This window comes from Aethalodelphis obliquidens, unplaced genomic scaffold (assembly GCF_003676395.1).
Source record: "Aethalodelphis obliquidens isolate GAN/ISIS:26980383/991018 unplaced genomic scaffold, ASM367639v1 scaffold1, whole genome shotgun sequence".
Taxonomy (NCBI): Eukaryota; Metazoa; Chordata; class Mammalia; order Artiodactyla; family Delphinidae; genus Aethalodelphis; species Aethalodelphis obliquidens.
In genome coordinates, this window is record NW_020837945.1 from 105180362 (window position 1) to 105252450 (window position 72089).

Genomic DNA, 72089 nt, shown 5'->3' on the forward strand with positions numbered 1-72089 from the left:
GGAGAAGTTGCATGCAAGTCTTATTGTTTTTCCTGTGTAGCTAAGGTATTTTTTCCCTTCTGGCTTCTTTCAGGACTTTTTCCTTATCTCTGATTTTCTGTAGTTTGAAAATGATATACCTAGGTATAGTTTTGGGGGAAATCTATCCTGATTAGTGTTTTCTGAGCTTTCTGAATCTGTGGTTTGGTGTCTGACATGAATTTGGGGAAATCCTCAGTCATAATTGTTTCAAATATTTCTTCTGTTCCTTTTCGTCTTTCTTCTCTTTCTGGTATTTTCATTACGCATGTGTTATACCCTTAGTAGTTGTCCCACGGTTCTTGATTATTCTGTTCCAGCTTTTTTGTCTTTATTCTCTTTGCTTTTTAGTTTTGGAGTTTACTATTGAAATATCCTCAAGCTCAGAGATTTCTTCCTCAGCTGTATACAGTCTACTAATCCATCAAAGGCATTCTTCATTTCTGTTACAGTGTTTGTTTTTTTAATCTCTAGCATTTCTTTTTGGTTCTTTCTTAGGATTTTCATCTCTCTGCTGGCATTGCCCATCTGTTCTTGCATGCTGTTCTGATCATTCCAATATCCCTGGTTCTGATGCTTGCTCTGTCTCTTCAATTTGTGCTTTTTCTTTGGTGTGCCTTGTAATTTCCTTGATACCCAGACATGATTTATTGGTCAAAAGGAACGGTCATCAGTAGCCTTAGTAATGTAGTGGTGAGGTGTGGGAGGGGAAATGTTCTAGAGTCCTATAATTAAGTCTTTTAGTGAGCCTATACCTCTGGACTGTGAATTTCAGAAGTGTTGCTCAGATTTTTTTTCTTTCCCCTTAGGTGGGATAGGATGGCTATAGTGGGCTGGAGTTCAGTATTTCCCTTCTCCCAGGTCAGTTAGACTCTGATAATACCCCAGCAGGTTAGACTATGGTAAAATAGTTTCTCCTGAAGGCAGATCTTATTAAGAAAAATAGAATGCTGTGGCATATTTCAAAATAGCTCCTTTTCCTCTCCCTCTGATAGAAGCATGAGAGGATTTCTCTCTGACATTTACTGTAAGAACCTGATGGAGATTCTGGAAGTAAAACTCATAATATTGTAGGGGACCCTCATATCTGCCTCCTACCTTGAATTTTTAACTCTGAGTTCTTCACACTGAGTCTCCAGCAATTTGTCAGTTATAGCTCAGATTTTCCTGCCCCACCACTGGTTCCGGCTACAATTTCCACTCATGAGTCTCTTCCCTGATAAGCCATGATTCCCTGTATTTGTACATCTCTCCAATCTTGGGGGCAGCAGTTTGCCCTCTGACCTCATTTCTCTTACAGCTCCTATAAGAATTGTTGATTTTTCAGTCTGTTCAGCTTTTTACATGTTATCAGGATGGAGTGGCAATTTCCAAGCTCCTTACATGCAGAACTAGAAGCCATGGTATCCTTAAATTTATACAGCCACAATTAATCTGTGGTGATAAAAATCAGAATAGCAGTTACTTTGCGGGGGGTCTGCTGGGGTGCTGGAAATGTTCTATATCTTGATTTGGCATATGTATAAATTGTCAGCTATACATATAAGATTTGTATCCTTTGCTATATGTAAGTTATACTTAAAAAGCAAATTTTAAAAAACTCTTTAACAAATACTAGCCAATAAAGTTCATCATTGTATGGAAAAGACTACCATATGAAAAAATTATATGCTAAACCTTAAATGTGATAAAGAAATCAAAATCTTGAGTTCAGCTTAGGAAAATTAGCATGCTCTTCTGAGGCGAAACATAACACAGAAAATGGCTAAAAGTAATTGAGAATCTCTAGATGTGAAGACTTAGGGTCAAAATACGAGTGTCATAATATGAATAAGGTATGCTACTTTCATTTCATTTTAAAAAGTATGCTTAATGTAGTGCTAAACAGCTTCCCTTGAAAGTAGCCAGATGTGTTTAACAGACAGGTGTTCAGGAACACAAATCATCCCTCAAACTCTCCTAGATTTGAAAATCCGTGACCTAGAACTGGGCACTTGGCCATTTTCACAGCCTTCAGTGTCACTGACTGTATCTCCATAAGCAACTTCTGGTGTCTATCAATGCTTGAATTCAATGCTGCATCGCTGTATCATCCTTTTAGAAGACATTTTAATCCACAAATAAGATAGGAATTTAAGTCAAGATTCAGGAGAGTGTGGTACTATCAGAGCCCCGAGCTCAACTGAGGTGATTATTGGATGAACATGTTCTGCCCAAGCTCTGTCCACACAGGCCAGAGGCCTTGACAAGTCCGTCCCAGCCCACTCCTCCACCCAGCTTCTAGCAGGCACCCTTGAGAACCATTGTAAGACATCTCCTGAAATATCTAAGTGTTGGAGAGAAAGGGGAAACAGCAGGCCTTAGAATGGAAGAAATGAGTGTAGATGACCATACCAGTTGTCTCCATTTATTTGCTTGCTTTCATCCTCAACACTCTCCAATCAGTCTTCTGCCCATTGTACCTCTGAAGTATACTCAGCAAAATGACAAATGACCTCCATGTTGCTAATGGAGTGAAGGCATTTCTAAGCTCATAAGGCTTGACGACTCAGCAGCCCTTGACCCTTTATTGTCCCCTCCCAATACTCCCACCTCCTCGGTTTCCTTTGGTGGTTTCCTTTGGTGGGTTCTTCTGCTCTACTTATCTAAGCTGCAAGTGCTCTTTGGGGGTCAAGACTACGATGCTCTCTTTCCTCCTCTTCACTCTTACCCTTGGTGATCTTACCCTGCTCCCTTGCAGAATTCTATGAAAATCTATTTGTCATGTCATGAAAGAGGTACCCAGGTATCTTTATTTTTCTGTAATCTGTCACAATTGGCCCTTTATTTAGAAACGAGAAAAAAACACAGTAGCTTTTAATCCCCTCACCCTCTCTATTCTTACTCCCCACCAACCTCAACCCCCATCACTTTGACCTACTGAAAGGATAAGAACTGACCATTCTCCTCCTTTAGAAGTTGAACTACTAACTTAGAGATTAGGTATGTGAATTTTAGCACAGAAGATGACTAGGAGGAAGGGAGTTAATATGAAAAGGAGAGGGAGAAGAGAGAGGCAGAAAAGAGGAAAGATTTGGGCTGAGCAGGAAGAAAATTAAATATGACTGATGAGTACAAGATGATGACTCAGAGAGAACACCTCTTTGCCTACTCAAAACCCTATGGCTGAGCCACACCACCTGAAATATTCTCCAAGGAACTACTCTAGTTCTAATACTAAAAAGAACAGTGCATGAAGTGATGCCCAATAGATATCATTTTAATATACAATATGCTCATAAGTAAAGACCACTGAGTATTTTAAACAGTATACTAATAACATAAAGACCTAATTAACCTCCAGATGGTGAGCATTTTACTTCTTGTTCAGCAATAGGTTTAGGTCCACTACCTTTAATATGAAGAAATTATATTTGTCTATTAGTAGTTTAGCAAGTTTATACAAATTAAATTCTTCCACCTATTTTTTTGAGGGAGTAGAGATCCTTAGGAATTCTTAGAGGAGTTCAAAATAAGAAATGTTCAACACTCAGTTTATGCTTCTGTTTAAAGAACCAATGTCCATTTCAAAACAGAATGGTGAGTTATTAATTCTTTACTGTTGTCTTTTCTTGAGTTCTAATGTCTCACAAAGAAATAAAAAATAAAGATTGAGAAGATACTTAATACAATGTCAATAATGTCACTGAGTAACAATCAATTGTCAAAGCCAGAATACCTTAACTTTCCAGAAGGAAGATTGTGAACAAATAGCTTGAAAGGGAGGAGATTATACTTTAAAAGCCAAGTGCCTTGTCCTACTCATGCTCCTAGAGTAGAAAAAAGTGTGTAGAAATCAAGAAATAAAATAGATAACAACCTGAAAAGTAATATCTTTTACATCCAAACCTTGTTCCAATACTCTGCCCATCACACAGCAGGACCACCCACCACTACCAGGCCTGCCCTGAACACTCACATCTCAAGAGTAGACATTTCCTTCAATACCCACAATTATTCCATTTCTTCCTTCACTTAGTCTCCAGAGAGTCATAATAAAAAATAGCAAGGCCTAGAACTAGCAGAGCTCACAACCACCAAAGCCTTCACTCAGGTGAGTATGTTTATAAAAACACAATTTTTGGTGCTGCTGACAATCAACAGCAAGAATAAGTAATTCCTCTCACAAAAGCATCTACCACATTTAGCCTACATCTACCTTTCAGAAGAACACATGAGCCGCATTTCACTCTGTTATATAAATGAGCCTAAGATGGCCTCTGTATATTCACTGCAGTCTGACACCCATTAGCTCAAAAGCCCACCAGTATCAAACTCAATTTTTAACACTTTAAATTATTTTAAAAGTAGCCCAAACTAGGTCCAAGATGGTGGTGTAGAAAGACCCTAAGCTTACTTACCTCCTCCCACGAACACATCAAATCTACACCTATATATAGAGCAGTTCCTCCTGAAGAAGACCTGAGGTCTGACTGAACAGCTGCTGCACATAGAAGAACCACATAGAAACGGGCAGGAAAGATGGAGACACAGTATCCACAGGAACCCCATCTCCAACCTGGCAACCTGCAGCAATGAGGGATATTGCTGAGGGGCCAAGCATAGATTCAGCTACCCTGGGACACAGCAAAATAAATAAATAAATAAAATAAAGGCAGTTTAAAGGTGAATGAATGAGACTATACAGAAAGAAAATCCATTTACTAACCCTAGAGCTTCTGTCAAACAGGAGAAAACTGCTGGGATCCTTTTCAAGGTAAGAGGGACCAGCAATGCCATTTTAGGGGTTCCCCTGGGACACACCCCCCAGGCCCACACCTGCTCTGGCTCTAGATGCCCTGCCAAGGCAGCCTCAGTGTGGTTCTCCCTAGGGAATGACCTTGGCCCACTCCTGCTCCAGCTCCAGCCACTCTTCCAAGATGGCTTTGGGCACAGCACTCCCCAGGGATGGCCTCCAGCTCAGGCCTGCTTTAGCCCCAGCCAGCCTACCAAAGCCACCAGGTGCAAACAGTCTACTTAGGGGATGCTCCCACACAAGGCCACTCCTTCAAGACAGAGAGGTAGCTGTTTCAGCTAATTCACAGAAACAAAAAACAAATAACAAAATGAGGACACAGAGGAATATATTTCAAATGCTTTTAGAATGCCTTTCAACTTGAGTGACTATCAGCTTAAAATAGATGGATATATATACAGGTCAATATATATATGAACATGATGGTAACCACAAACCAAAAATATAAAATGTATACACAAAAAATAAATAAATTAAAACATAACACTAAAGTAATCTATTGAACCACAAGGAAAGAAACTAAGAGAAGATGACAGAAACAGAGAAGGACTATAAAAACAATCAGAAAACAACAAAGTGACAAAAAGCACACACCTATTTAAATGTAACTAGACTAAATGCTCCAATCAAAAGATATAGGGAAGCTGAATGGATAAAAAAATAAGACCTATCTATATGCTACCTACAAAAGACTCATCTCAGATTTAAAGACACACATAGACTGAAAGTGAAGGGATGGAAAAAGACACTCCATGTAAATGGAAAGAAAGGAAAGTTGGGGTAGCAATACTCATATCAAACAAAATAGACTTTAAAACAAAGACTGTAACAAAGGACAAAGAAGGATATTATACAACGATAAAAGGATCAATTCAACAAGAGGATATAACATCAGTAAACATTTATGGGCCCAATATAGAAGTACTTAAATATATAAAGCAAATATTAACAGAAATAAAGGGAAAAGGAGACAGCAATACAATAATAGTAGGGGACTTTAATACTCCATTTTCGCCAATGGATACATCATTCAGACGGAAAATCAATAAGGAAAAACTGCCCTTAAATAACACATTAGACCAGATGAGCTTAATAGATATCTATAAAGAGCATTCCATTCAAAAGCAGCAGAATACTTTTCAAGTGCACATAGAACATTTTCCAGGAATAATCACACGTTAGACCACAAAATAAGTCTCAATAAATTTAAGAGGAAATTTAAGATTGAAATAAGATTAAGCATTTTTTCTAACCACAACAGTATAAAACTAGAAATCAATTACAGAAGGAAAATTGGAAAAAACACAAACACATGGAGACTAAATAATATTCTACTAAACAATCAATGGGTCAATGAAGAAATCAAAGAGGAAATCAAAAAAATACCTTGAGACAAATGAAAATGGAAACACAATTGTCCAAAATCTATGGGACACAGCAAAAGCAGTTCTAGGAGGGAAGTTCATAGCCATACATGCCTACCACAAGAAAAAAAATATATATATATACCAAATAAACAATCTAACCTGACACCTAAAGGAACAAGAAAAATAAAAACAAGCAAAGCCCAATGTTGGTAGAAGGAAGGAAGTAATAAAGATCAGAGCAGAAATAAATGAAATAGAGACTAAAAAAACAATTAAAAGATCAATGAAACTAAGAGTTGATTCTTTGAGAAGATAAATGAAATCAACAATTTTTTACCCAGATTCATTGAGGAAAAAAAGAAAGCCCAAATATTAAAATCAGAAATTAAATAGGAGAAATTACAAATGATACCACAGAAGTACAAAGTATCATAAGAGAATACTATGAACAATTATATGCCAACAAATTACATTACCTAGAAAAATAGATAAATTTATAGAAACATGCAATTTTCCAAGGCAAAATCATGAAGAAATAGAAAACCTAAATAGAGTGATTATTAGTAATGAAATTGAATCATGAATCAAAAAAACATCAAAAAAACAAAAAGTCTAGGTCGAGATGGATTTACAGGTGAATTTTATTAAACATTTAAAGAAGTGTTAATACCTATCCCTCTCAAATTATTCCCCCCCAAATTGAAGAAGAATAAAACACTTCCAAACTCATTTCACAAGGCCAGAATTACCCTAATACCAAAACCAGACAAAGACACACACAAAAAAGAAAATTACAGGCCAATATCCTTGATGAGCATAGATGCAAAAATCCTCAACAAAATCTTAACAAATCAAATTCAACAATACGTTAAAAGGATCATATACCATGATCAACTGTGATTCATTTCAGGGATGCAAGAATGGTTTAACATCTGCACATCAATAAATATGATACCTCACATTGACAAAACAAAGGATAAAAATCATATGGTCATCTCAATGGATGCATAAAAAGCATTTGACAAAATTCAACATCCAATCATCATAAAAACTCTCAACAAAGAAGGTATAAAGGAAACATACCTCAACATAAATAACGGCCATATATGACAAACCCACAGCTAACATCATACTCAATGGTGAAAAGCTGAAAGTTTTTCCTCTAAGATGAAGAACAAGATAAGTATCCCCACTTTCAGCACTTTCATACAACATAGTATTGGAAGTCCATGCCACAACAACTAGTCAAGAAAAAAAGATAAAAGACATTCAAACTGAAAAGGAAAAAGTAAAACTGTCACTATTTGCAGATGACATGATACTATGCATAGAAAATTCCAAAGACTCCATAAAAAAAAATTAGAACTAATAAACAAATTCAGTATAGTTGCAGGATATAAAATTAATACACAGAAATATGTTGCATTTCTACACACTAATTACAAATTATCAGAAAGAGAAATGAAGAAAACAATCCCATTTACAGTTGTATAAAAAGAATAAATTATGTATAGCTGATTCAATTTATTATAAAGCAGAAACTAACACACCATTGTGAAGCAATTATACTCCAATAAAGATGTTAAAATAATTAATTAAATAAAATAAAAATTAGAGTTGATTTACAAAAAAAAAGAAGGATAAATTACCTAGGAATAAATTTAGCCAAGGAGGTGAAAGGCCTATAGTCTGAAAACAATAAGACATTGCGGAAAGAAACTGAAGATGACACAAATAAATTGAAAGTTATACTGTGCTCATGAATTGGAAGAACCAATATTGTTAAAATGTCTATATTACCCAAAGCAATCTACAGATTCAATTCAATCCCTATCAAAACACCCATGGCATTTTTCACAGAACAAGAACAAATAATCCTAAAATTTGTATGGAGTCACAAAAGACCCCAAAGCAATCTTGAGAAAGAAAAAAAAGCTGAAGGTATTACTATACTACAAAGCTATAGTAATCAAAGCAGTACAGTGCTGGCACAAAAAAATAGACATGTAGATCAATAGGACTGAATAGAGAGCCCAGAAGTAAACCCATGCTCATATGGTCAATAAACCTATACAAAGGAGGCAAGAATATACAATGGGGAAAAGAGTCTCTTCAATAAGTGATGTTGAGACAACTAGACAGCTACATGAAGAAGAATGAAACTGGACCACTTTCTTACACCATATACAAAAACAAACTCAAAAAAAATTAAAAACTTAAATGTAAGACCTAAAACCATAAAACTTGTAGAAGAAAACATAGGCAGTACACACTTTGACATTGGTCTTAGCAATATTTTTTTGGATATGTCTCCTCAGGCAAGAGCAAAAAAGCAAAAATAAAGAAATGGGGCTACAGCAAAGGAAACCAACAAAATGAAAAGGCAACTTACTGAATGGGAGAAGATATTTGCAAAGAATATATCTGATAAGGGGTGGATATCTAAAATATATAAAAAACGCATTCAATATCAAAAAAACAAACAACCCGGGGGCTTCCCTGGTGGCGCAGTGGTTGAAAGTCCGCCTGCCGATGCAGGGGACACTGGTTCATGCCCCGGTCTGGGAAGATCCCACATGCCACGGAGCGGCTGGGCCCGTGAGCCATGGCCGCTGAGCCTGCGCGTCCGGAGCCTGTGCTCCGCAACGGGAGAGGCCGCAACGGTGAGAGGCCCGCGTACTGCAAGAACAAACAAACAACCCAATTAGAAATGGGCAGAGAACCTGAATAGGCATTTTTCCAAAGAAGACATACAGATGGCCAACAGGCACATGGAAGATGCTCAACATCATTGATCATCAGGGAAGTGCAAATCAAAACCACAATAAGATATTATGTCATACCTTTTAGAATGGTTATTATCAAAAAGACAAGAAACAACAAGTGTTGGTGAGGATGTGGAGAAAAGGGAACCCTCACGCTCTGTCAGTGGGAATGTAAATTGGTGCAGACATTATGGTAAACAGTATGGAGTTCCTCAAAAAACTAAAAATAGAACTAGCATATGATCCAGCAATCCCATCCCTAGATATTTATCTGAAGAAAACAAAAACACTATTCAAAAAGATATATGTACCCCATGTTCATTGCAACATTATTTACAATAGCCAAGATATGAAAACAATCTAAGTGTCCATCGATAGATGAATGGATAAAAGATGAGACGCAAGATACACACACACACACACACACACACACACACACACACACACAAAATGGAATATTGCTCAGCCAAAACAAAGAATGAAATCTTGCCATTTGCAGCAACATAGACAGGTCTAAAGGGTATTGTGCTAAGTGAAATAAGTCATACTGAAGAAAACAAATATTCTATGATTCAATTTATATGTGGAATCTGAAAAATAAAACAAATGAACAAAACAAAACAGAAACAGATTCATACATTCTAGCTTGTTCAGAAAACAATCCAGTGGTTGCCAGAGGGATGGGGGGTGGGGGGGATGGACAAAATAGGGGTGAAGGGGATTAAGAGGTACAAACTTCCAGATATAAAATAACTAAGTCATGGGGATGTAACATAGGAACTATAGTTAATAATATTGTAACAGCTTTGTATGGTGACATCTGGTAACTGGTCTTACTGTGCTGAACATTTCATAATGTATAAAAACATCAAATCACTATGTTGTACACTTGAAAGTAATATATATTACATTTAACTATAACTCAATAAAAAATAGCCCAAACTAGCAAATTTCTAGCCATCCAGGGCCTGTCTGCTTTGCATACCCCACAAAACCTCATCAACAGCTGTTATCTAGTGATACAATGGGACTCTGTAGCTATAATACCCCAAGCCACTGCTGCCCTTCAAAGCTCTCTGACCCGGAGATTCCCACTGTACTGCTGAGAGACATTGTGTAGACACTCAAGCCCCCTTTTTGATTCCCCTTTGGCCCGGAATTCACTTGCCCTCCTCCCCTTCTGGTTGTTGGCTTCCTCACCATAAGCCTCTGGATGGTCTCATGCCATGAGGACTTCCCCTCTTGTGCAACCCTGTCCAATCACCACCCAATAAAGCATGTTGTATGTTACTGCCTCTTGTAGTCCTTTTCTCTATATTAGCTCCTACATCCGTCAAGCTCCCACACACTATTATTTCATGATTTAATTTGATCAAGTAGCCAGGTGGCCACTGAGATCTTCCTATTTGTAAGGCAGCATGTTAGGCAAGGTACAAGATGAGGTTCCTGCCTTCAAACTTCATACTCCCCAGCTGTGAATCTGAGAGGAGGGAGCCATCACTGAGAAACGGCGTGAACAGAGGGAGGTTCATGAGGGATCAAGACTTGACTGGACTTTCTTAGGAATTACCTCCATGAAGGAGGGGAAGCAGAGGCATGGGCTAAGTCATGAAGGTGGAAATGACCCACTGTCTGTCGCCAGAGTAAACAGCCGGGCTGAGCAAATCCTTCCCATGGGAATAACAGTAAGTTTGGGAAAGAAGGTTAGGACTGGAGCTTAACCGCCATTTTTTTAAAGATCTCCTAATCAACGAGGCAAGTGGAATCCAGTCAAGCCTGAAATCATACCTCCCAAGGCCCACCCAAACCCACACCATCCTCCAATTCACATTGTGAAATAAGAAACATTACAGTTCATATAGTCAGACCAAGTCACAATGCACTATATTAATCACATTAATTGAAAGCCCAGGATGGAAATTAATCCTAATTACCAGATGCCTTAATGGAGTTTCCTGAATAGATACAGGCTTTACCTTCAGGATTTTAAAGCTCATCATGGCTGGCAGAGCCAAATCCTGATAACAAAGGTACAAACATCAGATACCTTTCAATGCCTCTAGACTAATTACAAAGGTGTTTATTCTCCAAATCAGATGCCATCTGAAGTCATAAAAAGAGCAGTCAGCCTAAAATGTAAAATACCCAGGTCTCTTCTGAGACTTCATGATCTAGTATCCTGTTAAATAGTAACCTAATCACGGATTCTCCCCAACCAAGGCCTGAAATAGGCCCCTAAACTCTGCAGGAGGCCCAGGCTCCAATACCCAGCACATTATTTTTCAACAGGGAAAGAACCTGAACAGTTTTGTTTGCATTTGCCGATGTTTAAGTAAACTGTCCTTCAAAACTGATGGCTATTTTGAAAAGCAGCAACTGCATTTTAACAATATATTTTTTAGGGACTTCCCTGGTGGCACAATGGCTAAGACTCCACACTCCCAATGCAGGGGGCCTGGGTTCCATCCCTGGCCAGGGAACTAGATCCCACATGCATGCTGCAACTAAGAGTTCACATGCCGCAACTAAGGAGTCTATGTGCTGCAACTAAGACCCAGTGCAACCAAATAAATAAATAATAAATGAATACTTTTTTAAAAAGACTTAAGCAAAGTATAGCCAATAAACTTTAAAAAAATATACAATTTTTAGGGAAAATTCTACTATTCTACTAGAGTAGGGAACATTCTATTAGGAGGGAACATGTGTGTGAAGATATACAGAGAAGGGGATTGAGGCCTGAACTTTTTGGGACACCCATTGCATGAAAACCAAAAGTTTTGCCTAGTTTTTATGGGTAAAGTTTACCTGAGCCTCCATGTGTCACCTCATGAGATTTGAGGGACAAGGGAAACCGACATGAACATGAAGCTCATGTTTCTTGCTGAGCCATGACTAATAAAGTCCTTGGCCTCTGATCCAGGCATCTTTTGTCTGCTGGCAGCATCCATAAAACTATAGCAGGCTAACTTCTTAGCCTGCAAGTAGGATCAAATTTCAGACCGCTTCCAGGTCTTGACAGATGGTAAGTAAATGGGTAGGAGTTACAGATCCTGTAACTCCCATCCACCACCACCCCACTTCCCTTCAGCCAAACCATTCTGTGTATGAGTCTTCATGTAAATGTCCCAGTCCTGCTTTGTGACTCCCGAACATGCATAACCAGAGTTTTCGTTTTCGTTGTAACTAAAGGCTTCATTGAGGCAGCTTTTGCATGCTATTCCTCTCTCTCCTGAAGTCTCCCTGGGGCTACCATGTGCTCTTTCAGTTCATCTCAGACCAGTCACTTGGGGACCTGGAATAGTGATTACATTCTTTTACTCCTTATAAACACTACCTGTATTATGTGGCATGAGACAAGTGTTACTGATTAAGCGATAAAGGATATATATTTTTAATTGAACATCCTAGTCAGAGGATCCCATTTTTGCAGTTATAAAAAGACAAACATAAACTTAAAAAAAAAAAGCATAAAAGGTTATACACAACATTTCAATAGTAGTTATCTTTGGCTGGTAGGATTATGAATAGTCTTTTTTCTTATTTTTGTTAATTTGTATTACTTGCTTTTCTATTATGAACATGAATTATATTGTATAATGTTTTAAAGTCAACCATAGCTTCTCACCTGGCAGGATAAGTCCCCACTCACAGCTTCCCACAGCCTTTATGCCCCAAAGCCGACATGTAAATAACTCTGCCAGTAGCCTCACCTCATCCCTGCTTCTGAAATTCCCTCCCTTCCTTTTCTTACTGGGGGTGGGGAAAAAGCAACCTGTAAGTAACTAAGTATTAAAGTAATATTTGGTTATTCAAACTGGTTTAGCCAACATAACCTTTATAGGACTCTTGTTAAAAGGTACACGAAGAGTTTTCTCAATCCTGAACACAAATATAAGATCCGATTTAAAACCTCTTGTATTTCAGCTGAAGCCAAAGCAATGACAACCCCTGTAAATTCCCTAAGGTAAGACCAGAAATGCACTGAGTTATATATAATAGCTATCTCCCAAGAAAAGAATAAGAACCCATTTATGAAATCTTACCATGTAGGAAGACTAATGTGTCTATTAAAAGCAAAAATGTGAACTCCAGGTCCTCTCATCAGGGACTGATTTAAATGCAGCTTTGCTAAATTAGCTATAGAAGAAATCTGAAGGAAAAGGCTAACAATAGAATCATATAAAACAGCACATTCTTGGTAGGAATAATTTATATGGTCTGATTCCAATACAAAGCAAGTGAATAAATGGGTTAAACAATCGTTTTTTTTAAGGAGTTACTGTACTGTATATAGAAACAATGCCTTTTTCATCAAATTCACATCATATTAGTGAGAAATTGTTTTCAATATTCACTTCATTGTTAAGAAGAATAACCCATTTCAAGAAAGTCAAGCATTCATGAAAATCAACTGTACTTTATAAGTGGAATGTTTTTCTAAACTAAAGCTGGCTTTACCTCTAAAAAGCCAGTACTAAAGCCCAACATAATATGAAAAGCAGTCAGTCAGCGACTTCTAATTCTATCAAACTCACTGTAGATAAATGTCTCACAACATAAGAAGTTTCTTTTCCCTAGTCCATTTTCTCTTATTTGCCCAATGGTTAGAAATTTTATCATGCTTTTAGGGAGCAGTATGTGTCAATCACTCAGCCACTTTGGATTAAATTCTAGTTCATTTGGGCCTGCTACACAGACAAACAAGAGAGTTTATTAGAAGCATGAAGAACAATATCTTTAGAAGCCAGGAAGTCTTTCCCTTAGAAATAATTTCAAATGTGCCACTGCCCCTGACTCCACCCCCAAACCTCCACCGGCCTACACACACACACACACACACATTTGACTTTAAAACATAATTAAGCAAGGAAGATATTTAACAGTAGGAAAATGTTCTTTATTGAACAAGGAAGATACTAATTCTCCTCTATACAGCAAAATAAAAACATCTGTTAATCCAGCTCCTCTCTTTGGCTTTTACAATAAGAAAGCTCAGAGATTTTGTAGATAACAACACAAAAACACACACCGCCCCCCAAGGCACAAAAGAATGAGAAAAGCTACCACCAAATAGGCAGCAGCAACAGCAAGCAAGGGTTGTACCCTGGGTACTATGCTCAAGGCTGCTAGGAGCCTTGAGTGCTTTGCAAGACATCAGGCTTAGCTAGAGCAGATGCTTCTGATTCACCAGAGAGTCCTGGGTACCACGCATGCCTGCCTGCCTGCCCAGTGAAGGAAACATTATCGGATTGAAGAGTTAGTACACTCTGTTCAAGTCTCTTGTTCTCTTTCTTCTCAGAGCTCTCGAAAATTAAAAATAAAGGCAAAGGGAGTGAAGCAAGTGAAGGAGAAGATGACCTATTCTGAATTGACCACCATTCAAGAACTCGGGTTCTGCTTTGGGTCCTGTAAGGGAAATCACAAGAATATGACGAGGCAATATACTCCTGGGGACAGGGAGAAGAGTAGTACCAGGTACTACTGCATGGGACACTTCAAGGAAGAGGTTTCTAACTGATATCAAAACAGAGAGAGGGGCTTCCCTGGTGGCGCAGTGGTTGAGAGTCCGCCTGCCGATGCAGGGCACACGGGTTTGTGCCCCAGTCCGGGAAGATCCCACATGCCGCGGAGCGGCTGGGCCCGTGAGCCATGGCCGCTGAGCCTGCGTGTCCGGAGCCTGTGCTCCGCAACGGGAGAGGCCACAACAGTGAGAGGCCCGCGTACCGCAAAAAAAAAAACAAAAACAAACAAACAAACAAAAAAAACAGAGAGAGTCCATGTCATTTGAATAAGCTGCAAATAATATGTCATTTTTCATTCACTCAGCCGACATCTATGTGTTGCCGCTATTCTACATGCTGAGGATACAGCCTTGAATAAGGTGAAGAAGGTCTCTGGCCTCATGAAGTTTACACTCTGATAGAAGAGATAGATGATAAAGCTGGGAATAAATAAATTCAGGTAGTGTACGTGCTGGGAAATGAAATAAAGCAGGATACAAGAATGAAGAAAGTCCAAGGGTGGATGGGTGGGTAGAGGGGGGAGGGACGGAAGCTGGTAGCTATTTTAGATTGGGGGTCAGGATGGACCTACATAAACCAACAAGGATTCCAGCAAGGTCTACCTTAAGCTGCCTTCTAAATGTGATTTAAGGTGTCCTGCCTGGAAAGGACCCATTCACTCATTCAAACAAACACGTACTGGGCCACTACTGCGCGCTGGCCACGGTGCTGGGCACTAGGGACTTAGGGTAAGCCAAAGACACATGCTGTCTGCCCACGTGAGGCTTACCATCTAAGAGGGAGGTAGAGCATTAATCAAGTACACAGGCACAGAGATAGAGGGTGAGTTGGTGACCATTGCAAAAAGTGCCTGGAAGGAAACTGCATTTCCTTGAGTTGACACAGGTAAGTGCCGAAGCTATCAGGATCATCCACACTCACGTATTTTCTGGCTTCCTCAGCCAATGGAGACCAGGTGGGAAGAGAGAAGAGGGAGCAGAAAAACTGTGGAGGTGGGGAGGGGAGGGGTCTGGACAGGCTCTAGCCTTAGGTTACTCAATGTCTGGACAGGTAAGAAGACATCTCAGATGGTGGAAAAGGTCACAGAAAGGGGAGGGGAGGTGTGTGCATGGATCCAGAGGTTCTTGGGGTTGGAAGGCACCTTGGAGCAAGTCTATCAAAATCCACCTGAGCCCATTTCTCAGATGAGGCAACTGAAGCCCATAAAGGTTAAGTGGCTCTCTCAAGTTTACAGAATTGGATAATGGGAAATCCACAAATAAAATCTCAGTCTACTTTTCAATGAAGTGTTCGTCTTAAAACCTAATATTAATTCAGGGTGGGAGGTATGTGCTTTTCCTCTATTTCCAGAATTTGATTAAAATTTTTTTTAAATGAAGGGATTAGGAGTCGAAATTTGCCAGCAGACTCAGAAATATGCATATCAGAAATATCTCAGACTTCCCTGGTGGCGCAGTGGTTAAGAATCCGCCTGCCAGTGCAGGGGACACGGGTTCGAGCCGTGGTCCGGGAATATCCCACATGCCGTGGAGCAACTAAGCCCATGTGCCACAACTACTGAGCCTGCGCTCTAGAGCCCGTGAGCCACAACTACTGAGCCTGTGTGCCACAACTACTGAAGCCCGTGCGCCTAGAGCCCGTGCTCCGCAACAAGAGAAGCCACCGCAAAGAGAAGCGCACGCACTGCAACAAAGAGTGGCCCCTGCTTGCCGCAACTAGAGAAAGCCCACGTGCAGCAATGAAGACCCAACGCAGCCAAACATAAATAAATAAATATATATATCTTTACAATGCATCAAAATTAAAAAAAAAACTCTAAGTCCTCCTTAAAATAAATCAGAATTTTATTTAAAAACAAAAATCAACCCCTAGACACAATAGACATGAAATTCTCTTGTTAGAAAAGGGATTTGCTGGGGCTCATTAATTCCAAGCCAGGACTGTTTTCTGCCCAACTTTCTTTGGTGTGTATTTTCATTTTTCGTGCTTGTATTTTTTGGGCACTGAGCCCGGTTCTCTGAGACTCCTGGGTACAGGCATTTGGAGAGCAGCTGCTGTCGGGCCTGTGTGCTGCAGCCATCCCACAGCAGAAAAAGATGACGATAAACCACCATTTATTTCTAAGCGTAAACCTTTTAGTTACTTAGAATGGTGATGCTCTAACTAGCTGGAATGTTCTAAGTGGTGACTTATCTTCATTCCCCTGACGGGGAGGGGAGAGATGTCACTGCAGCCTTTTGGGGTGGGGAAGGGTCCTGGCTAAGGGCAGGGGTCCTCAGGACACACCAAGGTGGAGAGGAAGGATGAACAGTCTGAATGTGTTGGTTTCACTGTTGCACATGCCTCACCTCCACCCCAGATGATAAAGGGAGGAATTTTATCCATCTCTCTCTGATAATCCTTTAATTATCGACAAAGAGCCTTGACAAGATTGGGTGGTTTGCTGCTTCTTTCTGGAATTTCACATCCATGGTCAGTTGCCCAAGTTCAGCTTCACTGGCCACAAGGCACAATGCTTTTAGATAAGAATGATAGTGTCAAACTCTGCAGTTATTTTTGCCCCCTTTGCTAGAATCACGTAGAATTTGAAGCTGTGCTATCAAAATGATGTGGCTTCATGTGGGTGCATGAGATCTCTCTCTACGTCCTACCTGGGGAGGGGAAGCCTTTACCTAATGTCCCACTCAAGGCTTGCAAAAATCAGGAAGGGGAAACACTGGGACACATGTATTTTACTCCACTGACTTCCTTCCTTTCTTCTTCCCCAAATTCCCAGGGTAGAAAAGGGTCAATCTTTTCTCTTATTTCCCTTGCTCAAGAGGCTCCTTCTTCCACTAAAGGTATGGAAGAAAGCCCTATGGCTTTGCTATCATAGTCAAGAGTATCATCTCTGTTCCTTCCTATGTTGAAGGAAGAAAATAGTGATCTTTGCAAAATCCTCTCTTCACAACAGCCTGGATTTGGATTTCCAAGCTATCACCTGTTCCATGATCTGCCTTTGCACGTAAAAAACTGATTATGTTCCCTTCCCAGGCTGATGGGCTTCTCAGGCTAACTGGAGATGTTCAGGGGCTCAGAAAGAAAAAAAGAGAAAAGCACAGTAAACATTTTCTAAATGTTACCTCTTTTACTTATAGATGCTACGCAGATGATGGACACTTACATGTTTTTCTTCTTTTGCCATTACAGATAATGCTGCAGGGATGGACATACATATTTGCCCACATGTGTGAATTTGTCCATAAGACAAAATCCTAGAAAAGAAATTGCTAGAAACTTTACATTTGTGGATAACATTTGCAAAACTTAAACCTCAAAATGGAAGGGAGAGCGGAGGAGGAGTGAGAAGTAAAACTCTTTCAAACTGTGTAGGAGAAGAGACTCAGAAACATTACCAAAACAATTTATCCAGACACCACTCACATTTCCCATGCCAAATAAGAAACTCTTAGAGAAAAACATGAGGTGCATGCTCTTTCATTTCAAGAGGGCAGATTTCTCGTTCAGTTTCCCATTCAGTTCATAGTTCCAGGTTATCTTGGATCATGTTCATTTGCCCTTTAAATTTTCTTTCTTTAAGATGACTGAAAAAATTGCTAATGGCATACAACAGCTTTAGACTCTAGGTCACTGGTTTTCATATCAGGCAGGCCCACAGCAATGTTTCCAATAGAAAATAAATGAATAACTAGACTATCACTGTGGTGACTTATTCTCCTCCAGCTGATTTCCTTCTCAAGCTCATTCCTATTTCTTCCCTTTTCGTTAAATCGACACTTTTAATTACAAACACTGATTTGAAGTGTTCATTATGTTTTCATTGCTGTAGGGTGGTTTCCCTAATGTTTTAGCCTCAGCTTTCTCATTTTAAACTCTCCTCATTTTCTCTCTCACTTCTTAAATATCTTTTCCTTAGTCACCTCGCCTCTATACTTTACTTCTCCTTTATCGAGTTCTGTCCACTGTGGGTCATTCTGTCACCTGGGCATACATACATATATTTGTCTCTCTTTCTTTTAGTCATAATTCATTGACTGCCTAAATTGCAAACCCCTCTTACATTCTTCTAGTTTTTTCCCCGTCACTATGCTCACCTATAATTTTTTTCAATGATCATTTTACCTATCGGCACTATTTACCAGTTTGCATTTATGCTGTGTCCTAGTAAAATTTTCAACAGGATTACAGTTGGGGAAGGGAAGGAACAACAGAAGTAAGTGACATCCTCCTTAGCTCTGTTGAAGAAATTAAACCAGAAAAATACTATATTCGATCTTTTTTGTGAACATTCTTTGACAGGTGGCATTGCTCTTGTCCTTTGACCAAAACTAAAGATTGAATCAAAATATTTTCAGAAATTGTGGGATGACTCAGTTAGCTAAGGAGGACATCACTGCTGATGTACAGATAATACAATTATCTCAAGACAAGGACATAAACCTCTGAATCAGATGGCCTCACAATTGAATTTCTCAAGAAATTCAGAAACTTATTACAGAAACCATGTTGCACTCCAAAACAGAGACTACACTTTTTTTTTTTTAGCCAAAGCATAAAAGCATAATCTCTCAGAAATGTCTAAGTGATTGAGTTTTATGCAAATCAAATCACCATAGACTAAGGTCTCTACATACCCATTTCCTAAGATAACAATGTAAAATCTCCTAGAAGGAGAGAAGAAATAAATATGATTTTTATAAGGCATAGTCTACCATATGTTTTTGAGCACTGCCTGAATGCAGGAACATAGACTGCTGGGACGGGAGTAGAGAGTCAAGTGGTGTGAGAGGACCCAGGAAACAAGGAGCAGGAATAATGAAAAAAGAAATTCCTTCCAAGACTTCAGAGGAAGCAATTCTTGCCTCTCTTCACCACCTCTCCTTAGCATCACCTTCCCATCCCCATATGGACCCCTGCTCCAATCCCATCCCTCAGTCTTATGAGGCTGTGTGTATGTACAGGTTTGGTTTTTACAGGAACTTGTCCTCTCTGGTCCTCTGGTCTGGCCATCCTTGTGCTGAAGGTTAATGGTAACAAAGACAGAAGAGCCATATGTTGACCCCCATGGTACTGGCAGCTAGAAAATAAGGCTAAAATGGTGAATCATCACAGTGCTTAAATAACCCCACACTCACACTGGGCCTTGGAGTGTCATTCACAGCAGTAGAAAAAAAATACACTCAACCCGGAAGTGCATGGATTTCAAGTTCAGGGCTGGGTATGTATCTTGATAATGGTGAAGAATTTTGATCTCCAATGTCTTTTTAGATTTCTGGCTGATTCTGGGAATATTTTTATTTCGCATAAGCCAGGATTGTGCCACTCCAGGACTAGCAGGCTTCCTTATCTGACAGGAGCAGCGGCTCTGACAACCAAATGACTTGCAGGGGCCCTGCAGTTGAGGGGTCTGCAGATCTTGCTGTGATGGCATCTCATCTCAACCTAAGCTAGGTCATGCTGTCCTGGCTCCACTCACACCTCCGGAAATGGAATTTGAAGCAGGCCATGCGGTTTTTCTCATAGTCAATAAGACACCCACCTACACTGAAGTCCTCAAGACTAGAACTGCTCAAAGCTGAGAGTGCAGTTGTTTTTCTGCCATTGACGAGCTAATATGAAGTCCTTAATACCTGTTTAAAAATGACTAAATTATCCAAATAAGCAAAAATATTTCAGATGTTTCAGATTTCAAAACTGAAACAATCTGCTTCTTGTGTCAATCCCCCATTAGCACCAACCTGCTATGAGGGCAAAAAACAGATAAAGAAGGATAATATTTTAATAACGTTAGCTATGATATTAATTATTATTAAATGAATAATATTAATTCATGTAAATTAAATGCATGCACACAAAACAATATGCATTTTTAAGAAGATACACAAACAAAACTTTACTCATTAAACAAGCTGAAATAGTTGTCTATAAGTAAGGAGGAGAAAGAAGGAGGGCATAGGGATAAAAGGAAATTGCCTATTAAGTAATTTAGTAAATAAATAATTAATACTTAAGTAACAAATATTCAAGGGAATCATACATATGAAAAAAGAAACCCTTGGACTGGAGAATGGAACAGGGAGTCTTGGAGAAGATAGATGGCCAATGATGAGTGTTCCTAGGAAGGACCCCTGCACACTACCTACACCCAGGCATAGTGTGGAGAGAGGAGGAAATAATGGTAAGGCAACACCCTTCCCAGGTGCAGCTCAGGGAGGAGCAAGCCTTGGAGAGAGGACTCCCTGCCTTGCAGGGCTGGTGAATAGAAACCAATGTCTACGGAGAGCCCACCACAGGTTCACAGCCTCTGAGCAACACCTAAGGTGCAGAAGACCTTTGCCCCTTGTAGTTAAGAGCCAGGAAGACATGGCACTGAAGGCAAGCAGGCCTGAGCAAGCCTTGCTGTAAGAACAAGAAGGATACCACAGCAGATGCCAGAGGAGGCTGATGATCAGAGGCCAGCTGGGAGCTCAGACATCTCAGCAGATGCTGACAGGAAGAGATGATGCTTGGGGACCAGATGGGCTGATGGACTGTTCAGCAGATACCAGCCTGGACAAATGAAACCCAGAGACCTAATGCTTCCACCACCTTCCACAGATGCCCTGACTCTGTAAAGTTTCTGAGTACTCAGAAGCAGCCTTTGTGCAAAGGTTGGTGATGGAAGAAAATCTTGAATTGACTGAGAAAACAAAGGAATATATGTATCCTGATTGATTAAGCTTTTCCCATTAGGAAACACTAGGCAACATGGGACCATGAACTAGAAATTAAACAATTCAGTTGGTGGACTGAGAATTCATTCCTTCTACAATAATAACCAAATTTCTCCTGTGAATGACACGGGTCAACTTCTTCACGTGAGAAACGTTGGAAAATGATCACAAGCGATTTTTGCAGGTCAATAGTAGATCCTGAAAACTTTAAAGAAAAGCAAATTCATGTACCAAGAAACATGAGGGGAGATGTGGCAACTGATGGAAAGGATACACAGTTTGTAGGCAGAAGGCTAGGGTTGGATCCAAGATCTTGCTCAGTGACCTTGGGCAGGTCGTTTAGATTCTCCCTTGCCTTTATTTCCTCACTTATAAAGTAGAAATGATAAAAATAATGCCTATTTCACAAATCTTCTATGAGGATAAAATGATATAATATATGCAAAAGTGCTTTGTAAACTATAAAAAACACATACCTCTTATTCATCATCATTTTAATCATCATCTGTGAATAATAAGCAGCCTTATAAAAAGCATTTGTATGGATTCTGAACATCTAATATATTCACAGGAAAGAATTTATGCACTGGAAAAATCTGACTTATCTGCTCTGTTTTGATCTCCTTTAAAGAATCACACTCTCCAAAATCAATTATTAAATGGATGAGCAAAATGAGTGTTCAATGGCTAAAATAAATTAAGGATAAGATTAAAAATTTAAGTCTAACTTTAGAATCACAAAGTTACACATATTGTTTTCTTTATGATCAACAGCTCTTGCAGCTTTTAAAATAGTGAAATATTTATTCTATCAAAATCTTTCTAGAATATTAAAAGCAATCACCCGAAGTCATAGAAAATTTATACTAACCTTCTTGCTGAAATTCTAAATATCATCTATGAATAATATTTCACATTCAATCAAACATCAAAAATATGGCAATGACAAAGTGAGCTGAAAATTACTTTTTATTTATTCTGTATTATCTAAGCATCATATAGGTACAAAAATGACCTTGAAAATGAAAGTGCAGCAATTTTTTTAAGGAAGTAAACTCAGAATTTGATGAACAAGTAAGTCATTATACTTTTTGATAGAATAAAATTCATATATTTTCTTTTTAAATATATGAACAGACCAGAACAAGATTATGACATACCTGCAAGACATTCAGGAAGAGATGTTAAGTCTAGAGGTAGAAATTGGGTTCTTATCCTCCTATTAGGGACTTGGGAGTCATCCGTATATGGGTACATATTTGATACCCTAGGGTGGATGAGAAATACAGTGGAGGTCTTTGGGGGAACTGCCTTAATGAACAGATATAAACACTTCACACTTAATGCAGCAGAGTTTTTTCCTCTGTGCTCTTCTAGCCTTTGGTGTTTCCTATTACTCTGTTTTCTAATAATCTATTTGTCTCCTCCTGCAACCTGAATATGAGAAGATGCAAAGCCCCTTTTCTACTGCCTCTGTGCCTCAGTGTTGGATACTTCCATATAAATATATGTTCCTAAGCTACATTAAAGATGCTTGAAAAGACAACCCACAGAATGGGAGAAAATATTTGCAAATGAAGTGACTGACAAGGGATTAATCTCCAAAATATACAAACAGCTCATGTAGCTCAATATCAAAAAAACAAACAACCCAATCAAAAAATGGGCAGAAGATCTAAATAGACATTTCTCCAAAGAAGACATACAGATGGCCAAGAGGCACATGAAAAGATGCTCAACATCACTAATTATCAGAGAAATGCAAATCAAAACTACAGTGAGGTATCACCTCACACAGGTCAGATGGCCATCATCAAAAATCTACCAACAATAGGGCTTCCCTGGTGGCGCAGTGGTTGAGAGTCCGCCTGCCGATGCAGGGGACACGGGTTCGTGCGCCCGTCTGGGAAGATCCCACATGCTGCGGAGCGGCTAGGCTTGTGAGCCATGGCCGCTAAGCCTGCGCATCCGGAGCCTGTGCTCCGCAACAGGAGAGGCCACAACAGTGAGAGGCCCGTGTACCGCAAAAAAAAAAAAAAAAAAATTATAATAATCTACAAACAATAAATGCTGGAGAGAGTGTGGAGAAAAGGGAACCCTCCTACACTGTCGTGGGAATGTAAATTGGTACAGCTACTATGGAGAACAGTATGGAGTTTCCTTAAAAACTAAAAATAGAGCTACCATATGATCCAGCAATCCCACTCCTGGGCATATATCTGGAGAAAACCATAATTTGAAAAGATATATGAACCCCAATGTTCATTGCAGCACTATTTACAATAGCCAAGACATGGAAGCAACCTAAATGTCCATAGATGGAGGAATGTATGAAGAATATGTGGTATACATATGTGTGTGTGTGTGTGTGTGTGTGTGTGTGTGTGTGTGTGTGTGTAATATTACTCAGCCATAAAAAAGAATGAAATAATGCCATTTGCAGCAACATGGATGGACCTAGAGATTGTCATACTGAGTGAAGTAAGTCAGACAGAGAAAGACAAATATATGATATCCTTTATATGTGGAATCTAAAAAAGTGGTACAAATGATCCTATTTACAAAACAGAAACAGAGTCACACATATAGAAAACAAACATACAGTTACCAAGGGGGAAAGTGGGGGAGGAAGAAGTTGGGATATTGGGATTGACATATACACACTACTATATATAAAATAGATAACTAATGAGAACCTACTGTATAGCACAGGGAAGTCTACTCAGTACTCTGTAATGACCTATATGGGAATAGAATCTAATAAAGAGTGCATATATGTATACATATAACTGATTCACTTTGCTGTACAGCAGAAACTAACACAACATTGTAAATCAACTATACTCCTATAAAAATTAATTTTAAAAAAACTTGCTTGAAAGAGGTGTAAATGAAAAGGCAACCCAAAGAGAAAATATTTTCAAATCATATATATGGTAAGAAATTAATATGTAGAATAAATAAAGAACTGCTACAACTCAAAAGCAAACAATCTGTTTTATAAATTAACAATAGGCTTGAATAAATGTTTCTCTAAAGAAAATATACAAATGGCCAATAAGGACATGAAAAGATGCTCAATATCACTAATCATTAGGAAAATGTAAATTAAAACCACAATGATATACCACCTCACACCCATTAGGAGGGTTATATATATATTTTTTAAAGTAGTGGCAAAAATGTAGAAAATTAGAACGCTTATGCATTGCTGGGGGGAATGTATTAATAAAACAGTGCAGCCACTATGAAAAACAGAATGGTGGTTCCTCAAAAACTTAAACATAGAATTACCATATGATCTAGCAATTCCACTTCTGGGTATATACCCAAAAGAATTGAAAGCAGGCACTCAAACAGATATTTGCACACCCATGTTCAAAGCAGCCAAATCATTCACAATAGCCAAAAAGTGAAAGCAACCAACTGTCCATCAACAGAAGAATAAGCAAAATGTTGTCTATACACACAACAGAATGTTATTCAGCCTTAAAAAGGAAGGAAATTCTGACTCATGCTGAAACAGAACAGGGCCCTATGTTCCTTGCCCCCAATGTCCTCAGCCTGCCTTTTGTCTGTGGAAAACCTTTAGCCAAAGAGTAAGTTTAATCAGAGAAGTGAGAAAATGCAGAAACAAAGGAAAACAGTCCAACAAGACTAAATAATAATAGTTTAGTCATTAAGTACAGTGAAGGACTTTAGTTCCTTCTCAAGGGCTATAGATAAAATTCTGAGCCATATCCTGTGAGCTGTCTTATAGATACTGAAACCCCCAGCAGGTGGAAGAAGGTAACTACATGATGACCAGGTAATAGCCATGACATAAGCTGCCACAATTCTGAGAACTGGCCTCAAGGAAATGGAAACAAACTGACCCTGGAACTGAAGATTAACTGTACTTAAAACAATCAAATTGACACTGATTAGACCACCGCATGCCCAATTTCAAGATGACTGTCAGAGCTGATTGTACTGTTTCTTCATGTAGCCCCCTCCCTTCACCTATAAAAGCTCTTGCCCACTGACTGTCAGTGGGGCAGTTGAGTGGGAGTCGGCCTTTGGACAGGAGTCCCCCCCACTCCCCCACCCCCATTGTTGCTGGCATCTGAAATAAAGCAAACTTTCCTTTCCACCAACCTTGCCTCTTTATTGGCTTTTGAGTGGTGAGCAGTCAGACCCCACTTTCAGTAACAGTGCTACAGCATGAATGAACATTGAAGACACTATTCTAAGAGAAATAAGTCAGTCACAAAAAGACAAGTATTGTGTGATTCCACTTATATGAGATCCCAAGGTATCTTCGTCAGTTTGGGCTACTATAACAAAATACCATAGACTTGGTAGCTTATAAACAACATATACTTATTTCTCACAGCTCTGGAGGCTGAGAAGTCCAAGATCAAGGCACTGGCAGATTTGGCATTGATAAGATCCCATTTCCTGGTTCATAAACAGCCGTCTTTTCACTGTGTCCTCACCAGTCTCCTTCTCTGGGGTCTCTTTTATAAGGGCACCAATCCTATTCACGAGGGCTCCACCCTTGTGATCTAATCACCTCCTAAAGTCCCCATCTCCATAAACCATCACAATGGAGATTAGGTTTCAACATATGAATTTGGGAGGGAATCTGAATTTAGTCTATAGCACTAGGATAGTCAAATTCATAGAAACAGAAAGTAGAATGATATTTGCCAGAAGCTGAGGGGAGGGGGATTGGGAAGTTTTTGTTTAGTGAGTATGGAGTTTGGGAAGATGAAAAAGTTCTGGAGATAGATGGTCATGATGGTTGCAAACAATGTGAATGCACTTAATGCCATTGAACTGTAGCTTAAAAATGGTTAAAATTGTAATTTTTATGTTATAATGCACAGTAAAAAAAAAAAAAAGTGCAAAGATGCTTGAAAATGTCCTTCAGTAGATTTAAACATTTTCTCACAATCTTGTGTACAGGTTAATTTTTTCTTACCCAACCCTTTCTTCATAGTTTAAGCAAAGGTAAAATTCTACATAGCCTTTTTAAGTGAATACTTATGGCCCATCTATAGACTAAAGTGTTTTAGAGCTCAGAAGGAAATTCCTCCAACAGAAAAGTCTTCCTCCTAACAAGAAGACTTGCTTCATATTGACTTTACTCCCAAATACTTTACCTCTAAAAACTGCAGATTACCTTAAAAATTGCAAGTTAGGGGGACTATGCACATGGCTAGTACAACAGTAAATACTTATAAAGAATCAACCAATCACAGGATTTGTAATCCTCCCCTAGTCCCCTCTACTAGTTCAGTTCTTAGCACATAGTTGTTTCTCAATAAATAACTGTAGAATTAATTACATCAATTAATAAATTCACTGCTTAATAATTATGTGTTAAATGAATGGCCTTCAAAGACTGACACCATCCACATCATTATCACCACTCAGGCCCTTCTCAAGAGATCTGGATCATATTCCCAATTACCCCTGGATACTTGAGCTCAGATATTCTACAGGAAGACAGAAGGAAAGGGGGGAATGGTAAATTAGGAAGGAGTGAAAACAGGTAATAGAATAAAGCAGTTTGTTTTGGCTTCACAGGCTCACAAATTTCAAGTTGCTATGAGTAAGTCTATGCCTTTTAGTCCTTCAGAAAACCAAACGGAAAGTGTTCAAGATTTTTCTCTTTAAAAAAGAAGGAAAGGCTGTAAATGAATAGATAAAAATGCCAACAGTGATTATTTGGTTGGACAGTGGATTAATGAGTGTGTTTGTTTTTCTTTTCATATATATATATTTTTAATTTATTTTATTTATTGTTGGCTGCGTTGGGTCTTTGTTGCTGCACGCGGGCTTTCTCTCGTTGCAGTGAGCAGGGGCTACTCTTCGTTGTGGAGCGCAGGCTTCTCATTGCGGTGGCTTCTTTTGTTGCAGAGCATGGGCTCTAGATGCACGGGCTTCAGTAGTTGTGGCACACGGGCTCAGCAGTTGTGGCTCGCGGGCTTAGTTTCTCTGTGGCATGTGGGATCTTCCCGGACCAGGGCTCGAACCCGTGTCCCTTGCATTGGCAGGCAGATACTTTTTTTTTTTTTTGCGGTACGCGGTTCTCTCACTGTTGTGGCCTCTCCCGTTGCGGAGCACAGGCTCCGGACGCGCAGGCTCAGCGGCCATGGCTCACGGGCCCAGCCGCTCCACGGCATGTGGGATCTTCCCGGTCCAGGACACGAACCCGTGTCCCCTGCATCGGTAGGCGGACTCTCAACCGCTGTGCCACCAGGGAAGCCCGGCAGGCAGATTCTTAACCACTGGGCCACCAGGGAAGCCCCAGTGAGTGTGTTTTTATTTGCCTTTTTACAGTTACAGTTTTTTATTGGTTCTCAGGAGCATATATATATATATATATATATATATATATATATATATATGTATCACCATTTGTTCTTACAAGGCCTCTCTCTTGTCTGTTTTTTTCTCTTTCACTCCCATTCCTTTCCCACAGGAAACCATGGTACTGTGTAACAAAATGCATATGACTGATCTGATATGTATTTTTTTAATTACATAAATGGTATTGTGGTATTTCTTTCATTTCATTTTTACTTTTTCATTCAGAAATATATTAAGATCTGTCTATGATGTGTGCAAACCTTGTCTGTTGTTTCTAACAGCTTCATAGTGTTCCAATTTATCACTTTTATAATTAAAAAAAAACTTTAAAATAACTTTTAAAGGCTTTCTTTTTAAAGCAAATTTGGGAAAATCAGGGTAAAATAAGCAATAGACAACTGAAGCCCATTACATTAGACAGTTCTTTAAATTCTGCCCTATATAATGATAATGAATCCATTTTCCACCTAAGGAATTAGAGACCCATTGATAAATGTGCGTTATTTTAACAAACTCTCCAGGTTGTGCTCTGCTTTTATGTGGATTTTGCAGTAACCTGGTCATTAATGCCAAGATATCAAATGTTTCTCCTGGGGAAGTTCCACAAATTTTAAAAATAAAACCTTGGAGAAAAGGATAAGAGCAAACATCTCATGGGCCAATTCATTTAAACATTCAGTCCAATTGAAGTTTTGACTAGACTAACCAACTGAAGGATGGTCCTATGATATGCAATGCTATGCTGATATCAGATGAATTCTTAAACCACAATATTTTCACTGGTCTGTTGGTCATATAAGATTATGTCCTAATGGAAATACCAGGCCTACCATTCTCTTAGATTGAAAGCCCAATTTAGTTAAATAACTAGAGAAGGAATTTTTTCCTCCTCTCTAAATGAACCAAACATGCTCCGGGCTTCAGCAGGGCTGGATCCTAGGTTGAAACACCCACTTTGGGGTGCATGCTCACTCAAGGTGTTATGTCAGAATCAAGAAGACTCAGAAGCAGTTCAACATCACAAAGCTAGAAAAAGGAGTCATGAAGGAGTCAAGTCAGATCACAAAACTGGGATCAGAAACACCAGAGAGCAGAATCTGGAATGAAGAAAACACAGCAGCGTAGATTTAACCAGGCCTCAAACTAGTATCCTCGTTTCTCTCCTCCCTTTCTTCCTCCCCCATCTCACCCCCGTGAGAGTGTATAATTACTTATATAGTAAGTATATTATATGTATTCTTTCTAATATTTTATATCTTAAAAATAATTATTCATCAGTTTCTCCAATTACTTACGTGTTTAAATGCCTAGGCTTTTATAATCTGTCAATAATGGAGAATTAATTTTGTTTTCTTCACAATTTTTATAATTACTTTATTTTTCTTTTTTTCATGATAACTATAACCATTTAGAAGTTAGAGTTTCCTTTACTTAAAACTTCGTCCCATTTTGGAAGTTTTTATAAAGAATGGGGTAAGAAATACTTAGTCTGCAAATCCCAAACCACTTCAACCTGCACATAAAATTGTCCAATAAAGAACTTCTATGAAAGGAACTAACAATTCAGGTCATCTCTATCTAAAAGGTTAGAATAGGTAACATCTGTCGAATCCCAACAACGTGCCAGACACTGTTCTAAGGTCTTTACCTGCGTTCACTTAATCCTCACACCACATTGAGAGAGGTTCTCTGACTATCCCATTTTACAGATGAGGCTGAGTAACTTGCCCAAGGTCACCCTGCTCATTCAGTGGATGGCTGGGGTTTCACCAAAGCCCATCTTCTTAATACTGAACTTAAGAAAGTAAAAGATTCTAGCACAGAAAACCTCTCTGCAGTTATTATTTCCAGGGAAATTTCATCAATATCAAGGTGAACTTTTTTTTTCATCTTTACTGGAGTATAATTGCTTTACAATGGTGTTAGTTTCTGCTTTATAACAAAGTGAATCAGTTGTACATATACGTATGTTCCCATATCTCTTCCCTCTTGCGTCTCCCTCCCTCCCAACCTCCCTATCCCACCCCTCTAGGTGGTCACAAAGCACCGAGCTGATCTCCCTGTGCTATGCGGCTGCTTCCCACTAGCTAGCTATTTTACGTTTGGTAGTGTATATATGTCAATGCCACTCTCTCACTTCGTCCCAGCTTACCCTTCCCCCTCCCCGTGTCCTCAAGTCCATTCTCTACGTCCGCATCTTTATTCCTGCCCTGCAACTAGGTTCATCAGTACCATTTTTTTAGATTCCATACGTATGTGTTAACATGCGGTATTTGTTTTTCTTCTTCTGACTTACTTCACTCTGTATGACAGACTCTAGGTCCATCTACCTCATTGCAAATAACTCAATTTCGTTCCTTTTTATGGCTAATATTCCACTGTATATATGTGCCATATCTTTATCCATTGATCTGTCGATGGACATTTAGGTTGCTTCCATGTCCTGGCTATTGTACATAGTGCTACAATGAACATTGTGGTACACGTATTCAAGGTGAACTTTGCTTTACACCTCTAAGAACAACAAGTGACTTTCATTATAAAAAGCAGTAAAGAGTCTTACACCAAATATAAAATGATATATGTGCTGAACTGTGCATATGACAATATACCTCTCATTGACAAAAATGGCAAGTTTGGATATTAGAGTAAAATGGAAGTTTATAATAGGAATCCTGAAGAGTCTTAGACTATGTGGCACTAATAAGAAGCAACATTAATCCTATTATGCAAATTCCCTCTTGGTTCCTAAAACAGGTCAAACAAAGAATGTTACTCCTGAAAACTAGATTTTATCCTCTCATAAACTGACTAGTTGATAAAGTGAATGAGAAAGAAGTAAACCCAAGTCTTGTTCTCTCACCTGCTTATTAGAACCTAAAAGCTTCAAATTTCACTGTTAGCCAGGAGATATCAATATACCTTCTGCTGTGGACAGTTTTCTGAGTTTTGGCTGCCAGCAGCTATTTCTGCCCTCTCTGGTAAGAATATTTGGATTTTTTTCTTTGGGGAACCACTCCTTCCCCTTGTCTCTTTCATTTTTTTCTTTTCTTTTTTTTTTTTAATTGGGATCTTCCCAGACTGGGGCACAAACCCGTGTCCCCTGCATCGGCAGGCGGACTCTCAACCACTGTGCCACCAGGGAAGCCCCCCCTTGTCTCTTTCATATAGTTCAGGTGGGAATGTAGTCAAGGCCTGGCCAATTAGCAGAGTCCACCTGAACATGCACAGTAACTCATTCAAGGATGGAATATGACTCAAGACAAGCCAGTCACCGCCAACAGATGTCAGCCCTAGAACTTACGCTGGAATTCCAGAGAAATCAGTACTCTTCTTCCATTGATTTCACTAATCTAGAAAAAAGCAAGTCATGAGAACATTTGCTAACTCTTAAGGAGAATCTGATTGAGAATAAAAACAACCCAAGAGAAAGCAGGACTGAGGAAAGCACAGTCAGATTCCTGGCAACATCATTTGAGTACGTAGATCCAGACATACTGAACACAAATACCCCTGGACTATTCAGGTATATGACACAGACACGCATGCACACACAACATATGTGTGCACTCATATTCACTTTTTTTTTTCTGCATAAGCTAGTTCGATTTGGCTTTCTCTCCCTTTCAACAAAAATTTTCCTTCTAAATTACATGAGTTAAAAATCATTAAAATTATGGCATGGAAAAAGAGGATATGGCATTATAGGGGAGGAAAAAATATATATTTCCTCTACCCATCTTAGATTCTCAGGCTGGGGCCCTGTGTGTTAGACTGACAAAAGACAGATTAACAAAAGAAAAAGGAACAGAAGTTTATTAACATGTGCATCGCGCATACACACAGGAGCACTCAGTGATGAGTAATTCAAAGGGATGGTTAGAACTTGCTCATATAGAAGCTTAGCAAAGAACAATAATTTTTTAGAGAAGTGACAAGAAGAGGACTTTGAGCCTCTAGGGGCAGCAAATTATGGGAAGGCAAATATATGGGGAAACTGATAGAAGATAAGGGCTATTTAGTAAGGGTTGTTTGTATAGACTCTTTTTTTGGTGTCATCCATCTCCAGTGATAAGGTTGTTATTCCCTTCCTGGTATGAGGAATGGTGGTGGGGGGAGACACCTTCATAAGGGAAATTTATATTCTACTCTCAAGCAGATAGGGGGAAGGCAGAGAGCTTTTAATCAATTGCCTTCAGCTCAAAATAATCCTATGACAAAGTAGTATATTTTGGCATGTTATACTCTGAACCCCTTCATAGTAGAGGTGAGGGTGCAGAGTGAAGGACCCAGGCCAACTCAGTATAGAACCCCAAAAAATTTTGCTGCCTACTACTTCTACTCCCTCTTCTCAAATGTTTACACAAATAACATTTGTTTACAAGGAACAGCAAAAGCAACCTTGCATGGGAAAAGGAATCACTCAAGGACAGACTGAGCAGCATATCGATATGGTGGGGACAAGTGGACCCCATGTGATTTTACCTGGAGATAACAGGGGATGGGGAAGATGAGGGGCTCAATGTATAAGACCATGATTTCAGGACACCCCAAATATCAGCTGGCAGAACCACCTCCATTTTTGCTAGGCTGTCTCCTTGATTTAATGTCCTAGGTGGGTACTGTCCCCACTTCTTTCTACCCAAACCCTGATAAGCCCCTCTCCATTTCTAATGGATGATTCTGCTTTGGGAAGTTTTTTCTTCTCTAGACACAAATCTGGAGCAAGTAGATCCCACAGGTTCAGAAAGACCACACTGCCTGGAGACACCATGCTGCAGCCTGCTCTGTCTCCACTGCTACTTCTACTAGTTGTGGGTAGTCACCCCATCACCCATGATAAACTACAAGAGGAAGGATCCCTAAATGATTCTATGGAATTGGTGCAATGCTATAGCACACAGGTCTATAGTCTCTCCAGTACTACGAGAAATGATAGATAGCTGGGGGTGGATGAAAGGAATAAAATCATTATCTTAACAAAAAGTCTTTTATTTCAAAATTTAGAGGAGCAAATTCCTTCTGTGAACTCAGTAAAACCCACCTCTAGAGGGTTAAAGAACACCTCCTTTGAATACATAGAAAACCATAATCTTTGTAAATGGCGGTACTATATCAAGATGTTGAGTCAAACTGAGAGATCTAGGTCTAGAACAAAGCCCACAAGTGGAGTTAAACCCAGCTTCCTCCTCCCCCTGCTCTAACGTCTCCCTGGCTCCCGCTCTCCACCTCCCTCTCAAATCAACTGTGAGGGAAATGTCTCAATGCTTTCTACTTTTACTTCTTCAAATCCATTTCTGACTTGATATTTCTTTTCTTTTTTTTTTGCGGTACGCAGGCCTCTCACTGCTGTGACCTCTCCCGTTGCGGAGCACAGGCTCCGGACGCGCAGGCCCAGCGGCCATGGCTCACGGGCCCAGCCGCTCCGCGGCATGTGGGATCTTCTCGGACCGGGGCACAAACCCGCGTCCCCTGCATCGGCAGGCGGACTCTCAACCACTGCGCCACCAGGGAAGCCCCTGACTTGATATTTCTTAATTCTGATTTGTTGTCCAGGTCATCTCTTCAATTTCCAAATGATTTATAATCTTTAGAATTCTCATCTAGAAAGTGGTCAGGTTTATTAATCACCACTGCCGTGTCTTCACTTTATCTCTGCTTCATGCAGCCTTGAAACAGAGCTGGTGAATTTTATATTCATTACACTTATTGCTGTCCTAAATGCCTTTAGCCTTTTACTAATATCTGAACATGTCTGTCTAGGAGAACTTGAGAAATAATAGCCAGAATCTTGACAGCATGATACAGATTTACAACATTTCTTGAAGCGTGGTCTTCCCTCCTGAATCAGAATCATGTAAAAACCCTCGTTTTGTTTTTGTTGTTGTTGTTTTTACAAAGGAGATTCCTGGAACTCTCACCAGATATACTGAGGAAATAAGGCCCAGAAATCTGCAAATTGAACCAGCAGGATATGCTTCTGATGTACTCTAAAGCCTGAGAACCAGATGCCTGTGTATTGAAAAAGGGATAAAAACTAATGAAATAATCCTCAAGTTAAAGAATCAAGCAATAGGCATGTATCAGTCAGAATAAACTAAGTTATGCTGTGGTGACAACTGGCCTTCATATCCAAGAGACTTGAAACAAAACTTTCTTCTTTGTTCACATTATATGTCCAGCGTGCATTGATGCTGATACAGGTGAAGGTGGGAAGAGAGCTCTGCTCCATATCTTCTCACTGGTACCCAGGCTGATGGAAGCTCCACCATCTGGAACATTCCTGGTTGCAGCAGCATGGACAAGACAAAGCTGGAGGTCTCCCACTAGCGATGAAATGCTCTCCTAGGGAAATGACACACATTATTTCTGCCTATAAATCATTGGCCAATACTGGTCTCATGGTCCCACCAAACTGTAAAATGGGTTGGAAAGTGCAAACCTCTTACACACCCAAAAGGTGAAAAGAACTAGATACGGGTGAGCATTAGCCATATCTCCCACAAGGAAGCATCTCACTTCTGAAAGATGAAAAGTGCGGACAGAGAAGTTAAGCTACTTTCACAAATCCATGCTGAAGTCGATACCGGAAACCCTCCTCTCTCAATTCTCTCCGCCATTTTCAAGGAGGTAAACATTCTTACAATCCTTCCTATTTCAGCAGAGTTTTGCTAAAGTGCCAGTTATTGCAAAGGACAGACAGTATTGGAATTTAAATGTCATCATTTTCTTCCCGAAGCAGATTGTCTAGTGTGTAAACAGAGAAAAGAAACCAGTTTGCAGCCTTTTCTCTGAATTAATCATCAGAGGAACATATTACATGGGTGTGTCCTGCTCTGTTGTACCATCTGAGGGCTTCAATCAAACTGTTACTTGAGCACCTACTATTTGCCCAGAAAATGCTAGGCATCTTCCAATAGCATCAACAGAAGTCTGTCTGCCGCATAGATCAACTCACTCAGTCCTTCAGGGGGAAAAGTCGTTCCTGCTTCTCTCACCGTTCATCCCTCCTTTCCATTTTAATGGACACCAGCCTGGATGCCTGATCCCAGACACAGTCATCAGGGCACATACGTGCCATAGCACCAGGTAACCACAGAACCATGTCCCAGATCTCTGGAAGCATAAGCCAGAGGTTTAGTGTCTCCAGTTCAGGAGAACTGTCTGGGGCCAGAATCGGGAACATATTTGCTCAGTACAAAAAGAAGGACCCATGGGGTGCATGTGTGTCCCTCTGCCATGATAGGGCTTTTTCCATATACTTTCTGAGATAGATGAGAGACTCAGGCAGATAACAGCTTTGATGATGAAACAAATTGCAAGTGATGACTTCTAGTTCCATAGGGGATAAGGTCAAGAGATAATGGTTTTAGGTCGCAAATGGCAACAAACCAGATTCAGCTCCTTCTGATCTACATATTTTTGAAAAAGATGAAAAATATCATTCATTTTTCCAGTGATTACCACAAGTAAAAGAGTTCCCAATCTATCTGATTATAGCTGTTATTCTCTTCCCTTGAGCACAAACACATCTGTCTTTGTCAGAAGCAGTTTGCTGGTTCAACGTGAGCTTGTTTCTCACCCTACAAGACCCCTGCTTTCCATTATCGTATCAAATGGCTTTCGATAGAAAAGTCGACATTAAGTATCACTCTAGTAATGTCAGTAGTATCAAAATTACCAATATCATATCATATCAGGTAAACAATTCTATCTATAAACTCTGAAGCTGCTATCCTGACAGTTACCTCTAAGTATAAAATTTTAGCATTATTCCATGGTGTCTGCTAATCGTGATATGATTTCTTGCTATCAACACAAGTTTCTGTGATTTGAATTCTAGCACATTTTCACACCAAAGTCAAGCCTTGCTATTGTAAGGTCCTTGCAAGCCCACATCAAGCAATAGCGTTTTAGCTGTGATGTTCTCAAGATATCCTCTAAGAATCCCCCTTTAATGAAGTCCTCATACGCAAATCTTCGTGCCTTCCCTCAGGGCTCTGTAGCAAGGCTCCGGTAAACTTAAACTAAGCAGCATGCAACACGTGCTGTACTTCCTATTACTTCTGAGACCATTTGTCTTATCTCCTTTCTAATGTTTGCTCCTGCTTTTCACTGTATTAGAAACTGGTACTTAAGTGAAAATGGAGGGAAAAAAAATAAACCAAAGCATTTGTATTGATTTCTTCTGATCTGGGTCCTCAATCAAACTGCAGGTCTAATGTTTGCCTTTTCAAAATGCTTTTTCGCCCATTTTCTCTCCTCTGCCCCATTCCATGAATCCAGACTCCTTACTTTCCTCTTCCATTAAAAGTCTATTACCTAGTCTGTGTATTTTTGTAAACTGAGGAGTCAGCAAAATCTCTCAGCATCATTTCATTTACCCTTCAATTAAATTCAGACATGAGATAAACCCTATTATGACCTTGACCTGAAACCACCATGGAACCTGGAAACAAATTTTTAAATCTCTCTTTGCTCTATTATCTATATTGGCTCCAAATGAAAGAGCTAAATTTAATTTTTCCCAAGAAAACAACAATTTTTTTCACCAAGTTTTATTCTTAAAGCCCTTGAAAGTTTTTAATAGATTTATTAGCAGGAGAGGGGTAGAGGGAAGGGTGGCTGATTATCAAAAACAACAGAAAAATAAGTGCTTTTCTTACCACTAGCATTGTATATACCTCCCCGCTAGTTCCCACCTCTAACGTGGGAAAGGAAGGCTTCAGAGCAAAATCACAGAATGTTAGAGCCGGGTGAGATCTTCATTTCGGGACCATCCAGAACAGCCTCATTTGGTACATGTGCAAACAGGTTCATAATGGACTGTCACCTTAACAGTGATAAACACCAAAGAAACAAAGCTAATGTTGAGCACTTACTATCAGCTAAACACTTTACCTACATTATCTCACTAAGACTCACAACAGCCGTTACAGCCAGGTCCTTTCAGGAGCTCCATTTTAAAGGCATACGAGGTTAAATAACTCCAAAGTCACACAGCTAGTAAGTAAGTGGCAGAATCAGGGCTGTGATTCTAGAGCCACGGCCCTACTTCCAAGCCCTGACACTGGCTGCCGATTTCCTGAAGGTCCCCAAACTATGCGGTAATAACTCCCCTTCTTCCCTCCTTTGAAATTAGCTAAAGGAGTGGCTTTCCAGGCTTCATCACAGGGGGGTCTGGGAGGTCAAAATTATTTTCATGTTAATACTAAGATGTTATTTGCCTTTTGCACTCACATCCTCTCATGAGTGTATAGAGGAGCTTTCCAGAGCCAACTTAATGTGTGAGATCACAATGGACTGAGTCCAGAAGCCAATCTGCGAACCCAGTTGTGCTCTATTAAGCCAGACATTAAAGAGATTTAGGGACTTCACTGGTGATGCATGGTTAGGAATCCACCTGCCAATGCAGGGGACATGGGTTCGAGCCCTGGTCCGGGAAGATCCCACATGCCACAGAGCATCTAAGCACGTGCGCCACAACTACTGAAGCCCACACGCTCTAGGGCCCACGTGCCGCAACCACTGAGCCCGTGTGCTGCAACTACTGAAGCCTGCGCGCCTAGAGCCCATGCCCCGCAACAAGAGAAGTCACTGCAATGAGAAGCCCGCGCACCGCAATGAAGAGTAGCCCCCGCTTGCTGCAACGAGAGAAAGCCCGCACGCAGCAACGAAGACCCAACACAGCCAAAAAAATAAAAAATAATAAAGAGATTTAGAAACAAAAAGTGAAACAATGCTACTCTTCTAATTTTGTTTTGAAAAATGTAATTTTTTTGCTTAAAATATGCTATTAATGTTAACAAGTATGAATTTATTAGCACTATCTTAAGTGAATTAATAAATTTTAATTTCTAACATGGTAAATGTCAATAGATCCAACAAATAAACAGAAGCTCTTCAAGGTCCTCAATAATTTTTAAGAGTGGAAATGGGTCCTGAGGATAAAAAGTTTGAGAGCCACTGTTTTAAGAGATCTGCTAGTAACCTTAGCTCCACTGGAGTCTGGGGTCTCTCTCCCTGTAGCATCAGCCTAGACCAACATGCCAGGCCTTCAACAATCCTGGCACCAAAGGACAAAGAAGGGGCAAGAAGTACAAAGAAATCCAGATGTGTGTAAGTAGTGTCATGACCTTCCTCATATGTAGGTAGGTCATTCCCTCTGTGTGTGTGTGTGAGCGCCTCTCTCCTGGAACCCCTCAGACCCTATATCCATTAGGTGATAAGATCCTCAAGAACAAGGGATCCATGATTTTTTTCCCATCTTTGGGTTTTCTCCTATATTGTAAGTAACAGAGTAAATACTCCTTATTCTTGAAGATACTTAATGAATTCATCATCCTAATACTGACACAGAATATCTAGCCTAATCTGTCCCCTCTTACTCCTCACCCTGACACCCCCAATACGCATTCATATAGCATCTTCCTAAACTGAGATGTACTGCCCGCTTCCTTGACTTCTGATTTCCAGAAAAGAAAAGAGACTGATTATAGCTAAGGAGCACTTCCCCTTCCCCCGTGTACTGAGCTCTATATTGCCAAGGGCAGAAAGTGAGTTCCGCAGTAGAGGCCAGAGTACATGCTCCTTTCTACAACTCGAAAAGAAGAACTGAAATTAGCCAACCAGTTCCTACACAATTTGGTTTGGGCCTTTTACATCCTCATGCCTACTTGAAGAGTTCCATTTTGCTACGCTGGCATTGTGGGGATAAAGTCACCAATTTCGTAGTCCTTCCTTAATTCCTTCCCTAGTCCCTTTGACAATGCACCCTTTCACTCTTTGTCAAAATAACTGTGGGCAGGTATCTGCAGAAGGTAAACAGTAATAGCAACAGTATCAAGTGACTGCTGTGTGCCGGACCCAATGCTAGGTGCTGGACACGAATTATCTCATTTACTCATATGAATCCTACAAGCTATGACTATTATGGAAACTGAAGCTTAGAGAGTGAAGCCATAGGTTCAAGTTCACCCAGCTGGCTAGTGATAGAGCCAGGAGGACTCTAGCTCATTAATAAATAAGCACCCCCAAAGAGCAGTGATTCTAACGCATGTCATCAGAGGGGTACCAACACAAAAGAGAGAATAAAGATGGCATCAACCCTGAAAAGCAACTCTCCTGAGTGATGACCATGATTCCTGGAAACCTTGCACAAAGCATCACTGATAAATCTCTGATTGCACTTTCTCCTTAGTGGCTTTTTGTGTTTCTACCCATTTTTCACTAGCACTGCTACATATTTTCTTGATTAGAACACTACCAGATACTGTAATATCACTTTAAGGTCCACTCACTGCTCTCTCCTTGGCCTTAATTCAACAGAAGAATGATTTACTAGCACACGAAGCATGTGCTCCTGTATATCAATGCCACCCTCACCCACTCCCAGGAAGATTTAATAGACACTATATATTAGAATAGCAATTATCACATAATGTCAGAACATTAAGCATTTTGCATTTTCCAAATGATACCTGAATAATTTGAGCCCTGTGTGTACACAGCCCTTATAAATCAAACATTTAATTTTCAAACACTTTTGAAAGCTATAAAGGCATCTCTTCTTAACTTTAAAACAGCCCATAGAGTTTCCTTCTGTGCCTTGATTTACTCCTCCATGGATTACACTACTAATTCCCGATTCACAAACAATTGTGTGAGCACCCTAAATATTTAATAAATTAGATTTATTTTAAATCAGATCCTAAAATCAGAAAGTACTAAACATTATTAAAGCATTGAAATTATTGATGAACACAAAAAATGAATCACCTTTCCAGGCAAAAAGAAGAGGTGCTGGGACGATTATGTAGTCAACTGCATAAAATTGCATATTGATGAATGGTAATCAGTTTTGTTTCATGGACATAGTTCCTCAAGTTAAAATATAATTAAAACAAAACGAAACAAAACATGATCCTTAAATTGTGCTAAATATAAGAGATGATTAAATTTGTATTTTTTAATACCAAGAAAGCCATGTGGGTTAGAGTTTATAATTTTATCTGCTTATTCTGATACTCAGCAGAGAGGCACCTCTTCAGGAGACTGGGCTTGCAATTAATGTTGATGCTAATGTGGCCATTAATCCTTTTCCAAATGACACATATGTCTAGACAAGAACCATTAACAAGAAAGAAATAAGAAAAGTTCATTCTGATGCCTTCTATCTTGTGATCCGATGTCATAGATTAACCAATACATTTGCTTGACCAAAAGAAAGTAAAAGATATCATGAAAATCTCCATTATCCAAACATTGACACATGATTAAATATGTTTTATTAAAACTCACAGTGAGGTGAGCAAAGTCAAGAATCAGGTAGGACTTAACTAACTGTTCAGTCAACTCCATTAAATATATGAGAGCCTAGGAGAAACTGAAAAAAAACAGGCTTTGGAAGTTCAACACAGGAAAATAATGTTTTGGAGAAATTAAACTCTGACAAAACAGAAAGTTTGGGTTGCTTGGGGGAAAGATAGAAACCAGTTGAACAAGGTAATTTCCACTTTACCATAAAATGCTGAAACATAAACAATCACAGATGTTGTCTTGAAAGAGACCATTAAACATAACTGTAGAGAGTTTTTTTCCTTAGTAAGTTCATATAAAAACAATGTCACTAACACCAAAGCAAAAGTCATCCCACATCCACTTCAACAGTCCAAATTTAAATATCTAAATTAAATACGTTCAATTTTCACAACCTTGGTGAGAGGTGTACTCAAAACAAGCTGTTTCAAAATTAACCTGAACAAATAAAATACGGGACTTCAGTAACCTAGAAGTCTGTCAACCGGAAGAAATGCCTCAACTGGAGGGTAAAATTATTTCAAGGAACCTAGTGTTTTCAAATATTGGTTTAAAGTGTTTCAGCTGACACAGAATGTGACCTCCCAAACTCACAACCCTGAGACAACCATCCTATAATGGTGTCGCATCCACCAGCTGCTCACAATTAATAACAGCTTGGCTGGGATACATCTCCATCCCTATGAGCTATCAATCCCTTTGCCCTGACCATTGCCTTGGACTCCACATCTGCTATCCTGGATTGCCAACTCCACTCAAAAATTTGATAAACATTTATTACACAGTTACTATGAGCCAGGAACACTCACTAAGTACAAAACACCACGTAAAATACATGTTATGTAAAGCACAAAGGACGATGAGATATGGTCTCTTGTCTCAAGGAGTTTAAAATATAAAGTGGAGAAGCAAGGACAATGTGGGAAAACAGTACTTAAAAATGTAAATAACAATTCAGGGCAGCTATAGAACATGTCACAAAGCAGTGCACAATTATCAAATCGAGACTATGGACAGTGCACCAGTCAGGGTCCAGTCAGGAACACAGAGACCACTCTAGGTATTTCAGCAGAGAAAATTTAATAAAAGAGATTGGTGTTGAAGGGTGGTGAAAACAAAAAGGGAATGCAGCTGTAACACACAGATAGTAACTTCAGGAAGCAACTAACATCCCTAGGGCTGAGGAGCAAGAGGAAGGAGTTGGGATATCAGATAACTTAGAGAAGAGGACCCATGGAGCTGAGACCTAGACCCCTGGGAGGGGTAGCACTACCCTCCAGGGCTGGTGGTAGGAGCTCAGAGGAGTGGCCTAGTGCAGCTAGGATACAGATTCCCAGGGAGAGGACACTGTGCACCTGAAGGACCACACTGTGGATAGTTGATCTGGAAACTAGAACTCGCTACTGCTGCCAGGGTGAGCAACCATTGCTGAGGACTGGGCAGAAAAAACAAGCAAACAGGAAGAAGCAAGTCCATTCCTTCCCATTCCTACATTCTGGTGTCCCCCTATTGTGGAACCTAATAGGAAGACAGTTACAAAAGAAAAATCGAGTTTGCAAGATGCTGGCTCAATATCACAAAGCAGGGTATAGAAGGGTGGGTTTAGAACTGAGAGAAAATACCTTCGTAATTAGCACAAATGGCTAAGATAGAGAAAATGGATAGATCACACAGGCTGAGTTAACTGGAGAAGATCTCATGAAAGAGATGGCTATAATATGAGTCTAGAAGGGTGATTCAGGAAGAAGTAAGAAGAGCAGGCACAGTAAGGGAAAAACAAAATTAAATTGGGAAACTAAGTGAACTATTTGGCTAAAACTAGTTTTTATGTAAAGTATAAATATAAAAATATTTATATTTTTCCTAAATTTTCAAATATAAGTTCATCTTTGGATGCTTTATCAGCAAATCAATAATAATTAGCTAGTGTTTATTATGGGGCTGTTGGCCTCTACAGAAAACAAGAGAAAAGAAAGCATATGAAGATTCTTGTAACCTCAATGGTAGAAAAGAGACAAATATGAGACAAAAGGTCACCACCTAAGATGGCATTTAACTGGCAGATAGTATTTTCCAAAGACGACTGCAACAGTATTTCCCACCCCACATGCTCTTATACAATATGACCTCAACAGATCCTCTCAAGAGGTGGAATCTATTTCTCCACCCCCTTGAATCTGGATGGGCCTGGTGACTGCTCTGACTAACAGAACATGGCAGAAGTGATACTGTGCCAGTTCCAAGCACAGCCCTTTACTGGCCTGGCACTTCTGCATTCTACCTCTTAGAAGCCGATCACCCTGCAAGAATAGCAATCACCATGAAACCACCCTTCTGTGAAGCCCAAGCTATGCTGGAGAAACCCTGCAGGATGAGATGCCACGTGGAATGAAAGAGAGGCTAAGAAGTACTGAGGCACCAGACGTGGATGAAGAAGCTATCCTGGAAGGAGATATTTCCCCAGCCATGAGATGAATCACCCAGTTGAGACTTTCCAAAATTCCTGACCCACAAAATCACGAAATACATAAAATGGATGTTTTAAGTCCCTAAATTTGGTGGTTGTTTGTTTCACAGCAATAGAAAGCTGAACAATGACCGAGCACTAAATGGTATAAATGTAATTGTTTCTTTTTTTGGTTTTATCTTTATTGTAGTATAATTGCTTTACAATGCTGTTAGTTTCTGTTGTACAACAAAGTGAATCAGCTATAAGTATACATATATCCCCATGTTCCCTCCCTCTGGAGCCTCCCTCCCACCCTCCCTATCCCACCCCTCTCGGTGGTCACAAAGAACAGAGCTGATCTCCCTTTGCTATGCAGCTGCTTCCCACTAGCCATCCATTTTACATTTGGTAGTGTATGTATGTCAGTGCTACTCTCTCACTTCATCCCAGCTTCCCCTCCCCCACCACTTGTGTCCTCAAGTCTGTTCTCTACGTCTGTGTCTTTATTCCTGTCATGCTACTAGGTTCATCAGTACCGTTGTTTTAGATTCCATATATGTGTGTTAGTATACGGTATTTTTCTCTTTCTGATTTACTTCACTCTGTATGATAGACTCTAGGTCCAGCTACCTCATTACAAATAACTCAATTTCATTCCTTTTTATGGCTGAGTAATATTCCATTGTATATATGTACCACATCTTCTTTATCCATTTGTCTGTCGATGGGCATTTAGGTTGCTTCCGTGACCTGGGTATTGTAAATAGGGTGGCAGTGAACACTGGGGTTCATGTGTCTTTCTGAATTATGGTTTTCTCCAGGTATACGTCCAGTAGTGGGATTGCTGGGTCATATGGTAGTTGTATCTTTACTTTTTTAAGGAACCTCCATACTGTTCTCCATGGTGGCTGTATCAATTTACATTCCCACCAACAGTGCAAGAGAGTTCCCTTTTCTTCATACCCTCTCCAGCATTTACTGTGTGTAGATTTTTTGATGCTGGCCATTCTGACCGGTGTGAAGTGATACCTCATTGGGGTTTTGATTTGCATTTCTCTAATGATTAGTGATATTGAACATCTTTTCATGTGTTCCTTGACAATCTGTATGTCTTCTTTGGAGAAATGTCTATTTAGGTCTTCTGCCCATTTTTGGATTGGGTTGTTTTTTTGATATTGAGCTGCATGAGCTTCTTGTATATTTTGGAGATTAATCTTTTGTCAGTTGTTTTGTTTGCAAATATTTTCTCCCATTCTAAGGGTTGTCTTTTCGTTTTGTTTATAGTCTCCTTTGCTGTGCAAAAGATTTTAAGTTTCATTAGACCCCATTTCTTTATTTTTGACTTTATTTCCATTACTCTAGGAGGTGGGTCAAAAAAGATCTTGATGTGATTTATATCAAAGAGTGTACTGCCTATGTTTTCCTCTAAGAGTTTTATAGCATCTGGCCTTACATTTAGGTCTTTAATCCATTTTGAGTTTATTTTTGTGTATGATGTTAGGAAGTGTTCTAATTTCATTCTTTTATGTGTAGCCGTCCAGTTTTTCCAGCTCCACTTATTGAAGAAGCTGTCTTTTCTCAATTGTATATTCTTGCCTCCTTTGTCAAAGATAAAATGACCATAAGTGAGTGGGTTTATCTCTGGTCTTTCTATCCTGTTCCATTGATCTATATTTCTGTTTTTGTGCCAGTACCATACTATCTTGATTATTGTAGCTTTGTAGCATAGTCAGGAAGCCTGATTCCTCCAGCTCCATTTTTCTTTCTCAAGATTGCTTTGGCTATTTGGGGTCTTTTTGTTTCCATACAAATTGTGAAATTTTTAGTTCTAGTTCTGTGAAAAATGCCTCTGGTAATTTGTTAGGGATTGCATTGAATCTGTAGATTGTTTTGGGTAGTATAGTCATTTTCACAATGTTGATTCTTCCAAGCCAAGAACATGGTATATCTTTCCATCTGTTTATATCGTCTTTGATTTCTTCATCAGTGTCATAGTTTTCTGCATACAGGTATTTTGCCTCCTTAGGTAGGTTTATTCCTAGGTATTTTATTCTTTTTGTTGCAGTGGTAAATGGGAATGTTTCCTTGATTTTTCTTTCTTATTTTTCATAGTTAATGTATAGGATTGCAAGAGATTTCTGTGCATTAATTTTGTATCCTGCAACTTTACCAATTTCGTTGATTAGCTCTAGTAGTTTTCTGGTAGCATCTTTAGGATTCTCTATGTATAGTATCATGTCATCTGCAAACAGTGACAGTTTTACTACTTCTTTTCTGATTTGGATTCCTTTTATTTCTTTTTCTTCTCTGATTGCTGTGGCTAAAACTTCCAAAACTATGTTGAATAATAGTGGTGAGAGTGGGCACCCTTGTCTTGTTCTTGATCTTAGAGGAAATGGTTTCACCATTGAGAATGATGTTGGCTGTGGGTTTGTGATATATGGCCTTTATTATGTTGAGGTAGGTTCCCTCTATGCCCATTTTCTGGAGAGTTTTTATCATAAATAGGTGTTGAATTTTGTCAGAAGCTTTTTCTGCATCTATTGAGATGATCATATGGTTTTTATCCTTCAGTTTGTGAATATGGTGTATCACATTGATTGATTTGCATATATTGCAGAATCCTTGCATTCCTGGGATAAACCCCACTTGATCATGGTGTATGATCCTTTTAATGTGCTGCTGGATTCTGTTTGCTAGTAGTTTGTTGAGGATTTTTGCATCTATGTTCATCAGTGATATTGGCCTGTAGTTTTCTTTTTTTGTGACATCTTGGTCTGGTTTTGGTATCAGGGTGATGGTGGCCTTGTAGAATGAGTTTGGGAGTGTTCCTCCCTCTGCTACATTTTGGAAGAGTTTGAGGATAGGTTTTAGCTCTTCTCTAAATGTTTGATAGAATTCGCCTGTGAAGCCATCTGGTCCTGGGCTTTTGTTTGTTGGAAGATTTTGTTGTTGTTGTTGTTTTTGGAAGACTTTTAATCACAATTTCAATTTCAGTGCTTGTGATTGGTCTGTTTATATTTCCTATTTCTTCCTGGGTCAGTCTTGGAAGGTTGTCCTTTTCTAAGAATTTGTCCATTTCTTCCAGGTTGTCCATTTTATTGGCATATAGCTGTTTGTAGTAATCTCTCATGATCCTTTGTGTCAGGGTGAGGGCTGGGGGCTGTGGCCTGGCATCTTGGCAGCAGCCTGGCCCTTGCCCCCTCTTTGGGAGAACTCCTTGGAGCAGATTTGCCAGCTACTGTTTCCAAAGACAGAGACTGTTTTCATTAACTCTGAATTCACAGGTTGGAATGTTATTTGCTTTCTCAAGGTAAATCACTTGTTCTGTAATAAAGGACCCTGAGGAAAAAAAGCTTTCCTTTTCTCCCAATCGTCTAAGCAAAGTGAACAGACCATTAGTACCATTGATACCTTTCACAGAGAGAAATCACACCTGAGGCATCCTCTTGGAAGGGCTTTTACAGAAAGGTGGCCTCAAGTCCTAGATCAGTCAGCAAGCCCCAGAAGAGGCCAATGAGAGAAAGGTTCCACCAGAAACTGGAAGAATACCTTGTGTTCATGCCTCAGAGACTTACTGGGTTATATTTACTGAAACCTGATAGTGATTAAGGATTAATAAGTTGCCTTATATCTAAGTGTTTCTTAAGTCTGCCCTTAAAGGTAGCTCGTTAGAAAGCATCATGCATGTGATTAAGGCCACAGTCTAGAGCCAAGTGGCCTAGATTTGAAGTCCAGTTCTGCCACTTGCTAACTTAGGACTTTGAGCAAAATAACCATCCTAAGTTCTAGAGCTCTGCTCGCCAATACGGTAGCCGGGAGCCACATGTGGCTGCTGAGCACTAGAACTGTGGCCACTCTGAGCACAGATGCACTGTAACTGTGAGATACACACTGGGTTTCAAAAACTTAGCACAAAAAAATGCAAAATATCTTATCAGTGTTTTATACTGATTACATGTTAAATGTTTTAGATAATTTAAGTAGACTATAAAATTAATTTTACCTTTTTAAAACTTTTTAAAATGTAGCTATACCATAAAACTTGAAATCCCATACGTGATTCATGTTATATTTCTGTTGGACAGTACTGCTTTAGAGGGATAAAAATAAACTCCGCTCCTAGGGTTGCTATAAGGGTTAAGGGAAATTATCCAAGTTAAGCACCTAGAACAGTGCTTGACATGTAGAAAGTTCTCCATTCACTCATTCAGCTATTCATTCACTCATTCATTCATTCAACCAACATTTATTGAGCAACTACTATGTGCCAGGCACTTTTCTAGGTATTCACATTACAGCATTGAGAATAGACCAAAAGTGGGGGTGGCGGGGGGAAGCCTCTATCTCAGTGGTAGTGGTAATTATCTATCTAAACTCAATGATTATTCATATAAGCTAGAAGCTATGTTCGGTGATTCTAATAAAAGTAATTCTAATGTTTATTGTTCTTGGGTATCATTTAGTGGAAATAGATGCTGCTATCCCTCGCAGTTAACTCTCCCTGTGGAGAACCCAGCTGTTGGAAACATGAGGTCATAAAAAGGTATATTCACCTGGGGAAAGCAGGAGGTCCAACTGCAATTAAGACTCTTAAGCCCTGACCTTGCAAAGCCCAAACTAGAAATAGATTACAAAATCCGATAGGAGTTCAGAGAAGGAGAGATCAAAGCGGGCAGAGAGCTGGGAAAAGAAATCAAGGAAGAGATGGACTCAAAGTTAGGTCCTGCAGGATGCCTAGGGCTAAAAAGGCACCAAGACAGGAGCTATATCTCAGGCATTATCAGATTTATAACACAATAGAATCCTGGATGAGCTCAATATTTCCACGCTCTGTGTCTGGGGCATATGCATATGTGTCCGGAAAATTGATTTTTCCTGTCAGATGCTGGCTGGCACCTGGAAGACAGCCCACAGCATGACTGGGAAGATGAATACCCAAGCCTTACAAAGGTGAATCATGCCGGCAGAGTCATCCACCTTATTAAGGTGGACCTGTCCAACTTGCTCACTTAAGTCTTTGTCTAGGCTGGTCTCCCCAGTCCTCTTCAGCCCCCTTCCCTTTCTCCCACACTGCAGCCACAGTAACAGAAATCCGGTCATGTTATACCCCTAATAACAATCCTTTAATCGTTTCCTATTGCTGTCAGAATAAAGACCAAAATCCTTCCTGAGGCTTACAGGGCTCTTGCTCACTTCATGGCATGCTCCCCTTGCTCTCTGTACTCCGGCCACCCTGACCTTTCAGTTTCTCAGCTTCACCTTGCTTCCTCCAGCCACAGGACATAGGCTCATGCTCTTCCCTCTTGTATGTCACTCCTCGACCCCAACCAATGAACTCCTTTCATCTCTCAGCTCAGTTATTACTTCCCCAGAAAAGCAATCCCCCTCCAGCATGCATTTGCCCGGCACCATGTCCATTTCTCCATGGCTCCCATCTCAGTGTAATCTACATTCATTGATGGGTTATTTGAGCCATGTCACTTCCCTCTTTCAAGGACCGCAGTGTACTTCAGTCCTTGAAAGTAGAAGCTTTGTCCTTTTGGCATCTAGCACAGGGCCTGGCACAGGGGAGGCAGTAATTAAGTATTTGTTCATTTCATTTACTCCACATTTTGTGTAAAGATTAAATAAGTGTATTATATATAGCTTATAACAGGCCTTGGCACAAAGTAAGTGCTATGCAAGTGATTATTCTTATTATTACAAGAGTTAGCTGTGCTAGGCATTGTTCTTCCATCTATAACTATGACTACAGTTTTACTTAAGTCTTGTTATACTTAATTCTTGAGGTTTCTTGGTGTGACATTCCAGTTACAGGCTTTTAATACCATCCTTGTAACATGCAGAATCTGAGGTTACACACTGTGCCTCCGAATGAATTCCAGGATGTCCTCGATTTCACTCTCATTAATGCTTCAAGCTGGGGAGGGTCAATATCAGATATCAAGATTGCAGCTTGCAGGAATCAAATAAATCTATTCGTTAGGACTTAGCACAGAACATGATTTAATGTTAAATGCCAGTGATTACTTTTATATTATAATTGTGCTATAGCAGGAAAAATATCACAGATTTTTTAGGACAACAGAGATGAAGAAACAGAGGTTCAGAGTTGTGGGTGACAACAATAATTAGAATCATTAATTAAGAGCTGGACACAAACTAAGTGGTTATATGTACCATTTCACTTAGTTCTATTAACAACTAGGCATTACAACCTCATTTTTCAGGTGAAGCTTAAGGAGAATCAAATATTAAAAATAAAAAATAGACATTTCTACAAGGAAGATATACAAATGGCCAATAAGCACATGAAAAGATGCCCAACCTCATTAGTCATGAAGAAAATGAAAATCAAAACCACAATAAGAGACCACTTCACATCCACTTGGATGGCTATAATAAGAAAAAAAAATTTCTAATGGAAAATAAGTTTTGGCAGGGATGTGGACAAATCAGAATCCTCATACACTACTGGTGGAAATGTAAAATGGTGCAGCCATTCTGGAAAATAGTCTGGCTGTTCCTCAAACAATTAAACATAGAGTTACCATAGGACCCAGCAATTCCATTCCCAGGTATATACCCAAGAGAAATAAAATTGTATGTCCACACAAAAACTTGTACAAGAATGTTTTCTGCAATGTTATTCATAATAGCCAAAAGATGGAAACAACCCAAATATCCATCAACTGAAGATAAATAGAAAAAAAATGTGTTATACAAATGTGTTATAGTGGAACACTCTGCAGCCATACAAATACAGTATTGATACATGCTACAGCACAAATAAATGTTGAAGACTTTTTGCTAAGTGAAAGAAGCCAGATACAGAAGACCACGTTATATGCTTCCAATCATATGAAATGTCCAAAACAGGGAAATCTACAGAGACAGAAACGAGATGAGCGATTGCTTAGAGCTGGAGAAAGCAGGGGAAGACAAGGGAATGATAATTAAAGGGTACAGAATTTCTGTTTGAGGTGTTGAAAATATTCTAAAACTGATTGCAGTGACAGTTGCACGTATCTGTAAATATATCAAAAAACAGTGAATTTAATGCTTTAAATGGGTGGACTGTATGGTATGTGCATCATATTTCAATAAAACTGTTTTAAAATTTTTAATAAACAAGTGGGACTATAACAAACTTGTGCACAGCAAAGGAAACTGTCCACAAAATGAAAAGGCAGCCTATTGAATTGGAGAGGATATTTCTAAACAATATATCTAATAAGAGGCTAATATCCAAAATATATAGGGAACTAACACAGTTCAACATCAAAAAAACAAACAATCCAATTAAAAAATTGGGAGGGGATCTGAACAGACATTTTTTCAAAGAAGACATACAGATGGCCAACATATACATGAAAAGAATCTCAACATCAATAATCACCAGCGATACAAATCAAAACCACAATGAAGTATCACCTCACATCTTTTAGAATGGTTATCATCAAAAGGACAACAAATAACAAGTGTTGGCGAGGACGTGGAGAAAAGGGAACCTTGTGCACTGTTGGTGGGAATGTAAACCAGTGCAGCCACGGTGGAAAACAGTATGGAGATTCTTCAAAAATTAAAAATAGAGCTACCATATGATCCAGCAATCCCATCCTGGACATATATCCAGAGAAAACCATAAGTTGAAAAGATACATGCACCTCAATGTTCACTGCAGTACTATTCACAATAGCCAGGACATGGAATCAACCTAAATGTCCATCAACAGAGGAATGGATAAAGAAGATGTGGTACATATATACAATGGAACATTACTCAGCCATAAAAAAGAACAAGATAATGCCATTTGCAGCAACATGGATGGACCTAGAGATTCTCATACTGAGTGAAGTAAGTCAGACAGAGAAAGACAAATATCATATACCACTTATATATGGAACCTACAGATGTAGAAAATAAACTTATGGTTACTGGGGGGTAAGGGGGGAGGGATAAAATTGGAAGATTGGGATTGACACATGCACACTACTACATATAAAGTAGATATCTAGTAAGGACCTATTGTATAGCACAGAGAACTCTACTCAATACACTGTAATGGCCTATATGGGAAAATAATCTAAAAAAGAGTGGATAAATGTATTTGCATAACAGATTAACTTTGCTGTACACCTGAAACTAACATGACATTGTAAATCAATTACATCCCAATAAAAATTTTTTTAAAAAGTTGTGCAGTGCCCAACAGGCACATATATCCATTAGTAAGTAATTATGGTTATGTAAGAATAAAATTTCAGAGAGCAGAAAATAAAAAATTAAAAAATAAATAAAAAATAAAAATAGAACTACCATATGATCCTGGAATTCCACTCCTGGGTATTTACCCAAAGAAAACTAAAAAACACTAATTCGAAAAGGTATATGCACTCCAATGTCCACTGCAGCATTATTTCCAATAGCCAAGATATGGAAGCAACTTAAGTGTCCATAGATAGACAAATGGATAAAGAAGATGAATACTACTAAGCCATAAAATGATTGAATTGAATACTACTAAGCCATAAAAAAAATCTTGCCATTTGCAGCAACATGGATGGATCTAGAGGGTACTATGCTAAGTGAAATAAATCAGACAAAGAAAAATACTGTATGATTTTATTTGCATGTGAAATATTTCAATAATTTTTTTTTAAATAAAAGGACCAAGAAGGCTAAAATGCCCCATCACTTAATAGGTTTCTTAAAACTAAAAATAAATAAATAATAATTATTTTAAGCTAATACGTTTTATTAATAATTCTATTATGTTCATTATGTTATTAATTTTTTCATTCTCTCCTCCTTTTCTTCCCATCAGCCCCTCAACTAGCTATTATTGCAGTGATACTTCAGCACCTTGAGAACAAATTAAAACTACTATTTCCCAACATTTTATTCCATGACAGGCTTCCTGTTTTGTTTTAACTTTGTCCATTTGTGTTTTTTTTCTGCAGAGTCTGGATTACTTCAGTAACTAATAAAATACGTTTTTAAAAAGAGTTTTCCAAATTAAGGCTAACCTGGACACAGCAGGTCTTTACATAGAAACCATAATGTTCAGGGTTCCTTTTGAAGGCTCTCAGGCAATGCCTACTGATTGCCAAGCCCTGAGCTGGGCACTGAGAATGCAGATGAGTAAAACGAGATTTCTGCTGGTAAGGATCCATCATCAAAGCTCGCTCCGCTGGTCAAAGGCAGATGCTTAGGATAAAACTTTCCATCTGGGTGCCGAAATGCTACTACCCTAACAGGCAGTGGGGTATCTGCTCAGTGGCCTATGGTTATTGCACATTTTGCAGTTATCTCTGATAGGGTGACAAAGAACCCCATCTAACACATTCTCCTGAGAGTTTCTGTAATTAGGAGAGGTTGCTGTCTGCCTGAGATGATTAAGTAATGTTCTAGTAGGCAAGAGGAAGAGTTAAGTGACCTTGAGTTCTTTTTAATTCCATTTGTAAAATCAACATCACCACTTTTCTGAGGGTTCAATAGAAAACTAAGATTCCACCATGTCCATTAATTTTATAATCCCTCAACTCAAGCCTAATCATGTCTTTTCATCACTTTTGCTAAGATCAACTATGGTACTGGTTTTCTTTGGCTTAGTATCTCAGGCCCTCTGAGAAAAATTAAGTTATTAAATATAGCATTTGCAATGTTCACACAATGTTTACACACACCACTTGCCCAATGTGCTAACAGAATGGGGACACAAAGAAGGAAAACCCTTCCTCTCACACGGCTCATCTTCTCCCCACCCACATGTGTTGGGCTAACTCTGGAACCAGCCCAACAATGGTCTTTCACTCCCTAAGGAGGGATGAACTGGCTCCTGAGGAACCCCAAGTGGTAGCCCTGGAGAGCAGGTTATGGCCTCCTCTCCTGCTATAATGATAGGTGTATAGTAAAAAATTTAACCTTGTTCAAAAAGAGGTCAAAAGCGGTCTGTCCTTTGCCCTTGGATTCTGGGATATAATCTCTAAGTCCTTAGAATGTCATGTCTCATAGGAGTATCTTTGTTTGCCGTGGCCTTGGGTCACATAGGATAGCCCAACAATGTGATTTTGAGTAAGTGCTGGCCACACCAGATAGCCACAGGGTGGAGGCTGGCCACATTAGGTATTAACACTACGCTTTAGGATTGGGGCTTTGGTATCAGCGGTGCTAGTCAGCCTCCAGAAGGGCTGAGGATCAGAGACTGAGATCAACCCTGTGAGCAATCAATCACACCTGCATGATGGAAGCCCCTGAAAACTCTGAATGCCGAGACTCATGTGAGCTCCCCTACTCCATGTGTATTGTCACACGTGGATGCCAGAAGAATAATGCTATCCTGACTCCATGGAGAGAGGATGACTCAAGTTCCATGTTGGGTTCTTTTCCTGGACTCTGTCCTCCCTGTGCATCTCTTCCCTTGGCTGATTTTAATCTGTAAACTTCCCTGTAATAAACCATAAATGCAAGTATGGTTTCAGTGGGTTGCGTGAGTCCCTTTAGAAAGTTATCAAACATGAGGGTGGTTTTGGAACTCCCTGCAAACTCACAGTTAATTCCAGAAGTAAGAGTGGTCTTGTGTGGACTGTGTTCCCTCTAACTTTGCAGTTGGCTAATTTACACAGCAGGTCAGGGCATGGTCTGAGATATCAACGGATTTGAATTAGGTAGACATGACCTACATCCTATCCTTCTCAGCACTGAGTGTCCCCCTTTCCTCTCTGCTTCTCCTACCCTCTTGCTTAATTCTTTCCTATTTATTCTTCCACTTCCAACTTCACTGCCATCTTTCTCCTTCCCCCTTATCAAAACCTACTCTGGAAAAGACAAGGGGAATCTGTTTATATGAATGTGTATAAATTGATACCAGCTTGCAGAATATAAATGGGCCAACTAGTCAGGCCAGGTGGTATAAACAATAGTTACCCTCACCCCCAAGACTTTCGTATTTTAATTGATAGGCAGCAAATAGCACCCAACTGCTTAGGTTTGAATCCTGCTTTGCCAGCTACTTGCTGTGTGATCTTGGGCAAGTTAGTTAACATCTCCTCCAAGACTCAGTTTCCCTATTTTAAATGGGGAACTAATATTAGTACCTACCTCCTAGGGTTACTGTTAGAATTAAGTAATTTAATATATTTAAATACTTAAAATAGTGCCTGACACATAATAAGCACATAATAAACAGACGATATTGCCACCATTTTTAACCAAAATCTTATTTCAAGGCAGTTCTCATTTTCTCATTCATGGAACTTCTGAATCAGAATCACTTCAGATTTAACCCATTGATCAACCTTGTCATCACTAAAAATGGAATAATAGAGCATTGCATGTCTCTTTATATGATAAAATATATGATACAATAAGTAGATGACTTCAAGTACTAAAAAATTCTTGCCAAATTTTTAAAAATTGAAACTGAATCTAAATCAAGCCTCTATATCTAAAATCGAACTCCCGTTTATAGACAACACAGGGGTTAGAACAAATTCTACAACACCAAGGGGTGGACTCAGCCAAACCCAGAATGTGGGACATTCTTCTAGCCTTGCTACTCAAAGCATGGCCCCCTGTCTCCCCAGCCCTCAGCAGCTTCAGCATCACCTGAAAGATGGTTAGAAACGTAGACTCTCAGACCTAACTCAGATCTGCTGAGTCAGCATCAGCACTTAAACAAGATCCATAGGTGATTCACATGCACATTAAATTTGGAGAAGGTCTCTAACCAATCAATGTCTTAAAAAACTGGGGAGTCACACAGAATAAACAGACTTATGACAAAGAACATCCAACTGCAATGTAAAACCCTAGTTTGAATAGATTTAAACAAGCCAACCATAGAAAGGCATTTCTGACATAGAAAAATTTGAAAATGGATTGAGTATTAATTGATATTACAGAATTACTAATTTTGTTCGGTATGACATGCCATAGTCATAGGTACAAACAAAAACAGTTGCTGGAGATGAATAGTTAAATATTTACTCATGAAATAACCTGCTGTCTGGATTGGTTTTAAAATATATAGGGGAAAAATTTTTAATGGGTACATAAATGAAATGAAAAATATTGATAATTGATGGAAGTGGGTGATGGATGCATGGAAGTTCATTACTCAATTTATTTTTGTGGGTACTTGAATTTTTCTATAATAATAAAAATTTTAATAAATATTCTATTAAAAAATAATCACCTGGAATGTCCATTTAAAAGTCAGATTTCTGGGCTCCCTCACTCAAAATTACTGAATCCAAATGGCAAGCGTGAGCCCAGGCATGTGAGATTCTAAGATGCCAGGATTCTAAATAAGGGCAGAACCTGCAATGACACCACCACCCCACCCCCGCCCCGGCAACTGCCTACGCTTTTTAGTAAACGACCTTAGTGCAATCTATGAATCTCAGCTTCCCAAGGCCCACAAAACCATCATGAATTTACGTGAATTACAAATCAGGTCTCCCTCACTCCATTTGATAAATGTTGATTTTGAAGTGGCAGAGGACAGAAATAAAGAAAGAAGAAAGGAAAGAAAATGGAAGGGAAAAGGAAAAAAAGAAAAACAAAAACAGCAATACCTCTTTCTTTACCCCTAGGCTTTGTACCCACCACCACCAATGATGGCCCTTAGTCGACTACATGTCTGCCTTCACCCTAACATTGACAGCACCTGGCCCCCAGCCCTCAAAAGGAGAAATCAACAGCAGAGGGAAGGCTGGGGAGAAGTTCTGTCAGGAAAGTTTAGGAGTTACTGCAATGGAAGAAGATGGCTTACTGCCTTTAAAAATAGACTCTAGAGGCATCTCTCACACCACCCAGATTCAAATGTCCAGGTAAATACCCTAAATGAAATTTCAGCCAGAATTCTAAATGCAATTCCAAGCACATGATTTACAACTTTAATGTGATGCCTATTGCCTTTAATTAAATGAGATGTCCTTTTTGAAATCACAGTTACAGACACTTGCCATTTTCAAAATGCCCTCAGGTAACTCCCAACATTTGTGCCCTTCAAGTGAGCAGTTCATTTTCACTCTCACATACATAATAACTCACCTAGGCCATTGCTGGCTGTACCCATCAGCAGACGAGATTTACAGAAGCTTCACCACAGTAAATACATCAGGTCAGGCCTGCAAGCCTCCAAGATGGTTTCAAGACAGAAACTGTGTAGATAAAGTGAGACCTGAAAGGATAAATATCCCCCAAGGTGATATCCAAAAAGGGTAGAAGTTTAATGTTTGTATGTCTTTCCTGGTAAATTTTAACCTTTTTAGCATTACTTCTAAATGGATTACTTAAATCTTAAAACTATTTTTGGATTTAAACTTACTCTCTTGACCAACATGGCAGGACAAGTGATAACCCTAATCCTTTTTTTTTTAATGATTTTTTAAAATTATTTGACAGCAAGAGGAAAACAAAGGAAAAAGTGAAGCCAGCTCCTCATTTTTCAGGAAAGTGAGCAGACAAGCATGGCAGGAGTTCATCACTCTGTGAGCACCAGGCCTTGTCACGTGTTTCCATCAATTCATTTTCATTCATCACCTGAGCCAAGCCAAGAGGATAAGAAATGCCGATTAGACTTTGCTTTTCTCTCTAAGGCCTCCACGACTCTGAAGGTTCCATCTTACTCAGCAACTTTAATTTATCTTCCCTTCTTTTTCTTCAGATCTCTGTTGACGTACAAGTATTGACTAACTAGACAGGCTAGGAGGAATGAGAGGACGCAGAGCCTTTCCAGCTAAACATGTGGTTCATTTACTAGATGACAGCTGCTCACAAGCTTCTCGGGGTGAGCCCAAGTTGGCAGGACGACCGCAAATTTATTGTGAGGCTAAGGAATGCTATTAACATCTAGACTGATTTAGAGGGAGGGCAGGAATGGGTGCCTCTGTGAGATTTAGGTAATAGTTTCCCATTGCCTGGAAGGTCAAGACCCAACTCCCTAGCACATCTTACACAGCTGATCACAACCTGGCTCTTCCCAAGCCACCCTGCCTCAGCGCCCACCATTCCCCCACAGAATCCACCCCAGGCTGCCCAAAGCTCTTTCCTCTGAGGCTCCACGTAAGTCTTTTTTCCACCTGCAATTCTCTCTCAATACTATCCCACACATCTGCCAAGACCCAGCTCCAACGTCATTCCCCCAGGGAAGGCTGCACTCACCTCTGGCTCCCTCCTCTTTGCCCTCATGGACTTTTCCATCTGCCTCCACTAAAGCTCACTGGCTTCTTGCCATAATTATTTGTGTCTAAGTGTGTGATTCTCAATGTACTAATCTGTTTTAATATGGAAATGGAAATGTTCTGTCTTCTCTTTTGCTGCAGTCGAAGAATGAAAGGAAATATAGACCCTTTGAAGGTTTGATTCCTGACCTTGGGAAGTTTTAGGAAAAAATCGGAGGGTAGGAGATGTCTTGCCAATAAGTTCTGTTATGGAAGAAGAGAATAGAGGAGAATTTGTATGGCAGAGGGAAGGGCAGGACTCAAGAGGACTAGGTGAAAGGGGAGCAACTGGGGCAAAAAGAGACGGAAAGAGCTGGGGTCTCTGAGGCCTGAGAACCAATGGAAGTCATGTTGGAACTGAATCATTGCCCAAGGACAGCTCAACTTTCATCTTCAAGGAGAGCCTCCCATGTCCTGCACCCAAGGTCCATACCACCTGATCCCTCTTCTGCACCAGAGAGGATGTCCTTCTCCTCTCCCCTCCTTCTCCTCACCTCACCCTCAACTGCCCAGTACCCCCATACCAGCAGATATTACTTGGTACTCATCCCATCAAACCTCCCCACACTCCAGAAAATCCATAAGGCCATAGGGGCAGGGGGTCTTGAACAGGTAGTAATGCAGAAAGCCCACACTTATCCTAGGAGGTGGACAGAGTGCATTAACTGAGCAAACTAGAGACATATGTAAGTAGCACCGTAGTTGGTGACAGCTCTGTACTTCCGGCCATCTCCCTAACTTGACTGTAAGCTCAAGGACCAGGTCCCATTCATCATTGTTGCCTAGGAACAATGTAATCTGGAATGTAATAAGTTCACAGTAAATGTTAGTTTTATGAATATCTAAAAGCAAATTGCTTGTTCTTTCCGTAAAAATATGATCTTTTTGTAGTAGGAGAAAGTTTTCAAAATTTTTCTACTACCACTCTTTTTTTTTTTTAACTAAACATTTATCAATATTTATTGGAGCACCTACCATATGCAAAGTACTATGACAGGTAGAGAGGAGGGGAGGGGTGCTACAAGAATGAATAAATAGAAGATGACATTTAATGTGAGGTGACTCAAAATATAAAAGTAATCATTTATATAGAAGCCATCATTCATAGCCAAAATGTTAACATAATCTAATTTCAATCCTAAATTAGTATGCATCATCATTTTGTAATGGGCACTGAAAAGTGAAGTTTTTAACAGACATCCCCATAAGTCTCTCCCAGCAGTATCCTAGGCTGTGTACTGTGGAAAAGACTTTGACACCACCAACTCCGGGCTCATAAACATCAAGGGAAGAAGGCTCAACATCAGCATATTATACGTGAGTAAAATACTGTTACCTGTAATCTGCATTGGAGTGCAGAATTCATGATTAGCATTTAAGTACCAGGAGGAGAATTATGAAGCCTTCTGCTGGTTTTCTTCAAACACAGGTTTTAACTTTGTGTCCTAGCAATTTAAAACAACTAACATGTCAAGCTGGGATATTAGAAGTGATCAAATAGATCAAATATATCAGTAAGTAATGAACCTATGGCTGAAATTTAAGAGCAGGGTTCAAAGATGCATACAGTTGAAGATCTTAAGTTTATCTCAGGCTGACTCAGGCTGCTTTCTTTTACCCTAATTTTTCTCCCTCTCTCTCTTTTTTTGGGGGGGGGGTATAGTTGTTTTACAATGTTGTGTTGTTTCTACTGTATAGCGAAGTGGAGTTCCCTGTGCTATACAGCAGGTTCTCATTAGTTATCTATTTTATACACATTAGTGTATATATGTCAATCCCAATCTCCCAGTTCCTCCCACCCCCTGCTTTCCCCCCTTGGTGTCCATACATTTGTTCTCTACCTCTGTGTCTCTATTTCTGTGGACAAGTCCTTTTTAAGGTGGTTGTAAATGGGCAGTGTACTTAGATGGTGCACACCTTTGGAGCAGGTTAAAGCTTAGCTTGCAAACACCAGAACTACAAGTCGATGGATACACAGAAATTCAGTTATTCAAATAAAAACATCAGTTGATCATCAGTCAATATCAAGTTCACAAAGCAGCTGGCTGAGTTTTAAACTCTTTCACTTTCCAACTAGGAACTTTGCAGAAGCAATCATTGCAATAATCAGTGAATCAGGTTGTTGAAAGGACTAAGTACCAGACAGGCTGCAGTTCAAAGCATCTAAACTGAAAATTTTACCATTAGGGAACTAGAGTAAAGCAGAATCACACTTGTCTCTATAATGGTTGAAATCCCACCTCAAAAACAATCAATCAATGGTCATGACATGAAAGAAAGTAAGCACAAGTCATTGCACAAGAGATTATGGAGTAGATTCTAGCACTTCTAAAATAACGAACACTTATAAAGGAGTTAAACTCAAATATGTTGCAGCATTGGAGTTTTAATCTTAGACAAGCTCTTAGACAAACCCAGGGCCACCACGCAAACTCTGGTAGGGGCATCATCCACTTTCATCTGTAAAAAACATATACTGAATTGTGACCTATAAATCTCCTGTAACCAATGCTGGACAAAAAAGGCACTTATTTTATGCTGTATTTCTTTTCTCTAAAAGGGGAATTATAATTTCTGAGTCTACATAAGGATTATCTGGAGCACTTATTAACATTAAATGCACATCTCCTCCCCCTGGAGACTAGGATTCAGTAAGTTTGAAGTGGGGTTCAAGGAGCTTTATTTCTTTTTTTTTTTTAACTTCCCATTTTGAAATAATTTTAGACTTACCAGAAAGTTATGAAAATAACACACCCAGATTTCCTAATATTAGCATCTTAGTACAATTATCAAAACCAAAAAATTAACATTTATAAGATGCTCTTAATCAATTGCAGTGGGTTGAGTTGTGGCCCCAAAAAGGTATCTCTTAAGTCTGAAGTCCCAGAACTTGTGAATGTGAACTTATTTGGAAAAATGGTCTTTACAGCTGTAATTAAGTAAGGAATCTCTAGATAAGATCATCTTGGATTAACCAGGTAGACTCTAAATTCAATGACAAGTGTTTTATAAGAAAAGAAAACACAGAAGAGGAGAAACACAGGAGAGAAGCCCTGTACAGATGGAGGCAGAGATTTGAGTTTTATTACCACAAGTCAAGGAACACCTGAATCCACCAGAAGCTGGAAGAAGCAAGGAAGGATCCTCTCCTACAGTCTTCACGAAGGAACCAACCCTGCCAACACCCTGATTTAAGAACCTCCAGAACTGTGAAGGAATAAATTTTTGTTGTTTTAAGACACCCGGTTGTAGTACCTTATTACAGCAACTCTTGGAAACAAATATATCCAGGTAATGATAATAAATGAAACAAATATTGTCTCTCATTTCTGAGTGTAATCACCTCTGCTTACTCTCAATAAAGGACTGGTGAATCGCAAAACTATTTTTAACCTGGGCTTAATGTCCTACAACTTTACTCTCTTTCTTTCTGTCCTAAAGTTACTATTTCTTGAATAGCCTTTTATAAATCTGAAATTTCTAAATTCCATGGAGGAGGGTTTCAAAGATAATTAATTGATCAAGGAGGATTCAGTATTATTCATAAGTAAATTTATTGAGTACAGGCACCATATTTTGTGATTATTAAGCTTTGACATGAAAAATAAAGCTTAATTGCTACTGCCAAGGAACTAGGAAAAGCTTTTTACATAAACAGTAACACAGATGGATTTTCATATGTTAAATAATTTAAGAGATTTTAAATGTGCATGGCATTCTCAACATCTCCCTACTGAATATTAAAGTAACGTAATATTTTACACAATGATTTAACTTTTGCATTGCATAAACAATAGGTGAAGAGTAGATCTTAAGCTTGATATTTTGGAACTGTTTTGACATATAATCCACAAATGGGAAACTTGGAATATACTCACTAAATGATCCAAATATGTTGATATTGGAATTTCTGGGGATTGGTATCCACTTTTGACATTTCAGTGTATGATTAGCAATGTGTTTCAATGTCATTTGATTCAGATTAACACTTCGAGCAAAGAAATGAAGTTACCTGATTCTCTTTAAGATATCTCTTGAATCTATCACTTTGCCCCCAACACTAAATAGTTAGATGGGTTTTGTTCAAGTAAAATCTTTTTAAATTTTCTATGAAACATAAGAATATGTATTTTATCCCTACCAAGAAAATAAGCACTAATCTTAGGTGCTTATTAATTATTTAATTCCATAGGCCTAGGAATTAAAATAAACCACTCTTCATCAAAGTAAACATTTTAGTGGAACTGAAAGGGGCTGTGAGCCCCTTTCAAAAGCTAAGGAATAAGTACCATATTCCTTATATGAATGGAGTCCATTGGCATTTGCCTAATGCTGCCAAGTACGGAAAGATTCTGTTGAATGATTCTGGCAGGTCTGAACACGATCTGCCTTCAACCTTTCCTCCCACCGTGAAAAATCTTCCAATATGATTGGCTCTTAATGATTTTCCTTACATTCTGAAGGGGTAAATAGAAATGTTCACTTTAATTGCTCTTTATCTCTCCTAACATGAGAAATCTAACCAGCAACTCTGTCAATGCCAAGTAGACTTGCTTTCATTATGAAGTGTGACTGATTTCCCCACACTTCTCTTGACACAGCTCAACAGACTGAATGTGTGGTAGTTAATATAGTCCTATCTGTCTCAAGATCTGCATCACAAGTACTAACAAACATAACATAACCAATAAACAAGTTTGTTTTTAAAAATAAAATGTAAATTTCCCTTCTCAATAAATATATTCTGCAGCTGCTTAGAAAATATGAGAAATTGAATCTGAAAAACAATCCAGATATGTTTCTAAATATTAAAGAAAGGATATACTTCCATACTCATGAATAGGAAGACTCAACTTGTCAAAATGTCAATTCTTCCCAAGTTGATCTATAGATTTAATACAATGCCAATCAAAATTCCAGCAAGTTATTTTGTGGACATTGACAAACTGATTCTAAAGTTTATATAAAAAGGCAAAGACCCAGAATAGCCAACACAATATTGAAGAAGAACAAAGATGGAAGGCTGGCACTACCTGACTTCACGACTTGCTATAAAGTTATAGCAATCATGACAGTGTGGAACTGGTGAAATAATAGAGGAATAGATCAATGGAACAGAACAGAGAGCCCAGATATAGATCTCCATAAATATAATCAACAAAGGAGCAGAGGCAATACAATGGAGCAAAGGTAATCTTTTCAACAAATGGTGCTGGAACAATTGGACATCCACATTCAAAATAATTAACCTAGACACAGATCTCACACCCTTCACAAAAATTAACTCAAAATGAATCACAAACCTAAATGTAAAATGCAAAACTATAAAACTCCTAGAAGAGAACATAGGAAAAAACCTAGATGATCTTGGGTATAGTGATAACTTTTAGATACACCACCAAGGCAGGATCCATGAAATAAATAATTGATAAGATGGATTTCATTAAAAGTAAAAACTTCTGCACTGAGAATGATTATGTCAAGAGACAAGAAGATAAGCCACAGACTGAGAGAATACAATTGCAAAATACATATCTGATAAAGGACTGTTATCCAAAATATACAAGGAACTCTTAAAACTCAACAATAAGAAAACAAAAAACCCAATTAAAAACTAGGCCAAAAAAAAATGGTTCTGAAGAACCTAGGGGCAGGACAGGAATAAAGACGCAGACATAGAGAATGGATTTGAGGACACGGGGAGGGGGAAGGGTAAGGTGGGACGAAGTGAGAGAGTGGCATGGACATATATACACTACCAAATGTAAAATAGATAGCTAGTGGGAAGTAGCCACATAGCACAGGGAGATCAGCTCGGTGCTTTGTGACCACCTAAAGGGGTGGGATAAGGAGGATGGGAGGGAGACGCAAGAGGGAGGGCATATGGGGATATATGTATACGTATAGCTGATTCACTTTGTTATACAGCAGAAACTAACACAACATTGCAAAGCAATTATACTCCAATAAAGATGTTAAAAAAAAAACTAGGTCAAAGGCTTTGACACCTCACCAAAGACAATATACAGATGGCAAATAAGCATATAAAAATATGCTCCACATCATATGTCATCAGGGAAATGCAAATTAAAACAATACTACTACATACCTATTAGAGTGGTCAAAATCCAGAACACTGACAACACCAAATGCTGACAAGCATGTGGAGCAATAGGAACTCTCTCGTTGCTGTGGGAATGCAAAATGCTACAGCCACTTTGGAAGACAGTTTGGTGATTTCTTACAAAATTAAACATACTATTACCATATGATCCAACAATCATGCTCCTTGGTATTTACCTAAATGAGTTGAAAACTTATGTCCACACAAAAACCTGCACATGGATGTTTATAGCGGATTAATTCATAATTGCCAAAACTTGGAAGTAACCAAGATGTTCCTCAGTAGGTGAATGGATAAACAAACTGTGGTACATCCAGACAATGGAATGTTATTCAGTGCTAAAAAGAAATGAACTATCAAGTCATGAAAAACATGGGGGAACCTTAAGTGCATATTTCTAAGTGAAAGAAGCCAATCTGAAAAGCTACATACTGTCTGATTCCAACTATATGACATTCCGGGAAAAGTAAAACTACGGACACAGTATAAAGATCAGTGGTTGCCAGGGGTTGGCAGTGGGGGTGGAAATGGGGACAGAGAGGAGGGTGGCAGGGGATGAATAGGCAGAACACAGAGGATTTTTAGGACATACTCTGAAAATACTCTGTATGCTAATGATGGATATATGTCATTATACATTTGTCCAAACCCATAAACTGTACAACACCAAGAGTGAACCCTAATGTAAATTATGAACTTTGGGTGATTATGCTGTGTCAGTGTAGGTTCACCAACTGCAACAAATGTACCACTCTGGTGGGGGATGTTCAAAACTGGGGAGGCCATGCATGTGTGGCATCAGGGGGTATATGGGAAACCTCTGTACCTTCTCTTCAATTTTGCTGTGAACCTGAAACTCCTCTAAAAAAAATAAAGCCTTAATTTTTTAAAAAAAAAGAAAGAAAGGTTATCCTGAGTTCATATTTCTAAATCTTTCCATCAAATCACTTCTCCTCCAGTAGCTCCTCCATCCAACCAATTTCTCAGGTCCAAAATCTACTGTCTTCCATGGTCCATCATCTCCTCCAATGTCCAAATGCCCAACTCCTCAACAAGTCTTAGAGACACTTCCTCCGAAGTGTTTCCAATTCCTCCATTTTTCTCCACCTTCACCTGTCTCCTCCGAAACACCATCATCCCTTGTCTGATTTACAGCAATAACTTCTGAACTGTTCACTCTCACTTGACCCTAATTCATTCTCCACACATCAGTCAACATAATCTTTAAAAAATGTAAAACTGTTCAACAGGTTCTCATTGCAGTTAAGATAAAACCACAATGAGATATCACCTCACACCTTTGAGAATGGCTATTATCAAAAAGACAACAAATAATAAGTGTTGGTGAGGATGTGGAGAAAAGGGAACCCTTATACACTGTTGGTGGGAATGTAAATTGATGTACCAATTCCACTGTGGAAAACAGTATGGAGGTTCTTCAAAAAATTAAAAATAGGAGTACCATATGATCCAGCAATTCCAGTTCTGGGTATATATCCAAAGGAAATGAAATTAGTATTTCAAAGTGATTTCTGCACTCCCATGTTCATTGCAGCATTATTCACAATAGCCAAGACATGGAAGCAACCTAAGTGTCCACCAACAGATGAATGGATAAAGAAAATGTGGTATATATATATATATATATATATAGACACACACACACACAATGGAATATTACTCAACCATAAAAAAGAATGAAATCCTGCCATTCGTGACAACATGAATGGACCCTGAGGGCACTATGCTAAGTGAAATAAGGTAGACAGAGAAAGACAAAAACTTTATGGTCTCACTTATATGTGGAGGCTGAAAAAGCCATACTTATAGAAACAGAGAGTAGTATAGTGGTCATCAGATTCTGGGAGGTGGGGGAAATGGGGAGGTGTTGGTCAAAGTATACAAACGTCCAGATATAAGACGAATAAGATCTAGGGCTCTAATGTGTAGCATGGTGGCTATAATTAACAACACTGTATTATATGCTTAAAAGTTGCTGGGAGAGTAGATCTTTAATGTTCTCACCAGAAAAGAAGGTAATTATGTGAGGTGATGTGTAACTAACCTTATTGTGGTAATCATTTCACAATATATATGTGTATCAAATCATCACATCGTACACCTTAAACTTACACAATGTTATACGTCAATTTTATCTCAATAAAGCTGGGGGAAAACTATGTAAAAAAACCCCACTAAAATCCTTCATTTTGATACAAAGGTCTGCATCACCTGGTCCTGCTCACCTCTCCAGACTTACCTCTACCATGTGTCACCTGCTCTGTATGCTGCAGGTCATGTGGCCACCTCAGGGCCTTTGCACTTTCCCACCCTTATCCCTCTTCTTTACCTGCTTCATCTACTCATCCTTTAGGTCTCAGCTTGTTCTACTCTTTGATAGAAGCTCTCTCTGCCCCTAACCTAAATCTCTCCTTCTCTTATCATTTCTTATTGCACTGTTTAAATATCCTTCCTAGCATATATGTCTTATATGTATATTGGATATAATATAATGTATATTTGTATAATTTATACGTATAGACTTATTTGTACAAATAGTGTTTAGTATTTATCCCCCCACTAGACTCTATGCTTTATAGGAGGCAAGAGTATCTGTATTGCTTACCGTTTTCTCCCCACACCTAGCACACTGCCTGGCATAGAAGGTGCTTAGTATATATATTTGCTCAGTATGTACCTTAATAAACAAACGGCAAGAACCTCCACCTTCACGTCAATAAGACATATTGCCACTACTTTCTTTTCAGGATCATTCAAAGGAATGAAGTTGTGTATCCTAACAGTTACTGTTATCCCTACTGTCTTCTGAACCTAACCTCCGGAAGCTTTTATACACACTGTAAATTCCGCATACTGTACATAAACAGAGAGGGCTATGAAAGGAAAGAAGGCGTGAATTGGTCTGGGTCTGTACTATGACAAACACCTGACTACAACAGGAGAGAGGGAATCTGTAATCTTTTAACTTCTATTTTAATTAATTATCTAGATTCTGGATAATCTTTGTTAAAATAAAAAAATAATATTAGTATTATTGTTGTTATTGTTATTATATTTGTGTGTGATTTTATAGTTAAGCAAGTGTCAAATCAAAATATTAAACCAGTAATTTCACAAACCAAACAACTACATCTATAATTGCAAACTTCTATACATGCTAGCCATAAGATTTGGGAGTGCCATGGGAAACAGTAACCCTTACACATTCACTTCTCCTTTCATTCAATATTCATTTATTAAATATTTATCACACGCCAATGCTAAAGACACAAGAATAAATAAGAAGAGTAGCTCAGCCTTCTCCATGGAATCCGCACAACAATGCTACAGAGTGGTCAGGACAGATACTATCATTCCCACTTTACACATGAGGACAGAGAGGTTTAGGAAATTCAAGTCACTTCCTGAAAAATCACATGTAAGAGGCCTGGCATTAGTGTCTGGTTGGTCTAATTCCAAATCAAGAGTCGCTCTCCATTACTCAGTGCGTCTTGTTGTGCGAGGCGTGTGAATTTCATTCTGCAGTTACTGAGATATTTGTCTCTGTGAAGGTACCCCTTCAATGAACTAAGCAATTCACAAGAGGCAAATTCTAATCTTGGTAGTCTTAGGGGGTGAAAAAAAAAAAGGTAGATTTTCCTCTCTGTGAGAAGGTGATAGCAAAGAGAACTGTCCCTAGGGAACAGATGAAAAAAACGTTGTACACGTGTAACATAATACAAACATAAAGCACCGTAAGCTGTCTTCACTCTCCACCTTGCTAGCCCAGAAATGAAAAAACATAAGATAGGAAATTGTGGGCGTTTTGTATGCGAGCAACTAAGCTCCCCTGGAAGCTGCGAGTGGTTTTCACCAAAGCTGCTTTTCTGTAGTTGTTTCAGCTGATGCTAATGAAACTCCTTTCTGGCTAATAGGCCAACTGCTCCATTCGAGGAAGCACATACGTTCTCCCCGAATTTAGTCTCCGCTACCTCCAGGGCGACAATGGCTCTTCTGTAGCTGACAGTTTTAGTGCAGCCTCTGGCTCCCACATTCTTCTGCTTGTCTCTGAGAGAAGCAGAGCGACGGGGGTCAATGAGTTGGCGAGAGGTCACTGCTTCATCTAGGAAGATCACCCAAGGGGCACAAGGAGCTCCTCAGTGGAGTCAGCCCCCAAGTTGGGGGCCAACCTGTTCGTCGAGGCACAGTGGGGTGGGGGCAGTGAGCTGCCGTTCTCAGAAGAGGGATGGGCTGCAGGTGGTAATTTACAGAGGTGGCATGGGGAGCATTAAAAAGTCGGAAACTTTGGCTTTGGTAGAGAGCTTGAGCATATCTGATACCAAACTTTTAACGTTTTCCAAAGTGAGCTCCATCAAGATCTGCCATACTAAAAAAGACAATGGTTACATCAATAGATGTCATAGGAGAGGGAGGGAGGGAGAGGGAGAGGGAGAGGATGGACGAGAGAAGCCTCATAGTTACAAATACTCAGGAAACACTGGGGTTAACAGAACTTCGTAAAGCCTTTGATTTGCTTTCATGCACTATAATGCTTTGAGAGAAATGATAACATTCAACATTTTCCTTAATCTATTTAACCATTTTTTGCAGAACTTCTATAGAAGTCGGCATGTTGTTGGCCGCAAGTGGCAATACCTAGCCAACACTGTCTTAATACAATACAGACATTTAAATACCTCACATATCACACAGTGCAGAGGAAGACTTTCCTTATTTGGTCCAGGGCTTAGGCAGGTCACAGTGCTGGGTGTGAAGCTCTGTGATTCTGCTGGCCTTTCCCTCATGGTGGCAGGAAACTAGAGCAGCATCAAGCATAAGTCTCACACAGCAACATTCCAAGAGCAGAAAAAAAAAAATCTCTCTCCACTGGCCTCTCTCCCCTTTCACCTGGGAAGAAAACCTTTCCCCGAGACCACCCGTTACATGTCACTAGCCAGATCTAGGACATACAGCCACCCCTAACTGCAAGGGGAAGCTGAGAATCTGGGTAATACCAGCCTCTGCAGTGGGAAGTGGGCAAGGAAAGGGGGGTTACAAGTAATTGCTGGGCACATAACCCATAGCCACAGCCCCTCTTGGGGTTACTTGTTCTAAGTGTTGATAGAGGTATGTTTCACCATTGTGGTAGCTCGGGAGAAAGACAAGCTCATTTCCTTTGGCCCTTTTACAAGTTGAATTGTGTCCCCACCCCCCAAAACTGATACGCTAATGTCCTAGCACACATCACCTCAGAAAGTGACTATATTTAGAAATAGGGTCATTGCAGGTATAATTAGTTAAGATGAGATCATAGCAGAGTAGGGTGAGCCCCTAATCCAATCTGACTGGTGTCCTTATAAAAAGAAGACATTTGGACACACACATGCGCACAGGGAGAACGTCATGCGAAGACGAAGGCAGATGGGACTGATGCAGCAGAAGCCAAGGAATGCCCGAGACTGCCAACGAACCACCAGAAGCCAGATGAGCAGCATGGACCAGACTCTTCCTCAAAGCCCTCAGAAGGAAGCCAGCCCTGCCAGCACCTTGATCTCGGGCTTCTGGCATCCAGAACTGTGAGGCAACACATCTCTGTTATTCAAGCCACCTAGCCTGTGGTACCTTCTTACAGACACCCTGGCAAAATAATACAGACCGCACCCATCCAAACACAGGCACCACTCCTCTAGGTGAGCAGGGCACCTCCTGCATCTCAGGGCTCAGTGGCATCCAGGAATGTTAGAGAGCTGTTGCCAACAAGTGCTAAGTGAGAGGAGGACCAAGCCATACCTCCAGCTCACAGGGCATCTCTCCTGCTACATGGCCAAGGCCAACGGCGACACATGGTTACTGCAGAAGGGAAGTCTCCATCTGATACTGCAGAAACAGCAACTCCCACAGCTGAGCCATGCAGGGAAAGCATGGTGTTCACCCAGGTGGAGACTGGATCCCAGAGCACTGACTCAGAAGTGCCCAATGGAAGCTAGGAGACTTGAATCAACTCAGATCCACACGTCACTCCATGCCCAGCCCCTTCATCCTCTCCTCTCTCCCCTCACATCCTCTCCGTTCACTCCCTCCTCCCAGCTTGGCAAGGAGTTTTTGTCTAACTCACCATGTCGTCTCCACACAGAGCTGGCTTAACGTGTATGGGACCTGTGCAGCCACGCAGGGCCTGGTGCTCATAAGGGCTCCACGCTTGGCTCGATGCTCTGCTGTTGTCATCAAGAAACTTGGTTTTTTAACAAAGAACCTCACAATGTCACTTTGCACTGGGCCCTGCAAAGCATTTTCCTGGTCAGAACTTGCCTTTAAATTTTGCATTTAATTAGATTGTATGCCAAAAGCCAAGAGTTGACTCTTTTCTCAAAGCAGACCAGTAGACCATTCCTTACCTAAGGAAATAAACTCAGAATACCTAGCTGACTGGATGGGAGAAGGGCCCAGGGGTAGAAAGAAACAGAATGTGCTGACTGCCACAGCCCACTCCTGGACCATTCAGTGGGGTCAGCCCCAGCAGGGCACCGTCGTTCAAACTGGTGGGTTGCAACCTTTAGTGGGTCATGAAATCAAATTGTCAGTCAGGACTAGCATGTTTTAATGAGACAGAATGGAATGGAACAGAATAAAAGGGAAGGGAATGGAATAGAATGGAACAAAACAGAATAGAATAGTTTAGAGTATATCAAAAGTAGAAAGATAAGGAGAGTTTCATGAAACTTTTATTTCAATTATATATGTGTGTATACCAGGTAGTAAGGTAAAATATGTGCTTTCTGTGACTTAAAAACATTTGAAAGCCATTGCTTTAGACCCTGGATTCCAGGGCAAGGGTCAGTGAACTATGGCCCGAAGACCAAATCCAGCCTGTTTTTGTAAATACATCTTTACTGGAGAACAGCCATACCCATTTATTTACGTACTATCTATGGCTGCTTCCACCCCACCATGACAGAATCAAGTAGTTGCAACAGAAACCATGCAACCCACAAAGCTGAAAATATTATCTGGTCCTCTACAGAACAAGTTTGCTGAACCCCGCTCTAGCAATGTGCACTGCGAGTTGGAGGAGACAGCTGGTTATTGAAAAGAAAATAGAGGTGCAATCACGAGGCCAAGAATACGTGAATGGAGGAAGCAAAAACAGGTTTCTTTAGGTACTGCTAGAAGAAAAAAGCCAAAAGCAAACACACAGAGTCAGAGCATATTGTCAAAGACACCCTGGGGGCAACATGCAAGCTTCAAAGTAGCCCAGAGCTTGGCAGGGCAGCCTGCGGGTCAAAGAGTATCCAGACTGAAAGGTCACCCATTCTTGCCCCTGTCCTTCGCAGGCTTCTCCAGCGGTCCCAGCGTTCAGTCTCTTTCCAGCTGTGTTCATCTGCACCCTTTGCTCCCTCTACCATCGCACCTTAGACCCAGGCCTCAGGGTTCCCCCATGCTTTGGAGGAGCACCCTAGGGCTGGACCAGGTCCTACATGGCTATCAGTTAGCAGAAGCACCTTCCTCTGCTGCCTGGGACATGCCAGAGACAGCAGTGCCATCCTCTGCACTTGAACCAGCACCACAGGGGTCCCAGTTCCCATTTCTACCCTTCAGGGCACTCTCAGACCATTTATCCCCAGGCTCTGCACAGGGATTCCCCCAGATGATTCAGAAAGCTCCAACAATCCGGGTGTCTTAGGGAAGCTCCAGTTCCAAGAGAGCGATCTGGCCAGCAGGGTATTTCTTCCTTGGGACAACCCAAGACTGGTCCGTGAAAAGTGCTGACATGGAGATCGGGAGGTGACTCTCACTCATGCTGGACACACGAGTGGGTCAGATCAGTCCTGAGCCACACGTGTGGGTTCCTGCTACGGTTCTTGCCTGTCTGTATTCTGCCAAAGGTGCCACCTCAAGTGTATAGCACCCAAGGACGGCAGTGGTGGCAGCAGGGGTCTTCTATAATGTGAGACCCCCACTGCTGGCTAGCAGGGTGGCCCATCTCACTTCCCCACCCCCAGCCTCACAGGCTGCACACCACCTGCTGGGCAGCCCTCCTGTGTGGCTGTGTCCATCTCCAAGGGCTTTCCAGACAACTACTCTACAAGGCTACAGGGCCCTTCCAATCCATGTCCTCACTTGACCCCAGTGACACAGTGACTTGGTGCTAAGCTGTGCCAGATAAGGAATGAACATTCCTTGCTCACATGGGTCCCTCTGCTCACTTTGGCCCCAGGACCCTCCCTTATCCCCTCCACCGATGGTGGCTTTCACATAGACAGACTGTGACGAGCCATGGCAGTGTGAGCAGTAACAGCATTGCTGCCATGCTGTGGGGAAGGTTTACATTATCACCTCATTGCCTGTATCTTGAGCCATCCTACTACTTGGGTCTTTCAAAAAATCCTGTGCTAAAACCAAATTTGTGGTTCCTCCTAGACCACCTCACAAAAGATTCAAAAACGCTGAATCCATTCTAAGGAGGAGCCTGCCTGACACATGCTGGATGCTGAAGCAAAGTTATGTCACACTGTACTTTTTTTTTTTTAAACATCTTTATTGGAGTATAATTGCTTTACAATGGTGTGTTAGCTTCTGCTCTATCACAAAGTGAATCAGCTATACATATACATATGTTCCCATATCTCTTGCATCTCCCTCCCTCCCACCCTCCCTATCCCACCCCTCTAGGTGGTCACAAAGCACCAAGCTGATCTCCCTGTGCTATGCGGCTGCTTCCCACTAGCTATCTATTTTACGTTTGGTAGTGTATATATGTCCATGCCACTCTCTCACTTTGTCACAGCTTACCCTTCCCCCTCCCCATATCCTCAAGTCCATTCTCTAGGAGGTGTCACACTGTATTTTTACATCAACTCATAAATGTTTTTTCATTATACAAAAATAACCTCTCCCATTTTATTCTGTCAAATGTTTCTTTTGCGGTACGCGGGCCTCTCACTGTTGTGGCCTCTCCCGTTGTGGAGCACGGGCTCCAGACGCGCAGGCTCAGCGGCCATGGCTCACGGGCCCAGTCGCTCCGTGGCACGTGGGATCTTCCCGGACTGGGGCACGAACCTGTGTCCCCTGCATCAGCAGGCAGACTCTCAACCACTGCACCACCAGGGAAGCCCCAAACGTCTCTTTATTAGGTTATGGTTAATGGTTTAAGAAGTAATTTGCAGTGAAACATGTCAGCGCATTTTATAGTTATCAAAGAGAAGCACAAAGACACCATTTTCGGGGTGTCGATACCAGTATCCTAGGGCCTGCCTTCCTTGCGGAACTGATAGGTACAAGAAAGTAATTAAGTATCCCTTTTTCCTTCCCACTTGGTATTGTCACCAAGTTCTCAACTTCCCAGGTGTCAGATCTGAGCTTCTGGCCTTTAAATAAGAGGAGCGGTTTACAAAGGAAGGTGACTCCACTTAGCACTTAATAA